This window comes from Vigna umbellata, chromosome 5 (assembly GCF_029865625.1).
Source record: "Vigna umbellata cultivar VRB3 chromosome 5, Vumbellata_1.0, whole genome shotgun sequence".
NCBI lineage: Eukaryota > Viridiplantae > Streptophyta > Magnoliopsida > Fabales > Fabaceae > Vigna > Vigna umbellata.
The window spans coordinates 54,904,020-54,976,108 of record NC_142169.1 but is presented as its reverse complement, the minus strand read 5'-3'; the positions used below and the strand labels follow the sequence as shown (position 1 = coordinate 54,976,108).

At 32.9% G+C, this 72,089-nt stretch overlaps 3 protein-coding genes and 1 pseudogene across 5 annotated transcripts; 2 read left to right on the top strand and 2 right to left on the bottom strand.

Moving 5' to 3' along the window:
• Window positions 1-368, bottom strand: part of LOC148198647 (uncharacterized) — a 2,625-nt pseudogene extending 2,257 nt beyond the window's left edge.
• Window positions 369-33,908: 33,540 nt separating this feature from the next.
• Window positions 33,909-39,570, top strand: LOC148198646 (uncharacterized). 3 transcript variants are annotated; one of them, XM_088091671.1, is made up of 5 exons: window positions 33,909-33,973; window positions 34,282-34,360; window positions 35,297-35,365; window positions 35,613-35,861; window positions 35,975-36,804. In XM_088091671.1, exons 2-5 carry the CDS (start codon window positions 34,310-34,312, stop codon window positions 36,674-36,676), a joined length of 1,071 nt encoding a protein of 356 aa, XP_087947797.1. In that variant the 5' UTR covers window positions 33,909-33,973; window positions 34,282-34,309; the 3' UTR covers window positions 36,677-36,804. The 3 variants fall into 3 exon arrangements, 1 of the variants encoding a protein (XP_087947797.1); XR_015779784.1 differs by lacking the exons at window positions 33,909-33,973; window positions 35,613-35,861; window positions 35,975-36,804 and adding exons at window positions 37,424-37,512; window positions 37,918-37,984; window positions 39,375-39,570 and having other exon boundaries at window positions 34,294-34,360; XR_015779783.1 differs by lacking the exons at window positions 33,909-33,973; window positions 34,282-34,360; window positions 35,613-35,861; window positions 35,975-36,804 and adding exons at window positions 37,424-37,512; window positions 37,918-37,984; window positions 39,375-39,570 and having other exon boundaries at window positions 35,082-35,365.
• A 3,112-nt stretch (window positions 39,571-42,682) lies between these two features.
• LOC148198645 (uncharacterized) lies at window positions 42,683-44,338 on the bottom strand. Its single transcript, XM_088116085.1, has one exon. The coding sequence runs from the start codon at window positions 44,336-44,338 to the stop codon at window positions 42,683-42,685; it is 1,656 nt and encodes a 551-aa protein (XP_087972211.1).
• A 14,612-nt stretch (window positions 44,339-58,950) lies between these two features.
• LOC148198644 (uncharacterized) lies at window positions 58,951-60,607 on the top strand. The gene is made up of 2 exons (XM_088115886.1): window positions 58,951-59,382; window positions 59,459-60,607. The coding sequence occupies exons 1-2, from the start codon at window positions 58,951-58,953 to the stop codon at window positions 60,605-60,607; spliced, it is 1,581 nt and encodes a 526-aa protein (XP_087972012.1).
• Window positions 60,608-72,089: the final 11,482 nt, after the last annotated feature.

Genomic DNA, 72,089 nt, shown 5'->3' with positions numbered 1-72,089 from the left:
TGAGTGTATGGATTCTCGTGGGATAATCCATGAAACTGATTGTTCTGCACCAGATGAATAAGAGCTGGCTTCATCTCCATGTTAGCAGCATTCACCACTGGTCTTGCAATACTGTTGAAGTGCAGAGGTCCTGAGAAAGTATTATAATCTGCAAGAGTACGTCTTCCTTGCCCAGAACCTTCTCTAGTACGATTATCTTCCATTTCTTCTTTTTCTTGACCAGATGAAGAGTCCAAAATTTCTTCAGAGATAGCGGATGATTCTCTTGATTCTCTACTTTGTCTCCTCCTTCTATTGTTGTTCCTTCGAGCAGTTCTTTCAATTTCCGGATCGAAAAGTAGATTTTCCACCTGTTCTGTGCTTCTCATACAAAACACAAACTAAAAAGAAACAATCCAAAAAGACACAATTTCTACAGATGATAACAATTATGCACAAGAATTCAAATATAATCATAATAAAAACTTGAACAAAAGATAGCTAAAATCAGCTAAACCATATAAACCACAAACAATCAACGAAAACAAAAACAAATACCCGACAACAGCGTCAAAAACTTGTTGAGACCTCGTCAAGCGCACCGGATCATTCAAGTAATAAACCGGTAAGTCCGGAAATCGTTTTCCCAAGAGATTTGTTTTGATTCACAGATTGATTAAAGTTTACTAATTTAGCGAATATTAAACGTAATTTTGTAGCAAACTTAAGATTAGCATATAGATGTAAAATAAAGTGGTGAAAACAGATGAATTAAAGTTCACTAGGGTTGATTTTCAAGTTCATCACTCAAGTAATTTTCTACTAACACAATTCCTCAAAATTTAGCATCGACATTCTAGGCGCATAAGCCCTGATCTCTCAGATGACTATTTTTAAATCATTCAAACTAAATCACTAATCCCTTAGTTGATTCAGATCTCAGATTTGCCTTAAACACAATGTCACAGATGACTAAAAATTCCAACCTATGTCTAGGACTTGAAATCCTTTAGTTGTTCTATCCTAAGTCCGCGGTCTCATACATTTCTCAATGATTTAACCGTTCAAAAAGCTCAGATTCTCATCGTAGGCATGAATAATAAAGACAGAACACAAAATTTAAACAAGATCATGCGTTAATATAGAAATTACAAAGAGTTTCAGAAATGTACTCTCAACCCCAGTGAAATGGAGTTCTAGCTACACATATCATCATAGAAGCGATAAAGCATGGATTGGATGGTAGAAAGTGGTGATTTTCCACCTTGGAAGCACCCAAAACGAATGAAAAAGTGGTGATTGTATCAAGATCTTAAGGAGTCCTTTTGGTGGCAAGGAATGAAAAAGGAAGTAGCGTAGTTTGTAGCAGCTTGTTTGACTTGCCAAAAGGCAAAAGTGGAACACCAAAGGCCTGGAGGAATGCTACAACAATTAGACATACCAGAGTGGAAATGGGATATTATTGCTATGGATTTTGTTACCCATTTACCACGAACAATGAAGGGTAATGATGCCATTTGGGTCATCATTGATCGATTGACAAAAAGTGCTCACTTCTTGGCAATAAATCTGAGAATGTCAATGACTAAGCTGGCACAATTGTACATAAAAGAAATAGTGAGATTGCACGGTATACCTTCTAGCATTATGTCAGACAGAGACCCAAGATTTACTTCTAGATTCTGGCAAACCCTACAGGAAGCTATGGGCAGCAAATTACGAATGAGTTCCGCATATCATCCCCAAACTGATGGACAATCTGAAAGGACTATCCAGTCATTAGAAGATCTGTTGAGAACTTGTGTATTAGATCATCTTGGTAGTTGGGATGAAATACTTCCTCTTGTGGAATTTACCTATAACAACAGTTTCCAAGCAAGCATAGGTATGGCACCTTATGAGGCTCTGTATGGCAGACGATGTCAAACTCCGTTGTGCTGGTATCAAGATGGTGAATCAGTTTTAATAGGACCTGAGCTACTACAACAAACCACCAACAAAGTAAAGTTGATACAGGAAAGAATGAAGGCTTCTCAAAGTAGACAAAAATCGTATGCAGATCAAAGGAGGAGACCGTTAGAGTTTGCGGCTGGGGACCATGTCTTTCTGCGAGTAACTTCAACCACGGGTGTTGGAAGAGCCCTTCGCTCCAGGAAACTTTCTCCTAAGTTTATTGGTCCATACCAAATTTTGAGACGAATTGGGCCAGTCGCTTACGAGATTGCGCTACCCCCTCAGTTGGCCAATCTTCATTCAGTTTTTCATGTCTCCCAACTAAGAAAGTATGTACCTGACCCTTCTCACATTATAGAAATAGAGGATATTCAAATCCGAGAGGACCTCTCAGTAGAAACTGTTTCTATAGAAGATACTAAAACAAAGGAACTTAGAGGAAAAACTATCAATTTAGTCAGGGTAGTTTAGGATAGGAGAACAGGTGACTCTACATGGGAGTTAGAAGAAGAAATGAAGCAATTATACCCTCAACTATTTTCTTGATGTATAGAATTTTCGAGGTCGAAAATTTTTGTTGTTGGGGAGAATGTAAAACTCGTGAAAAATATTTATAATAGTAAATTTTAGCATTTTAATGGATAGAAAAAATTAAATTTTTGATATAAAATTATAGAACGAGAGGTTCAAATTTTTGATAACTTATTTAGGATTTTTTTTAATAAAAGTGAATAGTGAATAGTGAATAGTAAAAAAAATTGAAAGGATAAGAATTCCTACGTAGCATGGAAGGAGTTGGGATCAGATTTGATCAAGTTGTTGATTAAAATATTATTTTTAAAACAATATTAAAATAATAAATAATATTAAAAAATTAATGACAGTAAATTTTTTTACCTATAAATAGAGATCAGAGGAATGGAGTTTTTGCACCAAGAAGTAGAGAGAATTATGAGAAAAGAAGAAATTAGGAAGTTTTTGGAGTAGGAAGAAAATTTAGAGTAGAGGTTCTGAAGAGTTTTCGGGGAAACAAATTCGGAGCAAGAGAAGTCTGGAATAGAGGTAGGGGAGCTAACCTTTTCTAAGCTTTTATATTATGATTCAGTACTATTTTATTACTATTCATGTCTTGAAATTTTGTGTGAATACTATTAATGCTTACTGTATATCTATCTATATTGAATTTCTCTGTTAATATTATATGCTGTTGTTTTGAATCTGTAAATAAAAAATTTGTTAAAAACTAGTTGAGGAACACTTTGGCTAAGGAAAGACTTGGTACTTAAGTTGTCCATTGTGACGCACCTCTCTTTCCTGGAAGTCTACTCGACAAACTTTTAACTTAAATCTTGTTGAACAGATTATGTACTGTTAAACTATTGTGCAATATATCTCGTTGGAATGAATTCATGTTATTGTGGTAGATACGAAATTATGAATTTTAATTGTGATGATTGTAATTTATTATATTGGATTTAAATTTATGCGTCTGAACATGATATGAGTATTATGGGGAGATTTCGTAATGGTATAATATGAGTTGAGGAATGTAAGCATTGTATGAATCTCGTGGAGAGATTCTGTAATGATGTGGTAATTATGTATATGTTGATGTTGTGGGTCCTGTAGTTGGAGGTTATCTTGATACTCTAATAATCATCTAGTCTCAAGTAGAGAGGGATGAATTATGTGGTGAGAGGAGCAGGAGGTCCTGGTCTATGTGTCGGTTTTGGACATAGTGTTGAGGACTAACCTTGTGAATGGTATGGAGTATTTTGGAAGTGTATTTGTAAGAAGAAGTAGAAGTCATCACAAGTTCATAACCTCCTGTGACCGCTTATCAACGTATCATCCGGGTGAGTGTCTTTTGGGTATTGTGGAACGAATGTCTAATAGGAATTGTGATATGATGGTTTGAGGGTGTCTGACATAATTATTATATGATGTTAGTATCAAAGCAATTATGCATGTTTTATAAATGATTTGTTGCATGTTAGCTCACCCTACTTGTTTGTGTTTGGGTATGTACGATGATCGTATAATTCGTTATACGGGAGTATATGAAGGAATGTCGTCTGATCCAATACCAATGAAGAAAGAGATCGAAGAATAAGTTAGAAGAATTCGAGTTATATTTAGAAGTTTATAGTTGAAATCTGAGTTTAAAATATGTATAGACATATATCAACTGTGAATTTTTAAGTGTGAGATTACGGAATGTTACCGTAAATGTAATGTTACAATATATAAATTATGAATTATCCATTGTGAGATATTGGGATGTTACAAATATTGTGGAATATAATCTAGTACAAAATAAAAACCAGACGAAATTGATGTTAAAGCTTGTAAATTGAATCATATCCGGAAATAAACATACAAATATATATTAAAAGATATTGGCTTATAGAATCAGAGTAGGGAAAGGCTTTTTCCTTATTTTCTTCCTCCATTTCAATAACATTACTTCTCCTTCATTTGGCGTTTTAGTATCTCCAAAAAGCACAATGTTAACTGTTTTTCTTCTCATAGATGTAAAGGACTCTCGACCATATTGAAAACATAAACATGAAATTTCGACTTTGCTTCGTGACTCAATGAGAACCAAAGATAATATATAACGGAAAGTGAGTAAGTAATCAAACAACATTTTTATATGGTTGTTCCTTAAATTTTCATGCCTCAAACACCAATTTGGGACAATGTCTAACAAAACTGTAAAATTTTCCAAAGCATAAAAACATCACAATTGGCAAACCATATTTTAAAAACAAAAAAAAATTCTAATGTTCAAGAGGCATTAACTTTGAAGAAAACCAAGAGACACCTTTGGACACTGATTATATTTGCACAAATTCCTGCCACCTGAAAAATGAAAAACATAAAAGTTATAAATGAAAAACTAATTACAACTAAACACTAGTATAGAAGGACTTTGACACCGATTTTTTTTGTCATTATACTTTGGTGTTACAACTGAAGCATATTTAGGTAAGATAAAAAAAGGAGAGTTTAGGTTTTGGTTCTCAATCGAAACCTATACTTCAGAAATAGACTTTTGTTGGTAAGACAACCAAAGCTTATAACAATTAAAAATAAAAGCAATAGGTTTTTGTCAAATGTGAGCAAGAATGTGAAGGAGACCAAGGACAAGAATAAGAAGACGAAAGACCAAGATCAATCGCTGAAATGTGAACTAACAACCAAGATAACAACAATAATGTGACATCTCAAATACAACCGATCAAGACCTACATGAACCTGCAATGTTGTGACACCCCAATGTGAAAAGATGACAAAGACCACCAAAATGTAGTGACAACACCAAAACGAGAAAAAAACAATGTTAGGAGAAGGAAGAAAAAAACAAGAATGAAAGGAAGAGGTAATAGAAAAACAAGAAAAAAGATAAATGATAATGAAGATAAAAACGAATCTCAACAAAGGTTATAATGGAGGAAAACATGAAATTGCAATGATGGAGGAGAAGAATGCGGTGACATTGTGCAAAAGGACCTTGTTGTAAAACTTACAAATGTATTCCATGTAGATGGATATCAACTTTGGTTTTAGGTTAAACTGAAGCCTAAACCTAAGTGCATGAGTATAGCCTTTTAAAAGGTAGTGACATTTTTTAAAACATTTGCACAACTATAGACTTCGATTATGTAAAGAACTGGAGTTTATAAGTATGGAGGCGAACAATTGAGGTTAGGGTTTTAGGTGATTACCAATGCGTCGTGGGGAGGCTTGTGGTGGATGCTAAGGTCCCAAGGAGCGCCAATGATAAGAGAAGCACACAGTGGAAGGCTAATGAGGACGAACTCGAGAAGAACAAAACTTCTTTATGAGTGAGATTCAATGAAAACATGATGAATGAATGAAGTGGAAAAATCTTGAAGGTTTTAACATATTTCGAAATCTATTAACACTTCTAACCAATTTCGAAATTCATTAACATATTTATCACTTTTTTTTTCACATTTTATCTTTTTAATTTTTAAAATGTTTTTTACTTGTTTCAATTCAATAAACATATTTTAAAATATCAAAAAATTAATATATATATATATATATATATATATATATATATATTAAATTATATTAAAATATTAAATTAAACTAAATATTTCTCAATTTTTAAATTAAAAAAAATTAATATCTTAATGGATTTCAAAATCCATTTAACATATTCTTTGAAATTTTGCTTTTTAATTTAAAAATTCATAAATGTTTAATTTAATTAATATTTTAATATAATTTAACGTATCTTCACATTTTAATATATTATAATATATTTCATTCAATGAACACATGCAAAAATAAATAAATAAATTAAAAAAATCTTAAATATGTTATCGGGTTTTCAAATTCTCATTTAATATATTTTTCAAATTTACTTTAATAATTTAAAATTTAATAAACATTTTTGTTTAATTTAACATTTTAATATTTTAAAATATATTATATTAAATTAAAACAAGTGAAAAACATTTAAAACTAATTAAAAATAAAAAATAAAAAAATTACAAAAATTATAAATATGTTAACCGATTTCTAAATCTATTTATCATATTTTTAAAAAACGTTATATTAAATTTAAAATTGAAAAAATGATTAATTTAATTTTTTATATTAATATTTTAATATTTTTAAATATATTTGATTAAATTAAAACAAGTAAAAAATATTTACAAAAATAAAAATAAAAAATGCAAAACCTAAAAATTAAAAATTAAAAAAATATTAATATGTTAATGAATTTCTAAATCCCTTCAACATCTTTTTTAAATATTTACTTTAATTTAATATTTTAATATAATTTAATGCATTATGATATTTTAAAATATATTATATTAAATTAAAACAAGTAAAAAATATTTAAAAAAATTAAAAACAAAAAATGCAAGAAAAAGAAAAATCAATAAAATCATAAATATGTTAATAGATTTCCAAATCCTTTTAACATATTTTTTTTAATTTTGATTTTAAATTTAAAATAGAATAAATAATTAATTTAATTTAATATTTTAATATAATTTAATATATGTTAATATTTTAATATTTTAAAATATATTCTATCAAACTAAAGAAAGTAACAAATATTTAAAAGGTTAAAAACAAAAAATAAAGTTAATAATAAAAAAAATACATAAATATGTTAAAAGACTTCCAAATCCATTTAACATATATTTTCATTTTTTAATTTAAAATTTAATAAATATTAAATTATTTTAATATTTTAATATATTTAATTTTTTAGTATTACAAAATAAATTTTATTTAATTAAAATAAGTAAAAGTTTGAAACAATTAAAAAAAATTATAAATGTTTAACGAATTTCAAATTCTTCAATAAATTTTAAAATTTGTTGAGATCTTCAACGAATATAGAAATCCGTTGAGGTCTTTAACAAATTTTGAAATTCGTTGAGAAATTCAAGAAGTTTCGAAATTTGTTAAAATCTTGAGTGGATTTCAAAATCCGTTAAACCCTTCAACGGATTTCGAAAGTTGTTGAAGGTCTCAACAAATTTCTAAATTCGTTAAAGAAATTCAAAAGAGTTCAAAATTCATTGAACTTTTAATGGAAGGATATTTTCGTCTATTGGAGGTTGATGAGGCATATTTTGTATTATTCACTTAGTTTTCTACATCGAATTGTGTTAGTGAATTGTGTTTAATTCTCCATTATTGTCTCATTTTCACTATTTGGACTTAATTAGACTATTAATTCTTATTTTAATTAATTTGAATTATTTGGGCCTAATTATTCCAATTATTATTTGCAGGACAATCATTGTAGAAAGGTAGAGAAGAGGGTTTGAGTCTATGGCACATAACCGAACGGTCTGTAACAGTTAAGCCGAACGGTCTGTAACAGTTAAGCCGAACAGTCAGTGAACGCTTATATCGAACGGTCTAGTAATGTCTTCAAACGAACGGCCTGAGGATGCCAGCATCGAACGGTCTAAGAAGGACTTCACCGATCACCAGTGAACTTACCTGCAGAGCATTGTTTTACCGAACGACAAAGGATTGCATGAGAAAGCCTGAACCGAACGGTCTAAGAGCCCTTACCTAACGCCTGATCTGGAGAGCACTACTGAATCGAACGGCAAACCCCTAAAGCACCAAACGGTCAGATGAAGTGACCAGTGAAAGAAAATAGAACGATTTTGGAATCATATTTTGGGACTTCAAGAGGGTGGTCACGTCAATATTATAGTTTAATTTCGTTTTATAATGTAATTGGGTCAAACTTTATTAGTTTGGGCCCATTTTTGGTCTACTTTTAGGAGAAGCCCATATGGAAGGGCATTTTTGTCTTTTGGGTCTTATAAAACCCCAAATCAGATTTAGGGTTCACTTCCCCCCCCCCCCCCCCCCCCCCCCCCCTCCCCCCCCCCCCTCATTCACGTTTTGATGCATTTTCCAGCCACCCCTTTGAGGGCTTGGTTTTAGGTTTGCTTTCATTTTCTCTTTGCCTCTAATGAATCTTTTTACGTTTTTTAAGTGCAATTTCAATTTAGTTTCTTGCTGTCAATACCCAATTTCGTCTGGGTAAATAAAATTCATCACAAAAATAAATAATAAAAACATAAAAAAAACCAAAATGAAAAATACTATTTATTTTACTTTTCGCACCCCAAATTTTCTTTTAAACATTTAACCCAATGGCCCAAAATAATCTCTTACTTTTTTTACTTCTTCACCACCCTTTTTCTCTTATCACACCCCACTCTCCACATCATCATCCACATCACCCTCCACATCTCATTCCACATCATCTACCTTTTTCATTTACTTTTTCCACATCATTTCCATATTAATTTTATATATAAACTTTTCTAATTTTTCCACTTACATTTTTTAATTATATCTTCTCCATCAACATTTTTTATTATCCATTTTTCTCCACCTTATTTCTCCACCCACCTTTTTATATTATTTCTTTCACTTATTTTCCACATTAACTTTTACTATTCACTATATTTTATTTCACCTAATTTCTCCACCAACTTTTTATATTATTTCTTTCACTTAATTTCCACACCTAATTTCTCCACCAACTTTTTATATTCTTTTTTTTCACTTATTTTCCACATTAACTTTTACTATTTACTATATTTTATTTCACCTACTTTCTCCACCAACTTTTTATATTATTTCTTTCACTTAATTTCCACACCTAATTTCTCCACCAACTTTTTATATTATTTTCTTTCACTTAATTTCCACACCTAATTTCTCCACCAACTTTTTATATTATTTCTTTCATTTATTTTCCACATTAACTTTTACTATTTACTATATTTTATTTCACCTACTTTCTCCACCAACTTTTTATATTATTTCTTTCACTTATTTTCCACATTAACTTTTTCTATTCATCTTTTTTTTAATTATATTTTATTTCATCTAAATTTTTCACCAACTTATTATATTATTTTTATTCATCAACTTTCTTCATCCTTAACTCTATAAATACCCACATTTTCTTCACACACACAATTTACATAATATCCATCTCTTCTCTCTCAAAATCTCTTCATCCCAAAACTCTGCTTCATTTTTCTCTCACATTTTACTATTTCTTAATCTCTCTATACATAATAAATCCCATACCCCATTTCTACCATAAAGTTATCTTCTTCATCTTCCATCTATCTTTCTCACAACTTATTACAAGTAAGGTTTTATTTCATCACACAAATCTTCAACAAGGTACACATTTTCTCTTCATTCTATTTATATATGCATTTTGATCATTTTTTTAGTTTATAAATTCATCTTGTTTTCTATCACAATTTTTCTTTATGCTTTTCATATTTCAACTCATCTATACTTCTTAATAACAAATATAAAACTTTAAAAACATGTAATAATATAAATATCGGTATGAGTACTCGTGCGATCGTACGCATCAGCCTAGTACTCATTACCCAAAATCTAAAATAAACAAAAAAGCCGTGTGAGTGCTCGTGCGATCGTACGCATCAGCCTAGTGCTCATTACGCAAAACAATAAAAAATAAGGAAAAAGCCGTGTGAGTGCTCGTGCGATCGTACGCATCAGCCTAGTGCTCATTACGCAAAACAATAAAAAACAAGAAAAAAGTCGTGTGAGTGCTCGTGCGATCGTACGCATCAGCCTAGTGCTCATTACGCAAAAAAAATCCAAATATTACATCAAAAAATACCAAAAAATATAAAAATCTTCAAAAAACTAAAAACATCCACATTTTCAAACAACAAACAATTTCTCAGCCAGAACTACGTGATCCTTGATTCTCCATCAAAAGTGGAGATACGTAGGAAGCATAGGTTGGGAGTGTAGTTTTGAATTGTGGGAAGCACTGTTGCTACGCAAGGAAAGGAAGCCATATTTGGTCTTTGCTTTGAACCTCAAGGGGTTGTGGAAACTCACTAGAACTAGAGGTAAGGGGTTTAACTTGGGATATAACATATTGTATGATGGGTAGAAGGTAAGGGGAGCTAGATTTATTTCTTTGATTGTTGAAATAATCTGTATTTGATGCAAATCTGGGAAGAAGGGGATGAAATTGGGGTTCCTGGAAATCTGGTGCGATTCTGCAGAATTCTGCAGAACGCGCGTTCGTCCAAATGGCTCGACCAATTAGTGGTCGGCCAAAATATTATGAGTGTTCGGTTTTATTTTCTGATGTACCCAGCATTAGCGTTCGTCCTTGGGTGAAAGTAGTAACATATTAGACGTTCGTCCCAACAGTGCGACAATGGTGGTCGGCCAAATAACCGTTCGGTTTTGTATCCTCCAGTAACGAGCGTTAGCGTTCGTTCTGGGCTTGTTTAGTGAAGTGTTCGGCGATTGTTTTCGTGTAATAGAGATTGTAGCGTTCCGCCTTAAACGTTCGGTTGGGTGTGTTATGGATTATAGCGTTCGACCATAACTTTAATATTCTTAGGATGGAATCTTAAGCGTTCGGTCTTTGTGAAATAGTGATCTTAGACGTTCGTCCTTAAATAGGTATTCTCAGGTTTAACTTGTAAACGTTCGGCCTTAAGTTAGTATTCTTAGGTTTCCATCTTGAACATTCGGCCTTGGTTTAATTGTGATTGTGAGCGTTCATTCTCAATTTGGTATTTTAGGTTTCAACCTCGAGCGTTCGGTTTTGATGTAATAGTGGTTGTAGGTGTCTGTCCTTAAATTGATATTTGCAGTGATCTTTAGCGTTCGGTCTTGTTTCTGAATTAGTGTGTAGCGTTCGGCCTGATTATGCTTGATCTTATAGCGTCCATCCAAATAGCGTTCGGCGAATATGTATGAATCCGTAATTTTCTTTGGTAGTATTTTAAAACAATTATTGAGAATTGTTGGTTATTTTCTTGATCTAATATTGGTTTATTTATACATGTTTTTGAGAATATGTATGAATCCGTGATTGAGCACGTTTATTTTTGTTTGATGTTGGTACGTACACTATGTTATTTGCATGTAACTTCGTCTGTCTTATGAGCATTTTAATACTAAAATAAATGCGATTCTCGCGAGAGACTGAGATTCGAGTGCCACCTCCTTCTGCGCAAGGAGGTGAATGTCTCGCCCAATGACTTCGGCTCGTGTTGAGTGCATCGTTACGCGTAGTATCGATGTTTTTACTCGTTAGTCCTTGAGGAGTCGGGGAGATAGGTCTGAAGTCGCGATGGAAGATGACTCAAGTCGCCTGTTATTGAGAACAGGTTATGACGACGAATTACAAGGAAACAACATTAGTTTATGAAAGACTAGTCTACAATGTCATGTGTGTCGATTTATATTAAGTCATGGAAATTGTTATAGTTTATATGTAACGGGTTTATGATGTGTTTTTTTTTTATATGATACTTCTGGTTACTCACCCTTGCATGTTGTGGTTGTGGTTTCCACCTGCGATGATCATACTTGTATGGGAGTAGATGGTATTGCAGACAAAGCTGGATTGGAATAGCTCTTCGAGAGAGACGAGAAATAAAACTTGTTGGGATTTTTATAATGTTTTCTTATTTATGTTCGTTTGATTTTGTTATTTCAAGGAAACAATTAAGATTTGGTTTGTTGTAATGTATGAACTTATGATGTGTGTATGGTTTGCTTATGTGATGTATTGTTAAAAAAAAAACACTTTCATAAGATTCATGCTTCAAGATTATTATTATTATTAATATATCCTATAAGGGATGTTACAGTCCTCGTTGCATGGTTTGTCTCAAAGAATGAGAGGCAACTGGTATGAGATTTGTTGTTTTTGGCATGGTTTGTTGTTGATTGAGTGTATTTGTGGAAAGGGATATTTGTCATGTGATTTGTTTCAAATTAAGAATACATATCGGGTTCTACATTTCAGAATAAGATTTTGGATCTAGAAGTATTCCAAATTATACATTGTGACATGTATAAATACATCATGGATTATACAATCTGATACCATTATGGATCCAGTAACACGTTATGGATTCCATGATCCGTGATGCATTCAAAATAATAAAAAAAAAAGATCTCACTCGGCCTTCCTTCCTCCACAAACATACCACTATAATGGAAAAGCAAACAGACATTTCTTCTTCACCTTAATACTCTTTAGAGGCTACCACCAAATGGAGGTCTGATGCATTCAACGTTGGAGGTAGGATGAAGCTTCCATGGAGGTGCAAATCATATCTCCTACATTAAATGGAGGTGTTGGGGGATGCACCTTCCACCACTGGAATTGTAGAGAGGTGCAACCTTTCCTTCCAGTGATGGAGAAGAACCCTTTTGACAACAATGGAGATGAGATGTATAGAGGTACAACGACGTTTTGATCATGAGAGGGAGAGTGGGGTTTTATTGTTTTAGGATTTATATTAGGGTTTTTATTATTTTTTTAGTCAAGTATAATTTAATCATTTTAATATGTTGGGTTAAGGAATAAATCATAGAGGTGCAGAAGAAATGGCTCGAACCTAAAAGTGTTCATTGTAAGAAATAATAAGTAATATTGTTCTCAATTTATGTTACTAATAATGATTATTCTCCTTTAATCTTGTTTATTTTAGATGCAAATGGCAAAGACAATATTTAGTATTTATAATGATTTTTCATAAGGATCTTGTTCTAAAGAAAAAAATGAAAAATGTTTTTGCAAAACTGAGTGCTCTACAAAATCGCCTTCTACTCTCAGGAGCTCTTTACTACTTAATATTTGTCCTTCAAGTCTCCTTTGTCTCCTTTTGAATGATGGGGTGCCTGTAGAAGATCTTTCAATGCTTAAGTTAGTACTTGGTGAGAGATTTTTGTCAAATATGAATTAATGCAAAAAGTAAAGTTAAACTATGACTAAATTAATATTTATAGACGTACCTCATTGACTATGTCCATTAGCACAAAGGTCCAATGACCAATTTACCTATGAGAAACTAAACTTGTTTTTGGCTATGTTAATTATATCACGTGAAAATGTTCCTGATAGGCATGAGGAGATACCGGTAGGCGGTACCCTATCTTAATGATCAACGTTGTTATAACAAAAGTGCAATCTTTGATGTAAGAAATATAGTACCCGATATTTGATGTTCGACTAGGTGATCTATTCGTAGAGTATCCAGTAATCATCTTATTAACTGCCGGCTACCCAACACTAAGTACCTATTAAGCAATATTATGTCTTTGCTTTATTAAGTAACTTAATCAAAAACTACAATTAACAAGACCAAAGAATCTTCGACCACATACAATAAAAAAAATATATAGAAAATTTATGGCTAAAGAAGTCATAGGACAATCATATTAATTATGATACATGCAGTTTCATTCTAGTATTGGAAATGTAAAAGAATAATTAAAAAGAGATATTATTCCTTGTGATTAATTAAGTTTTAATAACAGAGATTAGTCATCGAGAAAATGGTAGAGATTTTGGACTAATAATACAGTTAGAAATAATTTTTAATAAAATACTGTCCCTCCATTCTTATATATAAGACTCTTAACTAATTCAAATTATTTAAGAAAATTACTCGTATTAATTGAAAACAATAATAAATTGGTTATGTGTGCATTGTGGTTTCAAAATTAATCTTACCATGTTTAAAGCTAGAAAACAGTTGAGGCAGACTTTATAGTTGTTCTCATATGGAGCAGAATTCATCACATAGAAGAAGATCAAATGATGTCATAAACACAGTGATATAAAAGTTTAACAAGAAAAACATTTTTCTTGACTCACAACACGAGAAAACAAAGCTCACTGAGAAGAAGTTTCGAGGTTTCAAAGAAATGTCACAAAACTACAAAATTAACAATCCATCTTTATTTCCTGCCCATGCTGCAAATTCACATTTTCATGCAAAAACTACACATAAAGATGTTACTTTTTCCAAATCCATTCTCACAGGAAACTATGACCGTTTACGACATATTGGTGTTCCTAAATTCTATGTTTTTTTGACCAAGGTTGTTACAAAGTTGGGTTCTTCATGGTTCTTTTGCATTGCGCACGTAAACATAAGCCTATAAATACTACCACTGAATGCTGAGGTTCGTGTCATACATTGATAAAACATCATTAGCAATATGTTGTCTAAAATCACAATGGTTATCACTTTCTCTGCAATATTTATGGCATTCCTTCTGTGTTCACCATCAGTGGCTGTATCTCGGACAAGGTTACCACTACCGTCACCAATCACAGGCCCTGAGTCTCTAGCATTTGATCGAAACGGTGAAGGACCATACATCGGTGTTTCTGATGGAAGAATTCTCAAATACGTAGGTCCAAGGGGATTCCAGGAATATGGCTACACTTCACCAACCAGGTAAACTTCAAACATGGATCTAATTCTACTCTCTCTTAGTCTCAATGAATATTGTAACAGTAACTCTGTGACATTATCCAAAGATCATCCTATGTTTTGATGTTGGTTTGGTGGTCGAATTCAGGAACAAAACATTGTGTGATGGGCTTGCTGATTTCTCAGAAGTCCAAGCACAATGTGGAAGACCTTTAGGATTACGTTTCAACCATCAAACAAACGAACTATAAATATGGACACTGTTGGGCTCGTGAAGATTGGACCCAATGGAGGGGCACCGATTCAATCTTTCAAAATTCTGCAACCACAAGAGAATCGTGGCAACTTTACTTTTGACTTTCTTGATGGAATTGACATAGATATGGACACTGGAATCATTTATTTAACCCACTAACTTCCGTTTCAGGTAAATTATGATAAATAATTTCATTCGTTTGCATCTTTAAACGAAAGTCTCAAATTGATATTTATTTTCATGTCATAATTTAGTTTTTATTTTAAAAAATTTAATGCAATTAAGCATTTTCTATTAATAGTACATTAAAAATGTTAAAGAGACATCTTTTATTTAAATATTTTTATTTTTAAAACTATTTTAAAAAAATAAAAATTTGTCACTATTAAACTTACGTCAGGTTAGGTGGTAGTAGTAATAGTATGATATTACATTTGGATTCATTTGTGTCATTGTTATATTAGATGTCATTAGTTTAATGAAAAAGAAATTTAATTTTTATATAAATGTTATATAAATATTTTATTAAAATTTATATTTTATTAAATATTTTTAAGAAGATTAAGTTTATCTATATTTAGATTTTAAAAATTTTATTTTATTTCTTTCAACTTATTATATTGCTTAAAATTATTTAAAAAAATTATATTTGAATTTATAAAATTATTATTTTTAAATAAACTTAAATATTTGTATTGAAATTGTTGAATTTTATAAATTTTAAAAGTATATAATTATATAAATGTAGTTCATGGCGATATTTCAAAGAAGAGACTGAATTCAAAGTCGGAGAAAGCATTTAGTGTTAAAATCAACAAAGTGAAAAGCAACTTTTGACTATTCTTTCAAAAACTGAATATAATTTTATATGCACTAATTGGTTGACACATGCAGTGAAGGAAGTTTTAGGGTTTAAGAATGTTTATTAATTTTATATCGGTTAATAATAATATAACTCGAAGTGAGACATTACAGCATAAGTTAATTTTATCTAAAAAGAAACTTATTTTGTATAATTTATTCTTTTTCAAATAATGTTTTAGAAAAGTTTATACCATAACAATACAATCCACTTCACTTTCATCGCAGTGTACCCATGAATTTCTTATAGAACTATGATGTATTTTTATGTGAAATAAATTTTACAATGACTGAATTTGTATCTCAAATTGGATTTGTGTTGTCTGCATCGAGTATTTTAAGAAAAGAAATTAATTTCTTACACTTCCGGCAAGGGAACAACAAAATTTTTACATCCTCATTTCAGAATACCAAGTATAGAATGTGAGACGAAGAGTTAGAAATAATGTCTCAGTTTCAAAAGGTTGATAGTTTAAGTCCATTGGATGTCACATTATCTGGTCAATAATAACACAAAACAAGGTCAAGAAATGTGAAGGAAAATGATATTTCACAAGCTAAACTTTTACTGTGAAGAGTAACTTATAAATGAAATACCAAAAGACAAACCATGAACTACTTTTATTGTGCAATATGTAATAGACTTTTAAATCTCAAAATCATTCCCAAGATTATTATGGAATGTACAATTCAAAAATCATTTTTGGAAAAAAAACTTTTAAGGCGACTTTCAAGTATCTTCTTTCATTTCATATACATCTATAATGTTCTCTCAAACCTTTTGGTCAAGTCTTTTCATAAAAAAGAAATAATAGGAATTTTAACATCTATGAATTGTAGAAGGAAAACATTAGTGTAAAAAGAAGTTCTCCATATTAAGTTGTTTCAGTAGGTCAATCCTACAATCTTTGTCACATGTTATTCCAAAATTTTGATTATATTATTTAAACATTATGTTTGTCTTTCAACTTATATCTTCCACTAGAATGATATGCACTCTCTACATAATTACTATGCAAGTTCATTTAACTTTGTTGTTTGTATTTCGGCATCTTGCAAGTATAAGATCAGCAACGACACCTACTTATTATGTTTTGGTATAGAACCAAATGAAGTTCTATGAGCTATTATTGTAAACTCAACTAATGAGAAATTTTTTTAGGATAGATGGATATAAACAATAACTTTTACCTCTACATAAGATATTCTTAGTTTTATACAATTTATATTTTTTGTTGGAAGTTCACATCAATTAGAGATAATCTCTACTCAGCAAAATGGAAGATCTGTTATTACATATTTTGGTAAATTGCAAAGATTATGATTAAAGTATGATACTATCACGAATTGTACCATGGAATGTCCTAAAGATGTTGAGAAATATAATAAAATGATTAATTCTCAAAGAGTTTATGTTTTTTTGGCTGGCCGGATACATATTTGGATGTCATTCGTTGTCGTATCTTGCTACCACTCCCCTTCCAAATGTTCAATCTGTTTATGCAATTGTTTGTGCCGAGGGAAACCGCCAAGAGGTTATGCTTGATAGTGAGTCTACTATGGGGACTTCTTTTATTATTAAGAAGTTTCCTAAGAAAGGAATTTACAAGTGTACCCACTGCAATGGGAATAATCATGTCATGGAGACATGTTTTAAACTCCATGGCTATCCGAATTGGCATCCAAAAGGCAAAACTACTCCCAATATCAAGGTAGAAGCTGTTTTCAAGAGCCATATTTCTACTGCTGCTAGATTTGTGACCAAGTCAATTATATCTAACTATGTTCTTAATCTTTCTGTTATTACTAAAGATAGTAATTGGATAATTGATTCAAGTGTTATTGATCATATGACTTGTGATCCTCATAAACTTACTAATTTTTCCCCTAATTGTTCTAAAACTGTTATTATTAATAACAATGGGGTCTCATCTCCTATTGAAGGTGTGTGTACTATATCTCTTTCACCCTCCTTATCGATTCCTGATGTTTTATTTGTTACTACATTGAACTGTAATGTTCTCTTTGCTAACAAGTTAACCAAATCACGTTCTTGTGTTACCTCATTTTATCCAACCCATTGTCTTTTTCAGAACATTCATTCCAAGGAGAAGATTGGCACTGGGGGAGAGAGAATGACTATATTATCTTGAAAATGTCTCTCAACAAACCCATAAAGAAGCGTTGAATTGTCTTGTGAATGACCACATACACGATAAAAACAAAAAGGAAATTTGATTATGGCATAGACGATTGGGACATCCCTCTTTTGGTTATCTAAAAAAATTATTTCCATCATTATTTCATAAATGCAATATTTCTGATTTTCTTTGTGAAACTTGTATAATGGAAAAAAGTCATCGTGTTATATTTCCTTTAAGCAATACAAAAATTGATTTTCCTTTCTCATTAATTCACACAGATGTTTGGGGCCCTGCCCCACAATCTACACATAATGGAAAAAAATGGTTTATCAATTTTGTTAATGATTGTACTCGGGTAACCTAAGTATATTTGCTTAAACATAAAAGTGATGTGTGTGATGTGTTTCGTTCCTTCTATCATATGATAGTTACACAATTTAACACATATAGTAAAGTCATTCGATCAAACAATGGAGGAGAATATTTTAAGACTGAATTAATAGAGTTCATGAACTCTAAAGGCATCTTACATCAAACTACATGTCCTTATTCACCACAACAAAATGGAGTGACTGAGAAAAAAATAGACATATATTAGAGATGACAAGATCACTTTTGATAAATGGTAATGTCCCATCTCATTTATGGAGTGAGGCTATGAGCTTTGTCTTTTATTTAATTAATCGAACCCCTTCCAATATGCTTAACTTTCGAAGGCCTTTCGATGTGTTGTCTGATCATTGTATCCTTCCTTCCATAGTTTATTTACCACCTCATGTTTTTGAATGTGTTATATATGTTCACTAACACCCATATCAACGTACAAAGCTTGAAGAACGAGCTATCAAATGTGTTTTTGTTGGGTATGGATCAACTCAAAAAGGTTATCATGCTTACCATCCACCATCAAAGAAATTTTATATCTCTATGATGTGTCATTTAATGAGTATAAATATTTTATGTTGATTCTCCACTTTAGGGAGACAATGAAAGTGAAGTGCATAATCATAATGTTAGTATGTTTGATATCTCAGCTATAAAATTATATTGTGAAGATAAATTATCGTGTGAGGATCATTCTGTAGGAAGTAAGTCAATCCTAACTATGGACATTTCTTTTTCGAATAATATAGTGTCTTCTTCATAACCAATTGGCTCAATCTTCTCCACAAATTTGGCTTGACTCTTTAAAGGTACCTTATGATCCTATCCCTAATAATAGTAATTTGGGTGAAAAATGTTTTCCTACATCCATGTAGAAAAGCATTTTTCACATCAAATTGTAGAAGAGGCAGGTTAGAGTCTATCCTAGCAAGATTTGTATGGACATATTGTTCCACCCGCTATTGAGCTATCCATTAATGTCTAGTTTCACGCTCGAGATGTATATACCTCGGCGTGAGGGGGTGTGTTGGAAGTCCCACATTGACTAGAGATAATGCCAATTTATAGTATAAAAGTAGGTGCAAACCTCACCTTACAAGTCGGTTTTGTGAGGTTGAGTTAAGCTTAAAGTCCACTTAACATTTTTGACTGAATGTTAATCCTACATTTAAACACACTTAAACACTTAGGCTTTGTTCACTTGAATGGATTGGGGGGAGAGTGATTGAATGAATTTGAAGGAAAAAATTTTCATTGTTTATTTGAGTGGATTTGGAGGTAAATGATAGTGAATTTGGAAGTAAAGTTTGTGAGAATTAGTGTAGGCTTTGATTGATGTGACAAATTAAAAAAAATTACTTTCAAATCCATTCTCACACACCTCCAAATCCACTCAAATAAACAACAACAAAATTTACCTTCACCTTCAAATCTTCTCAAATTCATTCCATCACTCTCCCCTAAATCCATTCAATTAAACAAAGTGTTAGATATTGTGAACTTAAAGTCTAACTTAATCTTATAAAATTGTTTTGTAGGAAGATGTTTGCACCCATTTATATATTGTAAATTTACCTTATTGAGAAACACGCTTGAAGTCTCAAATAAATTTAACAAAATTTTATTAAAATGATTAAATTCACGCATTTATAAAGTTATAATACTAAATTGGATCCAAATTTCAAAGATAAATTAATTCTAAATTTTACTAAAAATTAAGAAATTAGAAACATATTTAACACAAATTTAAATAGCTGATAATAGGAAATTAAATTATTGAAAAATAAAAGTGTTGAAATATTAAAGACTAGAGAGAGGGAAAATCTATTATGTTTCTATCTTTTACAAAGGAAAAATTACTGATCCTATACAAAATGTTTTATTTCCATTTAATTTTTATTTACTAGAGAGATATTTATTTTTCTTGACTTCTTGTCCTTCAACCTTTTAGCCATTGGTCCAGAGGTTGGATGGTTTTCCATCACTTGTTTTGTGATAGTGAATCAAACACGTGTAGGAATGTTTTTACATATTTTATTCTCTACTATTCAAATTGAAAATCACTTAATTTTCTAATATATTCTCAACAAATTTCTCATAATTTATCTTAGAAAAAAAAAACCTTCAATATTGACTTTAATTACTACCTACGCCTATAATTTTTAAAATGACCACTCTTCTTTTCATGTTACATTTCAATGCTAACTTTTACCAATTTTGCGAATATTTTGGAACAAGGTTTTTGAAACAAACTTCCTTGAATAAGCTTTCCAAAACATATGATGCTTTATGGGTTATCCAATCTAGAACATGTTTCTAGAACCATCAATCTGGAACACTAGATACACATCCTGCTAAAGGAAGGTGGCTAGCTTATCACTTTTTATATTTTCTTTTAATATATATATATATATATATATATATATATATATATATATATATATATATATATATATATATATATATATATGGGTTTGTTAACGTCCGTACACCTGTTTTCAGTTGGTACATTTTAACAATGTGTATCAGATTTTAGTAGACAAAAATACCCTTATATGTGATGGATTTTAAGTTTTAAGTTAAAGGGTATTTTAATAATTTTCATTCTCAAAACTAAAAAAACAGAAACTCCTCAAACCCTTACTCACCTCTCTCATTCTTCTCAACCTTTTCTCTTTCATCTCTCTTACTCCAAAATCAGAAACACTTGTGGTTAAACAATTTGTCTTTGTAAAGAGTTGAGTCATTGACATATTCACCTTCAGGCAAAGGTTCATTCAAGATCTCTTAAATTTCACCATCTTCACTAACCTCTCTAATTTCATCATCTGTATATGTTGAATCATCATCTCTAAAAAAACCCTCCAGACCAATTACCAATTCCTTCGGATGTCATTATGCGTGTGAAAGTTAGATAAAATTATATACGACAAAAATTATAAAATGAAAACTCATTATAAAATCATTTTTTTAAGAAATTGTTTAACAACGAGTGTTTCTAATTTTTTCCAAGCCAATTACCAATTCCTTTGATGTCATTATGCTTGTGAAAATTAGATAAAACAAAAATTATAAAATGAAAACTCATTATAAAATCATTTTTTGTAAGAAATTAACAGCGAGTATTTTCGATTTTTTCGAGGTCAATTACCAATTCCTTTATGCTTGTGAAAATTGGATAAAATTAGATAAAATAAAAATTATAAAATGAAAAATCATTATAAAATCATTTTTTGTAAGATTGTTTAACAACTAGTGTTTCTGATATGAATGAGGAAGGTAAGTAAGGGTTTGAGGTTTCTTTTTTTTCTAGTTTTGAAAATAAAACTTATTAAAATACCCTTAACTTTAAAACTTAGAATCCATGATATATAGGGATATTTTAGTCTACTAAAACCTGGTACACATTGCTACAATATACCAATTAAAAAACAGACGCGTTAGCAAACCCATATATATATATATATATATATATATATATATATATATATATATATATATATATATATATATATTAAAGGCACATCTAATTATATAGAGTTTTCTAAATTTATAATTAATTAATTAATATTTTTTATTAGATAAATTAAAATAATTATTACTTCTACTTGTTAAAGTATAATTAGTAATTGAAACTTAATTCATAAATTTAAATTATAGTTCCTTTAAATAATATAATAAAAAAATTAATATTTTCAAATATTTTTCATTTTAATTTTTAATTTAAAATAAAGTGGGCTGATAATAACTACTAGCAAATTGAAAATATCAACATGGCAGGATTACAAAATAAGTTTTTGCTTTGTGCTCTCCAATATTACTAAATGCACCTCCATATTAAAAGGAAATTATTTTTCTTCACTGTACTTACTGTTGTTGTCGACACTGTTGTCGCAATCATCATTGTAACCACTGAGAAGAAGAGAGAGAATGTATCGCAAAAAACAAAACTCTTTCCAGAACATGTTTCAAAAAAGTTATTGGAAAACTTGTACCGGAAATTCTACTTCATAAAGCTTGTTTCATAATTTATTTCACGCATTTAAAAAATTCCGTTACAAAAATCTTATTCCAGAATTCTAGTTCTAGAAATCATATTCCAGCTATTTTAAAAGCCATGTTCTGGATATTTTCGGTAGCAGATAATATGGAAGTTACTTTTAGAAGAATAAAAAAGTCATGGGCTGGAAAAAAAATTATGGCGTGGACAAAGTGAAAGCTTTCAAATACCATGTTAGCCCGGGTTTTCGAGTGGGGCTGCCGGACCTAAGGTTATTTCTTGCTGCACCACCATATTATCTTTCAGAACTCCCATAATCCATTCTAAATGACTTAAACACCTTTTATTTAAAAATTTTCGAAAATCCTAATTGAAAGTGACCTAACTCTATGTTTCTAAACTTAGCTGCCGCACCTCCATAAACTTATGCACCTCCAAACCCATAGCTTGTGCACCTTCATTCGTAATAGCTATCATCTTGTAGAAATTAGAACTCCCAACACCTTCATTACTGAAACTTGAATGTTCTGCACCTTCGTAGCTTCAATACTCCACTGCACATCTATTGCTCAAAGTTTGTGAAAAGAAAGTGGTTCATCCTTGTTGCATGGCGTGTCTGGAAGAGTGAGAGACAATTGGTATGAGTATTTGGTTGATGGGATATTCAACCTCATAGTTTTAGTCAATGAAAACAATTTGACTATGATAAATTATAGATAGAGAGAAATGAGTTAAATCCAAAGATGTTCTTGATGTGTTCAAGAATAGGAAGTGGTATAGAATGTCCTTAATACAAGGTCTCTATGTGTTGATACTCTTAAGACTGTGTGAGATAGTAATAGTGGGTTTGAGTACTATATTCTCTATCTTTAGTAAGACTACTGGACCATCTTGTAGGATTGTGAATTTATGTGATTGGAAATAGTTTGTGTGACAATGATTCGTTTGTGTGACAATAGACCCATATGAGGAGTCTGTGCGACTTTAGTTTATGTGACAAGAGATCAATGAGATGAGTATATGTGTTATTAGTTTGTGTGACCTTAGACCTTTTTGAGTAACATCTGTGTGACATGAGACTGGGTGTTATGTGATCAATAAGATGAATATGATATGAGTGAGCTATTGTTATATTGTTTTGATGATGTTATTATTACTACATTTGATACATTAGCTCACCCATGCTTTTTGTGTGTTTGTTGCGATGATCATATGACGTGTGTGTTGTACAAGTGTAGATAGGAATGCTAAAGCTGATGTATTGGAGTATATGATGCGAGAGGGGATATGCTCTTGGGAGCTTAAAGTTTAATTTAAGTTTTATGAAAGACTTTTTATTTATAAGTTGTAATTTGATGCTTTAATCTATTTGGATTTATGGATATTTTAGTTTTTATTTGTAATGAAGTTAATTTCTTTTGGAGTTTTTAATTTTGTCTTTACGAAATTTTCGACTTTGATGCACTTAAGTGACTTTAGGAATTTGGACGTTACATGAATCCTATCATGAAGGACGTCGAAAACCTACTCGATGAATGAGATTCACTCCTTGTTAATCTATCGAAGGATGTCGAACCCACACCTTATTACATGATAACTCACCCATGCGAATCTTGTTGAGAAAGCTTGCAAAGTCACATTCATCACAATACTCTCAAAACATTGTAGACTCTTTATAGGATTTCACCTACTCGAGTTTGGGGGTCAATGTACTACTCTCTTTTTCTGCCCAACGTCTCAACCTTGCCTTTTTGACAACCCTTATCGCCCTTGCCTTCTTGATCTTGCCTTTCCAAAAAAACTTCTTGGCCTTGTTTCTTGGTACAATTTCCTAATTGTGCCTTCCCGGTACAACTTCTCTACTTTGCCTTCTCGGCCTTGACTTCCCGACCTTGCATTCTCGGTCTTGCCTTCCCGACCTTGCATTCTCAGCCTTACCTTCTTAACCTTTTCCTCTTAGCCTTCTCTTCTTGGCCTTGCTTTCTCGCTTCCTCGATCGTCTCTATAAGACCCTTGAAAAATAGTTATATTTAAGAAAATAGATAAACTTTTTATAGTATAGAAAAATATGTATAATGCTACAGTTAAATACATATGATGCTACAGTAAATACGTACAATGCTACAGTACGTATGATGCTACAATAATATACTCTCATGAAAAACGTGTTGCTAAAGTACTGTTACAATAAAAATGTAGTACAACTATAGTACTGCTACATTGAAAATGTAGTACAACTACAATATTGTTATAGTAATGTTACAGTAACCCTAACTTCAAATATAAATACGGGTAAGAAAAAGAAGTTTTTCATAATCAAAGTGAAAGTTGTGAAAGCTTCTGAAATGGGTGTTTAGATTGAGTTGTAGAGAGAATTGTTTGTAGAAATGGGTTGTCCTTGTGAATGTAGAGGGTTTTGAAGGGTAGAGAAGGGATGTGCTGCTCAAATTTCGTAGAGAAAGGATCAAAGTAGTTCATCAAGAGGTAAGAGGAGTTGACCTTTCTTTATTTTTATTTTGTAATAGGCATTGATGGTATAATATTGTTGTGGTGTAAGGGGGACTATATTTGCTCTTGATTTTATGTGAACATTGTTAATGAAAATTTTCTATGATCTTGTATTGAATCTGTGAATGTGAAAATGCTAATATTGTAAGTAGGTGCTAATCTTCTTTTGATTATTCTATGTTCTTTGTTCGAAATTTATGATGAGTGAAACTGTTGGGTTATGAAAATCGAATTGCTGGATTAATGTCTTGAGATGATGATAATGTGAAATTGTTAAACTAGTTGGGGGAACACTTTGGCTAAGGAAAGACAAGGTGTTAAGTTGTCTATTGAGATGCACCTCTCTTTCCTAGAAGTCTACTAAACAAGCTTTCACTTATTTCTTTTCAGAAACCTCTTTCAAAAATGCAAAACAATTTTTATAAAAATAATCAACAATGTGATTTTTAAATGAATTATGATTACTATCCACAACAGCCACATGATTCTGAACCATGAATAAATTTATGCTAACCATGAATATGTGTTTGAGTACTTCAAAAATTGGGGTTTCATCTGTCTGTTATTTTTTTAAAACTTTGGTTTTGGTTGAAATTTTGGATTTGAAAACCCTATGAAATTATATTTAGATTGAAAGAGAGTGTGTTTATGAAGAGAATCCATGAGTGATTTCTGGAAAATTTCCTTGACCAGATAAACTACTTATTTGTTTTTGTGTTTTAAAGTTGCGTTTTTTGGACCTTAATATTTCAAAGTTATGAGATTTGATTTCTAGAAATGAATTTAAGAAAATCAGTATTTGAGATTTCGAATTTCAGTGACTGTTTCCTATCATTATGATCCGTTTGATGATTTTGAATGTGTGAAAAGATTGGAAATGAGGTTATTAATTATTCTGCGATATTTTATCTTGTCAATATTGTCAAAGCGGCGCATTGGAATGGTTAACGCGTTTAACAAACCAAGAGGGGGTGAATTGGTTTCTTACGTAAATATAAATTCCTTAAAACAATTTAAACAAGTTAAAAGAGTAAGAATGAGAGAAAATTGCACAAGTAATTTTTATCATGGTTCGTATCATAGAGATCCTACATCCAGTTGTTAATCTCAACCGAGAATTAACGCTTCACTAGCACAAACCAACAAATTATTACAATCACAAAGAAAATAAACAAGTTGAAGGTTAGAACACCTCTCTTGTTACCCCAAGAGATGAAACTCACTCCCATTGTAACCCACAAGGGATGAACACCTCCTCCGAATGCTTCACGAAGGATGACCACCTCCTTTGAATCTTCACAAAGGATGCCATGCTTCCAACTCAGCAACAACAACAACACTCAATCACACTTCCAGTGAAAGTTCTCGCTCTATGCCAACATATCAAGTTCTCAAAGCAACAACACAAGGGTTCTGCAAACCCTATAACACTTATCATCGCACACTGCAGATAAGAATTTCGAAAATACACTTTACTTTGGATCTTTCGTATTTTGTATTTTTAATTTTAGAATGAGAGTCTCAATCTAATTTATAGAGATCTCACTCAAGGGTACCTCCAAAAATATGTTGTCAACTAATTAACGTGTGATATTCAATTATCCACTTATAGTAATTGATTATGCATTTAATGTATGCACAACAATAAAAAACTTGCTTAAAAATTCTCATAATTCTCATGATAATCAATTATGGAAGTCATAATTGATTACTCATAATCGATTATATTTATTTGATAATCGATTATCTTGAGTATAAAATGAGGTTTTCTTATTCAAAACGAATTTTAACGCAACCTAATACAAACAATACATAGAATCAAAGATAAACCACATCCTATACATAAATATACTAAATTGTAAAAGCTTTAACATAAAAAAAGTCTTCATGAAGATCTTCTTGCAACAAGAGCACTTGAGATTTGATTTTGAGACATCATCAAAACTTCTTCTCTTCAGCGTTATGCTAACAAATATGTGTATGGCTGATTTATTAAGGTAATTGGCATGTTTGGGTTTTGGAAATATATTACTATCGAATTGTGAATAATGAATAATTAAGTTTCATTGATGAGATGACATGATTCGTTGGCATGTATGAATATGTAATGATGAATGAATATGTGAAATTATTAGTGACGAAATGATGTACAAGTCTTTATTATTGTAACTTCTAATCCGAAAATTCTATATTTGGCTTCTACCATAAGGCTTTGGGCATAAGTAGAGTGACTCAAGAGGCTTATGAAAGTAGGCAAAGAACAGTCTGACCATAAGACTTTGGACATAAGAAAAGTACTCGTAAGTCTTATGGAAGCAGGGGAAATGGATCTTGGCCATAAGATTTTGGAAGCATAATATACTTGTAAGACTTATGGAAGCAGGTAGAGAGCGGTCTAGCCATAAGGCTTTGAGCGTAAGCATAATATACATGTAACTTATGGAAGCAAGCAAGACGACTCTAAGAGGGGTCAGAGTGGCAGAGAAAGTTATGGGGAATAAAAGACATAATAAAGTGAATTGATGACATTAAAATAATTGTCTATTTAATTTGAATAATGTGTGTTTGAATTATATAAGGTGAGTGTGTTTAATGAGTGTACCTTATGGTTAAATCATTCTTGCTTGTTTGTGTTTGTGTTTGTATTTGTGTTTGTGCGATGATCGTATAACTCGTAATGTTATAAGAGAGTAGATGATTTTAGAGATGAAGATGATTGTTTTTTTTTTGTAAAAATTTATGATTTGAATAATTTGAAGATGTATTATTAAGTTATTTGTCGGAACTTATAATTGGTTTGTAATGTTTATTTGAAACTAATAATTTTACGAATCTTATGTAACTCCCGAAAGGGACGTTACATTCTCAACCTTTCTACACTCTCAGTCCCCTCAGCCGAGAAACCAACCTGCACTTAACATAACTAAATGGAGATTAAACACAAATCAAAGTCGAGTACTTAACATAACTAAATGGAGATTAAACACAAATCAAAGTCGAGTTAAGTTGTGGTCGGATTCTCTTTAATTACTTGAAGGAAAAAACACAATAAGAAATGCTCTAAATTGATAAACACCAAAAGGGAGAAAATTTTCGAAACTATATTTATTTCTTCGAGAACAAACTATGAAAAAAAAAATACTAATTTGATCCTAAAAAAATCTTTATAGGTATCTACATTACCCGAGACTAACACTTCCCAAAGCCGACAAACAAAACTAGATCTAAAGATTGAAGAAGAAATCACATTTTATTGATTTTGTGAGTTTCATCCGTTGTAAGAATACGATAATTTTGTTCTTATTTAAGAATGAAAAGCTACATTTTTAACATGTTCTTTTCTTTACACTAGTACAAAATGGGCTTTTAAACTCGCACAATAGACCTCGGTTTACACCAAACCGCTGTCTATTCAGACACGGTGGCAGTTTTGTTATTAACGAGACCTTATAGGCCTCGGTTCAGATTTGACCGGTGCCAAAAAGGGTTACTACTTCGGTTGTGAAAGCAACCGGTGCCTAATTAGTGGTTTCTGACACGGTTAAAAAAAACCGGTGCAAAAAGGGGTATACTACATCGGTTGGTAGGAGGGACCGAGGCGTATCAGCCTCTACTGCCTCGGGCCAGAAGGACCGAGGCATATAACCCTCTTATTTCCCCAAATATTTTCCCCAGTGAACGAAAACCTACCCTCACTCTCGCCTCCCTCGCTCTCGCGCCTCCCTCCCCTCACCTCGCCTCCCTCTCGCTCTCACGCTTCCCTCCCCTCACCTCGCCTCCCTCTCGCTCTCGCGCCTCCCTCCCCTCACCTCGCCTCCCTCTCGCTCTCGCGCCTCCCTCCCCTCACCTCGCCTCCCTCTCGCTCTCGCGCCTCCCTCCCCTCACCTCGCCTCCCTCTCGCTCTCGCGCCTCCCTCCCCTCACCTCGCCTCCCTCGCTCTCGCGCCTCCCTCCCCTCACCTCGCCTCCCTCGCTCTCGCGCCTCCCTCGCTCTCGCGCCTCTCTCCCCTCGGTCTCGCTCCGTCACTCTCTCGCTGGCTCGCTCCGTCGCTCTCTCGGTCTCCAAAATCTCCTGCGAGTGCGTCGCCTCTGGAGGGAAGAGCAAGCAGTGGTGGTGCGTCAATGGTGGCGGCGGTGATAGTGGTGGTGGTGGTGGTCAGATTAGGGTTTTTCTGATGTTGATGGTGGTGGTGCGAATCTGAGATTAGGGTCAGATTGGGGTAAAATTAGGGTCAGATTAGGGTTTTTCGAATCTGAGATTTTGTTTTACTTGCTTCTTTGAATATGAGATTGGGGTAAAATTAGGGTCAGATCTGATGTTGTCTGTGTTAACTTTTCTGTGTTAATTTGCTTGAGGCACCAAAATTAAATTCCTGTGTTAATTTGCTTGCTTAATCTGAGTCCTCTCCTTGTTCAAAAACCCTACTGATAATGCATAACGAAAAAAAAAAATAAAAAAAAAGACCCTACTGCCTCGGTTTAGCCTCCAACCGAGGCAGTAGAAGGAGAAGAACAATCTCGGTTCTGATAACCGAGGCCGAATCGTACCGTTTTTGTCTCGTTCCTGAACCGAGACATAAAGTTGATCACTTTTTAGCTCGTCTGAATATGCCTCGGTTCAAAAACCGGTGCCTATATGTCCCAAAAACATATACAGAAATTTGATTAATAAGGAAACCTTGAAATATATGGTATAGGTTTTAAGCAAAGAATTACTACGTTAGCCAAAAGAAAAGCAAAGAATTCGTGAAAGTTGATGCTGAGAAAAGAATTTAGAACACTTAAAGAATCTAATTTAGAGGAAAACGAAATGAAAAAAACAGAACCTTTCAATATTCTAATTGGAGATCTATAAAACCTTCATTTTCTTCCACAATTCCAATTTCAGCATAATACAACCTAAACATATTCCGAAGCAGGTACAAGTTAAAATTATCAATTGGGTGAGTTAGTTGAAATTTTATTTAGCTTCTTTATCTCACTGATCATGTGCTGCTAGACGTATTAGGATTATGATTTGTTTAGATTATTTAAAAGGATTTTTAGGAGAGAAAAATAAAGTATTTTTTTATAAGTTATAAAAAGAAATTTATGCATAAAAGTGTTATTTCAGGTTGGTGACATTTTCCCTACTACCACATATATCAAGTGCAAATGGTGGGAACTTTCAATTATTAAAAATTTAATGAATTACTTTACCTTTTTAAAGACAAAATTTTAAATGCTTCATTGTTATGTTAATTTTTGTATATTAACCTCTATCTCCCTTTCTCTATTTCTCACACGCTCACTCTCTCTATGTTTGTCTATAAAATTTATTTGTATACTTCTTTAGTCTATTCTTTTGAAGAAAAAAAAAAGAGACACATAATCAATGACCTATTAAGAAAATATATATAAATTTTAGATGATATTATATTTTTGTCTATACGTAATCATGTTTATTATTTATATCTTATATTTTCCTATTATCAATTAAAAGTATGAGTTAATATTAGAAAATATGTTTTTTTTTCTTTTAATATGTTTTCATCTTTAATTTTATTATTATTAACTAGCGTAAACACATATATTATCACATCTGTATATACAATTTTTTTTTAAATATCTATAAATTATTTAAATTTTAAAAGTAGATATAGATAAAATTATTTAAATTTTAAAAGGATACTATTAGAAGAAAAAAAAATTGTAAGTAATATCGTGTAAATAATTTGTTTATTATGAATAATTATTTAAATTTAAAAAATAGTTACTAAAATAATTAAAAAGTATATAATTCTTTTATAATGAGCAATTATTTGAATTCAAAAATATAGTTATTAAAATAATAAAACTGAAAAATATAGTTGCTAAAATATTTATTACATAAGAGTTCGGTGGTTGCATCAATTCCTCAACAATAATGAAACTAGCTCTCTATGAATGGAGAGCTTGAGCTTACAACAAGGATGGAAATGAAAGAATCAAGAAGATCCAAGGAAGAAGATGGATTGTTCCCACAACTCCTAGCTCGCCTCCAAGAGCTCCAAATGAGAGAAAATGTGTATGGGGTCTCAAAAGATGCAAAGCCCTTCGAGTTTCAACCCTAACTAGACCAAATTTGTCACATCAGCATCGCCACCACTCAACTGCACCCCAGCGGAAGTAGTCTAGAGAGCAGGCGCTCAGCTGCACTCCAGCTGCACCCTAGCGACAACAAGTCGAGATGAATGTGGCTCAGCTGCACGCTAGTTGCACCCCAGCCACAACACTTATGCAAAGTTCTTCTTTTCACACTTCTTCATGATTCTGTGGTTCTTTGATTCTTTGGATTGGCGCACAAACTTCATGTGAGTGATCTCCAAGTAAAAAGTGGGGATTAGTGATGAAATTCAATCAATACAACACAAGATGTAACTACTTAGAAACACAATAAAATGAGGCATAAAAAAAGGTGGAAAGCTAAGAAAGAGTTGATTTTGTTTACTTATTCATAAAAGAAATATAGTTAAAATTCAACGTTATCACCCTGCCCGAGGAACCCAAGGTTGAAAGAACCCAAGCCTTGCCAACTCTTTGATTTCAATGACTTGGGACTAAGTTCGTGTTCATTACAGGGTTAAATTTCTAGACTGAGAACTTCAGATTGGTGATTCCCATCAATATGACCCATTTTCCATCTTTTAATGAGGATGTTTATGTTCAAAGAAAATGTTATTATTTACTCTTTGTGTATAAACCAAGAATCCAAATGATGGGTTAAGCGAAGTTAATGGAAGTTGTACTAAAATATTTATTATTTAAATTTGAAAAGTAATAACTTAGAGGATGAGATGAAAAAATATAATTGGTATAATACCTATTTTGGTCTCAATTTTGGTTGAGAAAATTCGAAATGATCCCAATTTTTTGTTGTTGTTTAATCTAGTCCTAAAAAATGTAATTTGTGTTCTTTTTTATCCTTTTAACAGTGAGATGTCCAGATGTCAGTTGGTTTATTATTTTTCAAATTGTAATTAGGATTTATTGAAATTAGGGTTAAACTTGGATTAAAATCTGTGTCACATAATTGCCTCTACCACATCAGCATCTTCTTCTACTTATCACTAACCAAACCCTAACCCTCTTTTTTCATAGTCACCCACCACCTTGCGTCAGCCACCATTAACGCCGCTTAGGCCACCGTGACGAAATAGTTTCTCCACCATCCTCCATGTCGTCGACCACCATCAACTCCTTGTTCAACCACCACCAAGCACCACCACGAAGCTTCGTGCAATCTTCTTCTTCGTGAAGTAAACCATCGTGAAGTCTGAACACTCAAATCAACGAGCAATCCAAATCGTGAGACCTGCAAGGTGAATTCCAGATCATCAGATCATCTCCACCTTCGCGTATTTCTCCTTCTTGCACGAAAAGAGTCCAAATCGCAAAATCTAGTTCTCGCCGCCATGGATATTCATCATCATCATCCTCTATCAAGCACAATAGCCGCACCATGAAAAACCTGCACCCAAAAAACCTAAAACACTACAGAAACCCTAGAATCACAACAATAGAAGTTCATCTTCCTCCTTGCGCAACCTACAAAAGAAAACCTAATTGCGAATTCTCCATCCTGAGACTGTCTCCTCATTCTTCACGCGAACCTGCAAGGTAAAAACCAAACCAGCCAAAATTGTGAAACAGAACATAATGACACCCCTTCATAATCTCCAATTGCGCCAACGTCCCTAATTTCAATAAATCCTAATTACAATTTGAAAAATAATAAATCCAACTGACAACGCCAAAGGACTCCATGTAAGCCAATTTCACTATGTAATTGCACATCTGCACATCTCGCCGTTAACGATTCAGACGGTGTTTGCTAACATAACCAAATTGAACACAACTTACATTCTTTAGAACTACATTAAACAGTAAAAAAAAATTAGGACCATTTCAAATTTTTCCATCCAAATTGAGACCAAAATAGGTATTATACATATATAATTATAGATAAATTTTTGTAATATTATTAAAGATAGGATATAAAGAACTAACACACTATCCCATTTATATTTTTAAAATTAAAAATTAAAATAAATTAATATAAACAAGTTAATACACAAACCAAGGAACTCGCTTCTAAAAGTAGTATTTCAGGTTTTCTGGATGGAAGATGTTATAATATTGCTACGACATTCTCGGTCCCATACGCTAGCAGCATATAACATAATGGTGAGAACTTGCAGTTGCTCTCTCTATATGTAGATTTAATTTTCAATCAAATAGCGAGTTTTTAAAAAAAATAATAATAATTCAATTAAAAATGATAATATTTATACTAGAGAAAAGGAAAGGTTTATTGTATTGAGTGCTTCTAGACTTTTTGGCTTGCATCCAAATGATAATATTTATACTAGTGGCACCTCCTTAACTAATGGTTAGGATCTTACCACCACAACATTCATCTAAGGGATATAATTTATTCTTTAAAACTTTATAAAACATTCCTATAATTCTAAACTTATCTAGAGACATCTTATGGATAAGCATCTCTAGATATTTTTGTAGATTATTCTAGAATCCTTCTAGATAGGATTTTCTAGAATGCTATTTGGGTCTTTACTAATATTGGACTTTTATCTTCTAGGCCCAACATACAAAATCAATTTATATTCCAACATTATCTTACCTTTAATGCAATAATTTTATTTTTCTTTGATAATGAAAAACTGTAGTTTTGACATGTTCTTTTCTTAATAAAGAAAATGATAATTTCTAGAGTAATTTTGAATTTATGTTTCAAAAATATATACAGAAATTTGATTAATAAGGGAAACCTTGAAATATATGGTATAGGTTTTAAGCAAAGAATTACTACGTTAGCCAAAACAAAAGCAAAGAATTACTACGTTAGTCAAAACAAAAGCAAAGAATTCGTGAAAGTTGATGCTGAGGAAAGAATTTAGAAAACTTACAGAATCTATTTTGGAGGAAAACGAAATGAAAAAAGAGAACCTTTCAATATTGTAATTGGACATCTATAAAACCTTCATTTTCTTCCACAATTCCAATATCAGCGTAATACCAATTTCAGCATAATACAACCTAAATACAGTCTCAAGCAGGTACTATTTAATATTTCACATATTTTTTTCCTCTTATTACCACTCATTCAAAATATTTAAACTGAATCATTCAAATTCATACAGAATAGAAATAAGAATAATTATTTTCTTTTAGTTCCTAAGTTAAAATTATTAATTGGGTGAGTTAGTTGAAATTTTATTAGCTTCTTTATCTCACTGATCATGTGCTAGTCGTATCAGGATTATGATTTGTTTAAATTATTTAAAAGGATTTTCAGAAGACAAAAATAAAGTATTTTTTTTTATAAGTTATAAAAAGAAATTTATGCATAAAAGTATTATTTCAGGTTGCTGACATTTTCCCTACAACCACATATGGATCGGCTTCTGATGCTTCGTTTGAAACTGGTTTATTCCGAGATACGGGTGAGAACTTTCAATTATTAAAAATTTAATGAATTACTTTACCTTTTCAAAGACAAATTTTTAAATATTTCATTGTTATGTTAATTTTAGTATATTAACCTCTCTCTTCCTCTTTCTATTTCTCACACACTCACTCTCTTTATGTATGTCTTTCAAAATAATCAATGACCTATTAAGAATATATATATATATATATATATATATATATATATATATATATATATATATATATATATATATATATATTAGATGATATCATACTTTTGTCTATACTTTTTTAATCATGTTTATTATTTATACCTTATATTTTCCTATTATCAATTAAAAGTAAGAGTTAATATTAGAAAATATGTTTTTTTTTTCTTTTGATGTGTTTTCATCTTTAATTTTATTATTATTAACTAGCGTAAACACATATATTATCACATCTGTATATGCATTTTTTTGTAAATATCTATAAATTATTTAAATTTTAAAAGTACATATAAATAAAATTATTTAAATTTTAAAAGGATAAAATTAGAAAAAAAAGTATTATAAGTAATATTGTGTAAATTTTTGTTTGTTATGAATAATTATTTAAATTTATAAAAATAGTTACTAAAATAATAAAAAGTATATAATTCTTTTATAACGAGCAATTATTTGAATTCAAAAATATAGTTATTAAAATAATAAAACTGAAAAATATAATTACTAAAATATTTATTATTTAAATTTAAAAGGTAATAATTTAGAGGATAAAATTGGAAAAGAAAATACCAAAAAGGTGTATATATAATTATAGATAAACTTTTGTAATATTATTAAAGATAGGATATAACGAACTAACACACTATCCCATTTTTATTTTTAAAGTTAAAAGAATTAAAATAAAACAATTTAAACAATTTAATACACAAACCAAAGAACACGCTTCTAAAAGTAGTATTTCAGCCTTGGAAGAATATAAAATTGCTGCAACAACGGTATGGATTCGATGGGCAGGCAGCAGCAAACATTATGGTGAGAACTTGCAGTCTCTCTCTATATATATGTAGATTTAATTTTCAATCAAATAATGAATTTAAAAAAAATTAATTCAATTAAAAAATACTTATAAAAATGCATTAGGAAAAGAAGAATCTCAACAATTTGTAATGAAATCTACTTATTATCAATGCATTAGGAAATACTTATTATATATTTACATGTTTTTATTCCTTTTTTCGTTTTTTATTCTTTTTTGTTTACATATACTTGGATGGTACAGACGTTACATAGAAAGCTTCTTTTTGCTAAAGAAGAGACGATTGTAATAGAATATCCAGAAGCAAACCAATTACACTTTGAAAGCTTACCGAGTTTAAGGAAATATTTTTTTGGAAATATCATTGAGTGGACATCATTAAAGAAAGTGACTGTGAACCATTGTCCCAACATAATAAAGTTTGGTTTGGGAAGAACAAAATCAGTAATCTTGGAAAACCAAGCGTCTCTGGCAGATATTTTTGAATCATCGGTTAGTTATTTCTGCAAGTTCTCATGATAGATGAAAGATTTAAGTTTAATTACTCTTTTGTAAAATTATTTTATATGCAAAATAGTAACAAGAGAAGAAATGATGTTTTACAGAATGATTGGTTTTCAACGATTGTTGAATATGAGATTGGTGACACTGAGGAATTACACCAAAGAATATATAACCTTCGACCTTCACATTTCACTAACATTGTAGTATTTCGAGCAAAAAACTGTGATGAAAAGTTGACTGAATTTATATCTATTTTGATGAAGAGGTCAAAAAAGCTTCGAGTTATTGAAATTCAGTGTTGTAAAACATCACAATATCTATTTGAAATTTTGGATTCTACACTTGTGTATGAAAAGTCTAAGTATTTGAGAGGAATAAAGGAATTAAAGGTAATCCAAGTATATGAGATGGTGTCATTATTCAATTCGGATATTGCAAAACATTTTGACTTCAAAAGTCTGCAAATTGTACACCTCAAAAGTTGTCCCTCTGTAAAGGTTCTATTCTATCCATCATCCTTTTCCACAGGGCTTTCCGAACTAAAGGAATTAAAGTTAGAGGCATGTGAGGAATTAGAGCAAGTAGTAGATGACTTCATGGAAAATTCTTTGTCCTTCCCAAGATTAAGTAAAGTGGAGCTAAAGTCTCTCTCAAAATTCAGGAGGTTTACCAAAATTGGGAGAGATTTTTCAAGTTTGAAAACTTTGATAATAGAAGAATGTCCTTGTTTAGAAGAGTTCACAGTAAACCAAGCAATTTTAGTATATTTCTTTGATAATAGAAGAATGGAACAAAGAACCTAATGTTCCATTCTTCTCAAATTTGGTGTCACTTTTCATTGTCCATTGTGATAGTATTGAAAGTTTATTTTCACTTTCTTCTTCCAAATATCTTAAGAAACTCAAATTACTGAGGCTGTATAGTTGTAAAGAACTAAAGCAAGTGATCTCGAGTGATGAAGATGAAAATGTATCTACCATTTTTCCCCAAATGAAATGTCTAGTATTGAAGTATCTTCCAAAGTTGGTGAATTTCAGTCATTATCGTGAAACTCATGATTGGCCTAGTTTACAAACTTTAAGGGTTAGCAATGTTCCAAGTATGAAAATATTTTCAAGAGGCAACATCAACACACCACTGTTGAGATCAATAGATATAACATTTATTAAGAAGCTTTGGTTTGAAAATCTAAACGAGACTATATATTTTATTTACAACAATCCAGGTATGCAATTTTAAATTCATAAAAATTAAATAATTATATAATAGAATAATATACAACATGTTTATATATACATACATATATATATATATATATATATATATATATATATATATATTCTTTATTTTGGAAAAGATGTTTCTTAAAAAACATTTATTTTCATATTTTAGATTATTTCTCTTCGTTACATTACATATCAAATTCTTTGCTTATGTTTATTTGTTTTGTATTCCTAAAATTTTCCTTTCTCTTTAAAATTAGCCTCTCAGAGGTCTTGTTCCAAAATTTTCTCATACATTACTGTATTTATTTGCATGTGTTGATTAAGAATTAATTAAAGTGACTCAAATAAAAAAAGAGGAACAACTTCTACAACAAGACAACCATGGATAAAAGAATGAACATTAATCTCTTGAGGTAATGTCCACTCTTATCAGTTATATAGATCATGCTTTTAAAATAAGTTATGTTATATATTCAACATTCATATCAAATGATAAAGAAACATAATTTAATTTGTGATTTTTAAGATTTTTAGTGTATTCTTTGTAATATAGTAAGAGTTTACTTTTATATATATATATATATATATATATATATATATATATATATATATATATATATATAAGAATCTACAAAATGATGTTTTATAATTGATAGTATATTTAAAATAGTGAGACTTAATTATTTTAATAATAAAAGGCTTAAGTATAAATAAATAAGTTTTATTATTTTAAAACACGTTATATATTTAGAAATCACATTTTTAGAGTTTTTTATTTTCTCTGTAAGTTTTCTCATTCTTGGGTTATCTTTTTGAAGAATCAAGACATAAGATTACTCTTTGTGGCGACCTCTTCAAGATTAAGCGATGAATTTATCAATTTGAGTAAGTTAGTTTTTTTGTCTCTTTTCTAAGTTCAATCGGTTCTTCTTTTGCATATGGGTCTATCTAGTCTATATGTATTTTTAGAGTCATTTCTCTATTGATCAATTGTTCTAATGACATACCATGATCAATTTGAACTGTTTAAGTTGTTACAAAGCTTAAGTAAGCTAATTACAACTATTATAAATTCTAAACTAGTTCAAATTGACTGAATGTGTAATTGCATATGTGATTGCATGAGAAATTGTTAATTTTAATGAACATGTGCAGTTGAACTAGAGAATACAGAATCTTAAGTTTACATATTTTAGGTTATATGATCAATTTTAGGAATTTGATGAATAGTATAATGAATGTGATGGCTTGAACTGGCTTTCACTGAAAGACATCAAATTTGTATGTTTGTACTATGATTGAAGTATTATATTGAACTTGATATGTCTAAATCTACATAACTGCAAAATTTCGTTTTTTGCAATTATACAAATTCATTGGGTTAACGGTTGCTTCGGTGGGTGACACCAAAGTTAGAGAGCCTACTGACTTTGTGGTCGCTGGACAATAATATTTTCACTGAGCAACTCTAAAGTTAGAGAGTTCACTGACTTATCACTGAACGCTTTTGGACTTCATTAGGTGAATTTTGGCATATAAATTTCTAGGAGCTCCAATGGTGCTCTCATTAAGCGCGTACTAAGTTTGTCGAGAGATTTATTAAGAGAACTATCCTAGTGCTACTATCGTTGGACAAGTTTTCCAGTCGCTAACTGGGTGGATGATCTTGTTGAGCAAGACTAAAACAGTGATTCAATCATTTCCATGATAAATTGTTTGTGTGTATTTGAGTCATATGAGAAGTATTGGCCGTATATATAAGTATATGGATGATAATATGTATGGTTGGAATATGTTTGATATGAACTATAAGTATGATAGGATTTTCAAAGGAAAATATTTATGAAGTATGTTTCTAGGAAGTGCATTATTAAAGTAGGGACTAAGAGAGAAAGTTATCCTAACACTCTACTAGTCATTTAAACTCATATAGATGAGAATGAACTAGGGGTTCAAAGAGGTTCTGGTGAAAAGTACTTTTTGAAGTTTTAGTGACTTGTATAGAATTTATCTTGTGGGTTAATGTTATACAGCACAAGTGTTAAACTTCCTTCTAGTCCAATATGAATGTGTTTTATTCGAATAATTGAGTCTAGAATAATATCTTTTGATGTGATTGGTGTTCTAAGATTGTGTTATTGACTTGGCTTATCAATCTTACTTGTTTAATAATTATATGATAAATTCTTTTGTGCATTAGTTTATCCATATTTTTGCTTATTTTTTTTGTGTTGTTTCTCTTCTTTTACAATCATCACCTTTATGGTGTGAGCAGATGAGGAATTAGGAATCGAACTACCTATGAAGGGAGACGATGGTGCAACTGTGTAGTTTAAGATTTCAGTTCTTCTGTTTAGAACTCTTGAAAAACTCAATTTATGTTTTAATCATAGTTTCTTAACATTGTAGATAAATCCTAAATTCGTTTCAAAAGTTTAAAATAATTGTAATAGTATTATGGATTTTCTGAATTATATTCCTTTACTTGATTAATTATGTGTTGTTTCACTTAATGATTTATATTATTATTTGGCATGTTATATACATGGCATTATATAGTTTTCTTTTACAATAATTTAAACTGATTTGAATGTTGTTTAAAGGTTGTAAAGTAGTCTAAGAGAAAAACTATTTAAAAATTCAAGACAAATTAAAGATTTTACGTTAGATAAAAATAAAGAAGATGAACCATATATGAGTAAAATGAATCATAAATATATTATGTTAAAATAATATTTTGGTTTCTTAAATCAATTTGTTCATAACTTTAATTACCCTATCTCTATCAATAATTTAATTATTTTTATATTTCAATAATACAAATGAAAACACAAGAAAGACAAAAAAACATATTTATACATTCCTTTTATGTAATTCATAAATATATATAATTTTAGAAAGTGTGGAATAGTGAAGATGGAGTTTGCATTGTGACGCATTAATAAATAAAAGAAAACATCTTCATGTTTTTTTATATATTTTACATATTAAATACTAACTTATATTTATCAAAACAAATAAAATATTATCTCATTAAATTTATGTTAATATAGTAGTATATTTATTTATTTTTTATATTTATTTTAAAAACTAAAACTTATATTTATTTTAAAAGCTAATAACTTATGTTTATAAAACAAATAAAAAACATGCCCTTTTACAAATTTTTCTTTTACAATTTTGGTTTAATACCCTATTTTGTCTCCAGTTTCGCTCGAAAATATCAAATTAGTCCATCCTTTAAAAAGTGCGTCAATTACGTCCTTATTTAATAAAATTTACATAAATGAAATCCCTTCCGTTAAATCTGTAGTTAATTATTTTTTTCTCTCTTCTACTTTTTCTAATTTTTTGTGCAACGTAGCAGCTTTTTTTTTTCTCTTCTACTATTCTTCTTCTCTTTCTTCTACCAATTTTGTCAGTGATTTAATTTTATAACAAAAGTTATTTAAGCATAATAACTTAAAAAATATGTTTTATAGATAAAATTAAATAATTATCATTATATCTTGATGATAAATATGATATAAATTTAAATATAAATAATGAATATTATATTAAAATGAAATTGAAATTGTTATTTTAAATTGCAAAGTATTATTATTATTATTATTATTTTTTCTCTCCTACTTTTTCTTATTATATTTAAATTTATATCATAGCTATCATCAAGATAAAATGATAATTATTTAATTTTATCTATAAAACATATTTTTTAAGTTATTATGCTTAAATCTGTCAGGAGCGGCTGCAGCGGATGGGTTAGCGTGGAACAACAAACCAAGAGGGGTTTTTAATACTAACGTGTGCCTTTTAATTTCTACTCAATTAAACTTACTTAGCAATTAATAAAGACAAATAAAGCAAGAGTAAGGTTGAGAGAAATTTGCACAGATGATTTTATCCTGGTTCGGATCTTACCAATCCTACGTCCAGTCGCTTATCTCAAAAACAAGATAAACAGTTTCACTAACACAAAACAATTACAAATTACAATCACAAAGATACAATTTGTAAGAGTTTAGAAACCACCTCTCTTGATACCACAAGAGATGAAACTACACCTCCTTTGAGTCTTCACAAAGGATGAACACCTCCTCCGAATACTTCACGAAGGATGATTTCTTCCGAACACCTCCTTAGACACACCAAGGATGAACCGGCTATTTCCTCTGTCACCGTAGCAGCACTTCACCAGCTCCACAGACAAGAGTTTCACAAGCCGAACAAGAACACACAAGTCTCAAGAATTTCTGAGTATTTGAGCACAAGGGAAGAGTTTCTGTGTCTCTGGATCCCATCTTGAGAGGAAATGAGAGTCTATTTATAGACTCATCCAAAGGCTCTTCCATTTTTCGTTTTCAGCCTTTCACACTGTGTTAATCGATTAGCTACAGTGGTTAATCGATTAACACCCCAACGGATAGTTCAACGGCTCTAAAAACGGCTAGTTTTTCAAACGTTCACTTTGTTAATCGATTAACACCCCTTGTTAATCGATTAACGTTAATCGATTAGCACCCTCTGTTAATCGATTAACACTGAAATGCTGTGCTTCGCCATTCGTCTCTGGAACAATCGATTAACACCCTCTGTTAATCGATTAACGTTAATCGATTAACACTCTCTATTAATTGATTAACACTGCACAGATTTTGCTGTTTGGCTTATTTTTACATCACTTTTAAATGCATACATAAAACCACTAACAATCTAAGTCCTAGATACTAAACTATAATTATTACAAAAGCTTTCCATAGCAATACAAGTCTTCATAACATCTTGAATCTTGATTTCTCTTGACTTGATTTGGACATCATCAAAACTTCATCTTCATCATTTTGCTAACAATCTCCCCCTTTTTGATGATGATCAAAACCTTCTTGATTTAAATCTTTTGATAATAATCTGTATTTAAAATACAACTTAAGGAAGAAACAAGTGTTAGTAAACTTAGAAATAAGTTTAAGACTTTAAATATTTCTCCCCCTTTTTGATCATTATTAAAAAGTGATGTAGTATAGCTCCCCCTAAATTTATTAGAAAATAAACTCCCCCTTAACAAAAGTATGTATGCATAGAAATAATAAGAAAAGCAACATACATTTTATTAAATTTAAAGAGGCAAGCATACAAGGAAATATAAAGGGCATACACTAATAAAAACATAGAAATATAAAGTACCCCTTTAGATATCCCTCCAATTTTGTAATGAGAATCCTCTAGGTTGTTTTCACATTTTGTTTAGATCTTCATCTTGAGGATTGTCATCATTCTTCACTTCATTTGTTGTCTTATATAAATCTTCATCATTGCCTGCATGTTATTTAAATGACTCAAGAGGTTTTGCCTCAAGGTCTACAATTTCATCAAAGACAACATGCACACATTCTTCTATTTCAAATATTTTCCGTTTGAAAACTATATATGCTTTAAAAAATTTCATATTCTTTGAAATAAAAATTTCTTAATTCTTCTTTTCAAATATTTAAAACAAAATTGTTTTAAAGAAATTCTAAATTTTAAACAATAGGTACCCAACTATTTTGTATGGGTCCTTTGGGTTAATTTGAAAATTTGAAATCATTTTACAACCCAAATATATCGACCACTTGGAACACCATAATGCTTAATTTTACATTTGTTAGATGTATGACCCTTTTTCATACAGTAAAAGCATGATACAACATTTGTGTTCCTATAAGTTGTTCCTTTTTCTACCCAAGTTCTACGGGTTCTATGATTGTGTTTATTTTTAATTTTAGGAACATACTTATTTTTAACAACCTTATTTTCATTATTTTTACTACATTCTCCTAAGGTTGTTTCATCTAGTAGTTTCTTATAATTAACACAAGATGCACATTCATCACTACTAGTAAATTTACCCTTTTCAAAAATTAAAACTTTATTTTTCAAATCTTTATTTTCTTCAAAAATATTTTCAAAGTTTAATTTTAAATTCTTATTTTCTTCAAGAATATTTTCAATATCTGATTTCAAATTTTTATTTTCTTCAGAAATATTTTCAAAATTTAATTTTAAATTTTTGAAATCCTTTTTCAATTTCTGATGGGCTTTATCTAATTTTTCAGATTCTACTATTAAAGCAGCATAAATTTCATGCAATTCATTTTCACTAATTTGACTAGAATTATCAAAATCGCTAGATGTACTTACTTGGCTTCCTGCGTTGTCGTTCACCACTAAACAGATGTTTGCTTCTTCATCTGAGTAGCTTGAATCTGAAATGGTCTCATTGTCGTCTTCCCATGCAATGTATGCCTTCTTTTTCTTGAAGAATTTCTTTTCTTCACCCTTCTTTTGATTTGGGCAGTCTGCTTTTAAATGTCCCTTTTCTCCGCAACCGTAGCATCGGTAATTTGAGGAAGATACTGGATTATCTTTCTTTTCGTATCTAAATTTTCCTTTACCTTTAGTCTTCATGAACTTGTTAAGTCTTTTTATCATGAGTCTCAATTCTTCTTCTTCGTCTGAGTCTTCATCTTCCGATTTACCTTTGCTTCTTTCAACCTCCGACTTTAACGCCAAACTCTTCTTGTTGTTTTTGGCTTTTGATTCTTCTTCATCAAGTCTTCCGAGATCAAGTTCATGCTCTCTCAACTTTCCAAATAATGCAGCCATGGTCATTGTGTTGAGATTTTGTGACTCAGAAATTGCAGTCACTTTTGGTTGCCAAGACCTGTCTAAAGATTTCAAAATTTTTATGTTAAGCTCATCAGTATCGAAAGACTTACCTAGTCCAATAAGATGATTTACGATGTTGGTGAAGCGTTTCTGAACATCTACTATTGTTTCCCCTTGCTTCATCCTGAACATCTCGTATTCCTGGATTAAGGTATTCTTTCTAGCTCTCTTAACATCATCTATACCTTCATGGGTTACTCTTAGTACTTCCCACATTTCTTGTGCAGTTTTACAAACCGAAATCCTGTAAAACTCATCAACAGTTAAAGCAGATGAAATAATATTACGAGCTTTTACATCATTACCAAATTTTCTTTTATCTTCAGCAGTCCATTGGTCACGGGGCTTTGGTTCCTGCATATTGTTAGTTGGAACAAAAGGACCAGATGCAACAGCATCCCAAATATCTATATCAATAGATTCCATAAATATTTGCATTCTTACCTTCCAAAATGCGTAATTTTCACCTGTGAATAGTGGTGGTCTATTGATAGAAGCACCCTCTGCGAATGTTTGAAATGATCCCGCCATTTGAATGACTATCAAAGCAAGCTCTGATACCAATTGTCAGGAGCGGCTGCAGCGGATGGGTTAGCGTGGAACAACAAACCAAGAGGGGTTTTTAATACTAACGTGTGCCTTTTAATTTCTACTCAATTAAACTTACTTAGCAATTAATAAAGACAAATAAAGCAAGAGTAAGGTTGAGAGAAATTTGCACAGATGATTTTATCCTGGTTCGGATCTTACCAATCCTACGTCCAGTCGCTTATCTCAAAAACAAGATAAACAGTTTCACTAACACAAAACAATTACAAATTACAATCACAAAGATACAATTTGTAAGAGTTTAGAAACCACCTCTCTTGATACCACAAGAGATGAAACTACACCTCCTTTGAGTCTTCACAAAGGATGAACACCTCCTCCGAATACTTCACGAAGGATGATTTCTTCCGAACACCTCCTTAGACACACCAAGGATGAACCGGCTATTTCCTCTGTCACCGTAGCAGCACTTCACCAGCTCCACAGACAAGAGTTTCACAAGCCGAACAAGAACACACAAGTCTCAAGAATTTCTGAGTATTTGAGCACAAGGGAAGAGTTTCTGTGTCTCTGGATCCCATCTTGAGAGGAAATGAGAGTCTATTTATAGACTCATCCAAAGGCTCTTCCATTTTTCGTTTTCAGCATTTCACACTGTGTTAATCGATTAGCTACAGTGGTTAATCGATTAACACCCCAACGGATAGTTCAACGGCTCTAAAAACGGCTAGTTTTTCAAACGTTCACTTTGTTAATCGATTAACACCCCTTGTTAATCGATTAACGTTAATCGATTAACACCCTCTGTTAATCGATTAACACTGAAATGCTGTGCTTCGCCATTCGTCTCTGGAACAATCGATTAACACCCTCTGTTAATCGATTAACGTTAATCGATTAACACTCTCTGTTAATTGATTAACACTGCACAGATTTTGCTGTTTGGCTTATTTTTACATCACTTTTAAATGCATACATAAAACCACTAATAATCTAAGTCCTAGATACTAAACTATAATTATTACAAAAGCTTTCCATAGCAATACAAGTCTTCATAACATCTTGAATCTTGATTTCTCTTGACTTGATTCGGACATCATCAAAACTTCATCTTCATCATTTTGCTAACAAAATCATTAACTTTTGTTATAAAATTAAATCACTAACAAAATTGGTAGAAGAGAGAGAAGAAGAGTAGAAGAAGAGAGAAAAAAAGCTGTTGTGTTGCACAGAAAAAGTAGAAAAGGGAGGAGAGAAAAAAATAATTAACGTCGTTTGTACGGATTTAACGGAAGAAATTTCATTGATATAAATTTTATTAAGTAAGGGCGTACTTGACGCGCTTTTTAAAGGATGGACTAATTTGACATTTTCGAGCAAAACTGGGGACAAAATAGGATATTAAACCAAAAAAATATCATTTTATAAGTTATTTTGATATAATAATAAAATAGTATAATTTAAGTTCAATTCAATTTTATACAACAGTTAAAAAAGATTAAGGTTTATTATAAATTGATTCTATTTATAACAAAATCTTCAAAGTTTGAATAGTTTGAATTGTTTTTTTCTATTCTAATATTTGTTTTCTTTTGTAATTTTAACACATAAATTTGGAGTAGAAAGAAATAATTGTTAACTAAAGAAAACTACAAGAATTGTCTCTTCTATTTTTTTTAGTGTATAGAACATTTACTTTATTATTTTTTACTTAGAACTTATTTTTCTTCAAAAGCAGCTCATCTAGTTGGTATAATATATATTGTACACTAGTTCGTTGATAATGCTAATTCTTACCATTATCTAAGCATCATTTTAGTAGCAAAATCAACTCTTCTTTAGCTTATTACTTGCTTAAATCCTCTCTTTTATTTAGTTTTAGTATTTATCTATATTTTGGGCTACATTACGTAAATAATACTCTAATCCCTTGTTTTTTGATCTATTTCTATGAACACTTGTGTAATGAATGATTGTTTCGTATTTATAAATGCCTTTTCTATCTATTACTAGTATTCTTGTTTCCGATCTTAAAGCTTGCATGTAATGGGGACGTTCATGACTTGATTTTAGGGTTTCATTGAGCCAGGGATGGGATATGAAATCTTGAACTGAAACAAGAGTCCTTGTGGGTCATTGAGCCAGGGATGGGATATGATTCACATGTTGTCTTAGATCCTAGTTCTTAATGCGGGTTTGCTTGTTAGATTGTCCAAGGGATTGGAGTTTGATAAGGAAAACCTAGGCTCTTTCACCTAAAGGATTAGGGCTAGAGTGTTTTAGTGGATTGACTTTAGTAAATTGATAGAGAGGAGATGAAATTGGTTATACACAAGAGTGCATTGGTGAAAACTAACCTTAACAATGTCATTTCATACCATTTCTAGTCTTTTCCATTTCTAAGTGCCTTGAATACCAAAGTCCAACCTTGTAATTACTTGTGAATTTATCTTTTTGCACATATTCTTAAATGATGAGTTGTTCTTGAGTCTAGATGAGTTGTTAATCGCACAATTTTCTAGTATTACGAGTCTCTTGGGAAAACGATACCTGGTCTTACCATGGTTTATTACTTGAACGATTCGGTGCGCTTGCCGAAATCGCTTAACAAGTTTTTGGCGCCGTTGCCGGGGACTCGTGTCAATACTAGACTTTTGTGAGGTTTCTAACTTATGTAGGCTTGATTTTGTATATAGAACTAACTCTTTTGTTGTAAATAGATTTTCACTTTTATTTGGGCTAATTTGTGGTTTTAGCCTAGTTGTGTCTAAGTGTATGCAGGGAGATGTTCACATAAGGAGGACTGCAGCCTCAAAAGCATCATAAAGACCCTGAGATTGAAGGAATTATAGGACACAAGGAGACAACTATGTTGAGCATCACAAGCTGCCACAAATTCTTCCTCCCTTGAAGATGCTCCAAGTGCTAAGTAAAAGATGAACAAGAAAGGGAGAAGAAAAAGAGAAAGACTAGTCACCACCACCCTTTGATGAGAGGCAAGGAACTCAAGCCTAGCAAGCCAAAGTTGATCAAGAGGATTGAGTGTTTTAAGATGTCAAGGTAGTGGAAGGGAAAAAATGAAGATTCTTATGCTATGAGAATTGATTTGGTGACTCGAAAGTGATTTAAGAAGAGTTGGTGAAAGGAGCACACCAACAACAACATCTGCACTTCATTGGTTTCTACCGTCAAGCTAATGACGTTAAACAAGCGCTTTTGGGAGGCAACCCAATTTTCTTACCCTTTTTACTTGTGTTTGTGTTGTTTTAGTGTCATGTGCTTGTATGTGTTTCAATTTCAATTAGTGACTTGTGTTATGCATGTTTGTATTTTATTGCATGTTTGTGATTTTTGAGTTATAATGTTGTTTTTGTGGTTTGTATAAGTATATTATGTTATTTGTAGCTTGGTTTGTGTGTAAGTGCATTGAATAAAGGTATGGAACCAAAAATCACAGATTGAATGGCCAATCTCGCAAGAATCTGCACTAGTTTCGCCTAGGCTAAACTTTCTCGCCTGGGCGAGATATGCAGAAAAATGAAAAATAAGTTTTGCTGATATTTTCGCTTAGGCTAAAGAAGATTCGCTTAGGCGAGAACTGAATTTGAAATGAAGGTGCTCACTGGAATAGTTTCGCTTAAGCTAAAACTAAATCGCCTGGGCGAGATTTAGGCTAGAAATTGGGGTACCCACGGGAACAAGTTCGCTTAAGCGAAAATATTGTAGCTTGGGCGAAAAATTTCTACTGCAAATCTAGCTTAAGCGAAATAATTTTAGCTTAAACGAAACATGTTTAGCTTAAGCGAAAATGTTTTAGCTTAAGCTAAAATCTGATATGGTGCCCCCAATACTGGTTCTGCACATTTGTTTTTGTTGATTGATTTTGAGTTTTCTCTTGCTTTTCACTCTTTCACACACTTCTTTTGATGTGTTTTTAAACCTTTTTGTGTTGTTGTACCTTTGGGAAGCTTAATTTTAAGACTTCCCTCTATGTTCATGTACTTTTGTCTTTGTTTGTTTTGACTTTCATTGTTTTGTGTCTTTGCTTTCTTTTGCACATTTCATTTAGGATGTTTTTGGACCTTTCTCTTCAATTGTTGACTATGAGATACTAATTTTACTTTGAGCTTTCTTGTTACAGGATAAGATCTTCCTTAGGAATTAAAGAGTTCAAAACCACCATTGGTCAACCTTTGTGGCATGCGTGAGTTGAGCAACCATATGACTTGAAGATTTTGTTGCTCGTGAAGCATGGCCTGGGGGCCAGGCCCCTACTGATGGGGGAGGTGGAGCAGTTGCGGAGTATAAGCTACTGGAGGAGGAAGATGTTACATATGAAAAGTGAAGCTAGTGTTCTACACTGTTGAAGCTGCAAAGAGTCCATTTTGATCGGTTTTTCAGTTTTAATTTCCAGTTCTTATTTACTTTCAGTTTTTGTGTTTTTGATTTCTTTTTGACTTGCCTAGTGGATAATTCTTTTGCAATTGGTTTGGTGATTCGAGTGAATCATATGTTATGCTTGAATTGAATACAAATCTTTTGTGCTTGTTCTTTATCTACGAAAATTTCTTTGAAAATTTAATTGAGATTATGTGATTAAGTTTGTTGAATAGAGATTGTGGTTGCTTGTATATGTTTAGATGGATGCTTGGTTTTAATTGTGATCAATATTCTTAGCATGATGTTTTTCAAACTTTGGAATCCTGAGTAAACCTGTGAGATGTTGTGCCCAAAATTTATTGTTGAGTGCTATCACTTTGAAATCACAGTTGATTTTGCCTGAGTTTCTCTATTTGAACTATTTGCTTGCTTGTTACAAATGATCAAGGCCATCTTGTTCTTCAACCTCTTCTACATTTTTGAGCCTAAAAGCCAATGCAAAACACTTGAACCTTGAAGAAAAACTTTCTCACCCCTGGAACCTTAAGCTTATTGAAAAATCCTTAACCTCCTTACCTTGAGTTGAGATGAACATATATGTTAGGATGAGGAGAATGGTTTAAGTTTGGGGGAGTTTTTAAAATAAGGGAGCATTGAGAAAATAGCAAAATGAGTCAAAAAGAAAGAAAAAGAAGAAAGAAGAAGACGAGAAAGAAAAATGAATTCATTGAAAAAGAATTGGGAAATAAGTTGAGAAGTGGTTTATCCAATTGTGAAGCAAAGAGAGAGACTAATGTTATATCATGAAGTAAATTGTTTTATCTCTTAGCTCAAGGTGCTTTGTTGTCCAGAAAAACTAATTTTTCTTCTTAGCCCAGCCACATTACAAGCCTTAAAAAGTCCTTGTGATGCTAACTTGCTTGTGAATGTGTTTGATATTGTGAAACGAACGGCAAATTTAATTTGTGTAACACTGTGATAGTTGAGAGTTAGACGCACATCCTTATACACCATTGTGCTTGAGTGAAACACTTTCCTTGGTGAAGGATGGTTCCATGCATTCAATGAAAACATCTTGCCACGTTTGTTGATCTATCAATTACATCTATCTTGTGATTTTAAATTGTGAGCACCATGATTGAAGTTTAGCTTGCTAAGGCCATTTTATCTCTTGAATGTAATTTCCGAGTTGAGCAAGCATGATTGATTTTGTTTATTTGATTGAAATTGTGCTTGAGTTGCTAGACTGTCGTGATTGAATCGTTTACTACGTGAAGTACTTTTGCTTGAGGACAAGCAAAGTTGTAAGTTTGGGGGAGTTTGATAATGCTAATTCTTACCATTATCTAAGCATCATTTTAGTAGCAAAATCAACTCTTCTTTAGCTTATTACTTGCTTAAATCCTCTCTTTTATTTAGTTTTAGTATTTATCTATATTTTGGGCTACATTACGTAAATAATACTCTAATCCCTTGTTTTTTGATCTATTTCGATGTTAGGAAGATCCTGCATTACATTGAAGAGCCTCGATGATCCAGGAAGTCATTGCTGAAAAAGTCATTTTCGCTTAAGCGAGAATAATTTAGCTTAAGCGAGAATGACTATCTTCTCCAACAAGTTCATTTTCGCTTAAGCGAGAATAATTTAGCTTAAGCTAGAATTCGGGCAGTATATATACTCACGAGGCAGAAAGAAAAAGGGTCTTTGGTTCTTTGGAGGCGTGATTTCACGTCTGGAGCTCATGGAGGGCGCGAGGAGCTTGTGGGAACATCTCCTCCTCTTCCTTTGGGTCTCCTTCTTCTTCCATCTTCCATGTTTGTAAGCTTTAGGGTTCTCCATGGAAATGGAGAACCAGATTCATCTTGTTAGGGTTAGATGTAGCCTATGAACTCTTGTGTAATGAATGATTGTTTCGTATTTATAAATGCCTTTTCTATCTATTACTAGTATTCTTGTTTCCGATCTTAAAGCTTGCATGTAATGGGGACGTTCATGACTTGATTTTAGGGTTTCATTGAGCCAGGGATGGGATATGAAATCTTGAACTGAAACAAGAGTCCTTGTGGGTCATTGAGCCAGGGATGGGATATGATTCACATGTTGTCTTAGATCCTAGTTCTTAATGCGGGTTTGCTTGTTAGATTGTCCAAGGGATTGGAGTTTGATAAGGAAAACCTAGGCTTTTTCACATAAGGGATTAGGGCTAGAGTGTTTTAGTGGATTGACTTTAGTAAATTGATAGAGAGGAGATGAAATTGGTTATACACAAGAGTGCATTGGTGAAAACTAACCTTAACAATGTCATTTCATACCATTTCTAGTCTTTTCCATTTCCAAGTGCCTTCAATACCAAAGTCCAACCTTGTAATTACTTGTGAATTTATCTTTTTGCACATATTCTTAAATGATGAGTTGTTCTTGAGTCTAGATGAGTTGTTAATCGCACAATTTTCTAGTATTACGAGTCTCTTGGGAAAACGATACCTGGTCTTACCATGGTTTATTACTTGAACGATTTGGTGCACTTGCCAAAGAGTTTAACATTCGTTGAGCTAAAAAATTAAGCCAATTATAAACTCTTAGCATAATAGTTGTAACATCTCATTTTAATGGTATAAGATTACTAAAATATTACGTTACAGAACCACTTAGATTAAAACGAACTTACTAGAAGACAATAGATTTACCTCTATAGATCCATTTACTAACTCATTTGTTTCACCCTTCCCTCTCGCTGGAATAATTGAAAATATATTGTCTCCTAACCTCATACCATTAAGGTGATCATGCAAAAGAAAAAACATACACAAAGACAAACAATACAAAAGCAAGGGTAAGCTAGTGATACAAATCATTTTCGTAATACATCAAAAACATATTAAGCATTTTACTTAATGATACATATCTCACACCAAATCAACCAAACACTTTATGCATGACAACCGTTTGACTTGACTATCTGGATTAGTATGAATATCGTGCTATGCCAGTTCGTGCACTTGTTGTGGTGATTGGCCCACCTCAAGTTACCACACAAGATTAGTCTGTTATCATTCGCCTTAAGTCAAGGTAAAGCCCCTAAACTAGGACCTCCTACTATTCTCACGACATGCCCCACCCCTCTCTACTTGAGAATGAGTGACCATTAGAATATTAGGATGAACTCCAAGACTGAACTTTCCATATTCATACTTACAATACTTGAAACCACCATTGAGAAGTTACTCCTTGGAACTCTTTTTACCAACCTTGAAAACCATTTGAAATCATACATATGTCCATACACTTTAACATTGAATACCAAGATATAACACCACTGATCATACATCAAAGTACGATAAACATAAGCATGGAAGTAAACAAGGTGATTCAAACTTTGAAACTAGAGAGGTCCACAACCTAGTTGTGAACGTTTCTACAACCTGTGGATTTGTCTCGAGAGAAACAAATTGAAAACCAGCAAATTTAACAACTGAGTTGTCGCTTTTTCAACAACTTGTGGATTTACTTTAGGAAGTGTGAAATTGAAAAGAGATAAGAGCATTAGCAAGTTGTGGATTTTTCCATGTGTAGTGGAATTTTTCAGAGTAGTTACTAATCTCTCACAGATACATTTCAAATCTCAAATTGGATACTTTCGTCACACATTCTAATGTTCCTTAAGGCCTCCTATGTGCTGAGCAACACTGAAAAATACTTTCCTAACTCAATTTTTATATCTCAAGCTAACTTAACTACTTTAAACCACTCAAACTCAATTTTATACCTTTCAACACAAATTTTCTACAACTAACAGCTTGAACAAGTCTTAATAGTTTGAGCAAGTCTTAATAGACTTAACAACAGTCCTTACATCATCCAATTCAACACATACCTACTCCTTTAGAGATTCACTACTCAAAACTCCCTTAATTGTACCTAAAATCATGCAACACAGCCTTACCAGCTCTCTACTTTAAAACAGTCCCTAAAATTTGGTTTTACCCAACCAACCTTGTACTAAGAAACTCACCTATCAAAACTCCAAATTTCACTCCAAGACAATTAGTAATTGAACTCAGATTCTTTCTCTCAACTCAACATCATAACTTAACCATCTAAAGATGTAAACCAGTCATAAAACACCCCTTAACTGTAGGTTCCTCTTTAAACTCAATACTCCAAGAAACACTACAAGAAAAATGGCAATTATATACAGATTATTATATACGGATTTTTATCCATATATAATAGGGATGTTATATACGGATTTTATATACGGATCTGTGGAATAGCCTTACATACGGAAAAATTCGTATATAATGGGGTAAAATGTTATATACGAATGATCCGTATATAATATCGGTGGGTAAAATTGGCGCGTGTAAGCGGTTTCCAGGGATAGATTCGTATGTAAGACCGTATGTAAGTTGACAAAATATTTACGCGCTGATTTTTTATACGGATATGTAGATAATTAATAATTAAAAAATAAAACTAAATAATATAGAAGTATTACTTTTCTCCCTCCCTCCCTCGAGCCAAGTTTCTCCTCTTCTCGAGCCCTAGCTATTCGTCCTTTTCCACTCCTACCTATGCCTTGTTCTCGTCATTAATCTTCCTCACTCACTGCAACCTTCTCCCTCGTTGAGGCTTATTCTCCCTCATGGAGCGTTCTTCTCTATGCTACTGCAACCTTCTCCCTCGTTGAACCTCTCTCAAAGGCTAACTTGAAGTCTCCTCTGTCGAACGCAGTGAAAGGCTCTTCTATCGAACACACTAAAGGGCTTGGAAGCGTTTTCCCTAAATGTGGTTGTGCGTCGTTGCCTGCCGAAACAATCTCGTTCAGCAAACACTATAGGACGACCTCCGTGGTTAGTTGAAACCTTCATCTGGTAAGTAATCCAAATTTGCTTCATTTTCATAGTATCTATAATGTTACATTGACCGATTATTGTTCTTGTTTCTTTGGAGGTTGGAAATCCCGAATTTTGAAACCCTAGGTTGGTTTGTTCCCGTTGGAAGAGATAAGGTGGAGCTCCAATTGCCTTCTGCACCTGCCAGGTATTAATTCATTAGACTTGGGTTTGTGTTTAATTGATATTATTGAAAATGGGTATTGTCTTCTCATGATGACCGTCTATTTTAGTACAATTGTTTGTTGTGTGTCTCGATTGTTAGTGGAAATGATGTGGTTTAGTACATGTTTTATAATCTGTTATATTGTGTTAGTACCACGTCTTGACCCAAGATCTTCCATTGACTTATATTGTGTGCGCTCTGATGAATCAGTATGACCATTAAGACTTGTTGGCATTATATGAGGGTCTTTAGGCATAGGAAGCAAATCAGATATTGGCATATTGGAAATTATGGTTGATCCTGGCATAGACATTCCTTTAGCAAGACCACCTTCAGGTACCAAGGTTATACAATCATCTCCTAAAGATGTTTGAGGCAAAAAGAAACAAACATTCATGAATTTGATGTAGTAGTAAAAAGAAATATGACATAACCTCCTTTTTAAATCCAACACCCATATAGGAAATATTAGAAGACCACTCCAATTGCTCCTCTGATATTGTGTAGGAGTCATTTCATTTAAGTATTAAAAGTTCAATTCTCCAATGTCGACCCATAGTGAAGAAATAATTGAGTGTAGAGGTTCAATCCATAAGTGTTGACTGTATTGTCAGAATATTAGGAAAAGATTTTAACATCTTTCACCACTTGACCATATCATACCATACTATCCTTCTATGGTAAAGCCTCCTGTCCCATTAAACTTTAGTCAATATATTTCTCCTAAAATGTAGCATAAGAAGAATATAAGTGTCAATTATAAGAAACTAAAATTTTAGCGCTTTGTTGTTTTGTTAACCATGAAAACTTATAAAAAAATATGACCGAAATAAGTACTTTTAATATGCAATGTAGTTCCAAAAGGTATTCTCAGAGTAGTGTTAAGAAACTACATGCATGAATAATAAACACTACTAAAATATATAAACTGACTGGTAAAGAAATGCACAACTAGCTAAAACTTGGAGTACTCAACTTTCATATTGAAGAACCACTTTTCACAAGGTAACAACTCTCTAACTTCTGGCTGGTTGACAGTAGAAATCATAACTTTTTATAGAGATTTCACCCAGTTTACTATTTCAACTTCCCTCCTTTCCCATAGTCACATTGAAACCTATTTCTACCAAGAGAAAACCGAGAGAGCACCTCTGTATAAACACTCATCCCTCTGCATTTTCCCTTTTTACTTCCTAAAGAAAGTAAACAAATTAAATAAACATATCAATATATGTATATATATATATATTATATATATATATATATATATATATATATATATATATATATATATATGAGAGAGAGAGATATAGAGAGTAAAGATGTTACAAAAGAGGAGTTGAATTGATTTATTGGTTAGGTTTAGAATGAGAAGTAGTGGGAAGGAAAATATTCGTAGAAAAGAGGTAAACAATAAGTGATATGGATTTGGATTGAAAATGATGAGTTAGGTATAATGGAGATAGTTATTACAGTTAGAGTAGTGTTAAGATAAAGATACGTTGGTGTGTTTAGTTCCCATCTTTATCTTCTTTTTCTCTCATCCCATCAAACTATAATAAATAATTAAATAAAAATTAATACAATGTATTATATGATATCTGAAAGCAAAGAAAAGAGCCTGAGTAATGATTCCTCAAGATAATGCATCCATCTTAAAGTCAAAGAAGTCCTCTGGTTCAGAAGACTCTTGCTTGCTTCCTTCAGATCTTCCTTCCTTTGTTAATTCATTATAAGGAACTTTTTCTTGTAGAGTAGTGCTAACAAATTAAGTATGCTCTCAAGAGGTGTCCTGTTATGGCTTTTGTTGTTGTTGATGAGGTATTGGTGTTGGATTTTACTAAGTTTTTTTGTGGTGGTGTTAGTTGTTATGGTTGTGGTTGCTCTTCTACCACTATAACTACACTAGATTCCCCCATTTGAAAGGGTATGTCTCCAGGCCAAGCCATTAGGTTCAGAACATGAAACTTTGAAATCTCCTCAGTTATGACATCTTCTATGTCCAACAAGTATCCTCTTTTGATGTAGTATATGAATTGGGCTTAAGCAATGGTGAAGCTAGGTACATGAGAGCTAGGGGTCACATTAGAAATGAGAAAGGTGACCCATATTTGTGATAGTTTTCATGTTTTCCCTTTGGAAGTCTTTGAGGTTGTCCAGACCTCCATATCATAAGGAACTGATATTATGCTGTCAGGGTTCCTTTTCTTACTAAGATTAAGTGAAAGTGTTTCATTTAATCTCGGAAACTGTTGCCAAAACTTCCTTTTACTTCATACGCAATAGACATGTGTGTGTATATACATATTTATAAATGTATTATTTAATAAAAAAATTAAAACACTTTTAAATATTATATTAAGTAATGTGACTATTTTCTAAATATTGAAATTATAATTTTATAAAGTTATATATATACATACGAGTGAGATAGAATAGAGCATGAAGAGTGTTTACTAACCAACAGTGAAAGAAAAAATTTGTCTAATTGTAGAGATTAATTATGAAAGTAAGACAAATGTTGAAATTTAGTATGTTTTGTGGTGAAGGAGGTTAACAATGTGAACTAAGAATGATTTGTCGGATAATACATGAAGATAAAAGTCTTGTAATGTTTGCATGTTAATGTCAAATATACTGAAATGCATGTTATGATTAGCAAAAGATGAGTGTGGAGGTGTGTAGTGGAGGGTTTGTCTTGAATCTATAGATAATGAAGACAACTTTAAATTTGTCTGAAGCTAAGTTATTGGCTTTAGTCTTGTCAAATCCAAAAACTTATGAGGTTGTCCTTTGGAACCCAGGTCTAGTGGTTGTGTTTTGACTCATTAAGCACATTTTAGGCTACCTACACTAGCTAGAATTAGGAATTTTATTCAGCTTTAGTTTTTTGATATATTCTTTATTTGAGACTTTGATTAGGATCATACTAAACATGTTAGCTATTAAGATCATGCATTTAGGCTAGATCTTCGGCAATCTTAAGGCAGGATGTCCAGTGAAGAGGTTTTCCCCCGCCGGATGTTTTTGATCCTGCATTATAGTCATCGCAACAACTCTTCTGTCAATCATTGGTTTGATAGTGATGTTAATATGCATAAAGTTTCAGTTTAGTTCTTAGCATTTGGAAATTGTATAAGTGGTGTTCTTTAATTCCATGCACAGTGAAATGTGATGCCATTAGAATGTTACTGGTTTAAAATTCTGACAACTCTAAAAGGCTTAATTAACAAATACAATCAACTTCAATCATGTCTAGGAAAAATCACTTAAACAAAATGACGATGGTGATAAAGTATAGCTAAATCCAACATATATGGCAGTCTTACTAGCATAATTTCAATAACTAGAGGCTAGCTCAAAGATAACATAACTTTATTGGTATTATCACTTGGATTCTCCATTTGTGCCATTTACTTTACTTTACATTCATGCAAGTATTATCACCATGTAAATTTTGTATTACCAAGACACAAGTCAGTGATGGAACACTGTAATTGCTTGAAGACTAAGGTTCACAACGATTTGCTTAGAAAATAAAGCAGCACAATGCATGTGATGAGAAAAACAATAGTTTAAGAATAGGGGAAATAGACGTCAGGATCCAGGAAAAATGACAACTTGGAATGATTGACTACTTTCTACCCTTGGATACTATGGTTCCACAATAAAGAAAGGTTGACTTCTTGATTAGTTAAATGCTCTGCAAGAAAGCATATTATCTTATTCTTATATAATTGAAGTTGGGGTTATTCTTATATACTAGGAATAACAAAGTTTAAAACAAAGAATATATAAATTTGGTATTACCACTGATTTTCCTGCTTTCTCTTATTCCAGTAGTGTTTTGAGAAATTTATTATCTTTCTTTAATGATGTCTGAACCCCCAATTACCCCATTCCATGCATTTTACATGTTTTGAATCATTAAGCACATTTTAGCCTACCTAGACTCAAGAATTTTATTCTGTATTAATTTGTTTTATATATTGTTTGTTTTAAACTTTGATTAGTCTCGTGTATTTAGGCATTACTAAACTTTTAGACTGAAATTTGCAAACATATACATTACTACCTTGGTGTTCTTAATTTAAAATTCTAATATGCACATTGAAATTTTGAATTGGTGTTTACTATACTGTTCTGAGCTTTTATTTTTCATATTTTAGAGTATTAAAACTTCTTCACAACATTCACAGTTCAAGAAATCCAGTTCTCAAGTTCATTGCTAGTGGTAAGTATATGTGAATAATTAGTTTTTATATGATATTTTATTATTTATGAATGATATTATATCAAGTGCGTTATATTAGGTAGGTTTATTACTTTATTATAAATTGATATGTGATGTTGTTTCTTTTGTAGTTGCACTCGGTACCTGCAATCCACTATAGAACAAGCTTATTTTGACAATCAACCAAAGCTCGTAGTAAGACCTAAACCTTCAAATAGTCGTCCAATTGCAAATGTATGCTTATGCAACTGTATATAACATATTAGGAGGGTTATTTAGTTCTTTAAATGTTGATTTTTTTAATTAAAATTATTTAGCTAAACAATTAAACACATCAACCACTATCTACCCTAATTTGATATTTCTTTAACTAAGCTTGGTTGTAGTGAAAGTTTTAGCTCAACGTAATGTAGGTCGGCCAATATCCTTCTATATCGAAACCTTAAAACAATATTGTACATAGTGATTAATATAAAACAATAATATTGTACATAGTGATTTACATGTACAAAACAAGTATTAAGATAGAGACATGTTGAAAAACATTCTAAGATAGAGAGAAGAGGACCTAAATTAATTTAGGTTATTCTTTAGGAAGCCATTTGATAGGGTACGTGTCATAATATAGAGATGTATATGAAGCATTGGCTAATTGTTTTGTAATCGATTTATGTACAGAACATGGATCGTTCTCCACCAAATCGTGCATGGATGTACGATAGGTGTCATAGAGGAAGAGGTGCTTTGAAAGAGTCTTTTGTATTAGGTGTTGAAGAGTTTATAACTAAAGCTTGTTAACAAGAACGTTATCGTAGAGATGAGGGTCAATCAGACTCGAAATTATCAATGTGTGTCAGACTATTAGCTTGCAAGTCAAATTGGAATATTCCTAACCAATGCATAGATTTTATTGCAAAAATGGTTATGGATGCAACACCCATCAAATCAGGTTTGCCTAAAACATACTACGATGCAAAAAAGTGTGTATCAAAGTTGGGATTACAATCGCAGAGGATTGATTGTTGCGTGGATGGTTGCATGCTCTTCTATGATAATGAATATGGTAAGAATGATGGCGCGTTGCTTGAATGCAAATTTTGTGGAAAGCCAAGATATCAACCACGTACCACGGGAGCAACTACTACAAAACAAGTTCCTATGAAATCAATGTTCTATTTGCCATTAATTCTCAGACCACAAAGAATGTATGCCTCAACACAAACTACAGGACAAATGACATGGCACTATCAGAACATGTCGACCAATGGTGTTTTGCATCATCCATGCGATGGAGAGGCTTGGAAGCACTTAGATAGAGTATATCCTGACTTTGGTATCGAGCCACGCAATGTACGACTCGGTTTATGCTCTGACGGTTTTAACCCATATGTACAGGCATCAAATATACCATATTCATGTTGGCCAGTTATTGTCACCCCTTATGTGCATGTCTAAACCTTACATGTTCTTGACATGTCTCATTCCCGGGCCATACAATCCAAAGGTTGGCATAGACGTGTACTTAGAGCCCTTGATAGACGAATTGAAGAAGCTGTGGACGGGTGTGATAACATATGATATTTCAAGGAAACAAAACTTTATTTTGAGGGTCATGCTAATGTGGACAATTAAAGATTTTCCTGCTTATGGTATGTTGTCCGGCTGGAGCACTCATGGTAAACTGGCATGCCCACATTGCATGGAGCATACAAAGGCTTTCAGATTATATCATGGGGCAAAAACTTCATGGTTTGACTCCCATCGGAGGTTTTTACCGAATGATCATGCTTTTAGGAGGAATAGGAATGCTTTCAAGAAGGGAGAAGTGGAGATGGATGATGCACCACCATATCTTACGGGACCAGAAGTTTGGAATATAATCAATGGTTATCCTAAAATAACTGAAAATGGTGCACCAAGAATTGATGGATACGGTGAGTGGCGTAATTGGACGAAAAAAAGCATCTTTTGGGATCTACACTATTGGAAGGATAATTTGTTAAGGCATAATCTTGACTTCATGCACATTGAAAAAAATTTCTTTGACAACATCTTTAATACTGTGATGAATGTTGCGGGGAAGACAAAAGACAATGACAAGGCCCGAATGGATATAGCTTTGTACTGTAGACGAAAAGATTTGGAGCTAAAAAGTCATACCAATGGAAACATGTATAAGCCAAAAGCAAATTATACACTTTCAGCAGATCAAACAAAAGAAGTTTGTCATTGGGTAAAAGCTCTTAGGATGCCTGATGGATATTCTTCTAACTTGTCAAGGTGTGTTGATGTCAATAGGGGAAAGCTCATTGGGATGAAAAGCCATGACTTCCATGTGTTTATGGAATGCTTACTTCCTATAGCATTTAGTTCTTTACCGTCTCATGTTCTCAATCCCATTACAGAGATAAGTCATTTCTTTAGAGATTTGTGTTCTACTACATTGAACAAGGATGACCTAGCGAAGATGGAAGAAAACATTCCTCTCATTCTATGCAAGATGGAGAGAATATTTCCTCCCTCATTCTTTGATTCTATGGAACATCTCCCTATCCATCTTCCATATGAGGCATGACTTGGTGGACCAGTCCACTATAGGTGGATGTACCCATTTGAAAGGTGACAATATGACATCTTATCGTTCAATTTACTACTCATATAATTCAAAAATCCTAACATATCAGTTTCAAATTTGTAGGTTCATGGGATATGCTAAACGTTCAATAAAGAATAAAGCTAGGGTTGAAGGATCTATTTGCGCATCATACTTGCACAGAGAAACAACTCATTTTTGTTCCCACTATTTCAAAAACTTCATGTTAACACCACAAAGCAGAAGAAATGAAGTAGACATTCAAATAGAAAGCCTAACGACAACATTATCAGTGTTTGACCAACCTAGCCGTCATTCTGGGAGAGAATCAACACATTGGTTAAGTGATGAAGAATTGAGATCAGCTCATGTTCATGTATTGATCAATTGCAATGAAGTTGAACCTTACCTTGAGTAAGCCTCCAAAATCAATTATATTTCCCAATTTTTTCATTTGATATAATTAATTGTCTTTGATCTAATCTCGTCATACATGTCAACAACTCATTCTTACATACCTATCAACTATCTGAGTGAAATAGTTCGACATACATACATGCTAATTTCCCATTGTGGTTCAGGCAAAAAGTACGACTTCCTATCATTCTAACACATTCATTTCTTACTTAATTCTTTAATCATTACATTGTTGAATAGGTTCATATCCTGAATGGTTGTAGGTTCATAACGATCCTTTAAGTGTGAGGAACTAACATCTTAGAGATTTATCACTTGGTCCTTTAAGGTGTGTAAAGGAATGGCACACATTCTTTGCTAATGGATACAAATTTCATACCCATGCATGGAGTCAGGGCAAGAAGACAATAAATAGTGGGGTTCATGTTAAAGGGCTAACAGAAGGAGGTCAAGATGATTTCTATGGTGTCATTAAACACATTTATGAGTTGGAATACAATTCAACAACCACAGGAAAAGATATGTGTTGTTTGATCCTTTTATAATTGCACATAATGTACAACAAGGGTATTATGTACCATTGATAAGTGCCAAGAATTGCATATCCTAAGCACTTATTTTAATCTCATTTGATGCATTATGGAGTAAAATCTCATGAAAAGTTGTATAATATGTATATATTGTTGATTTTGTATCAGTTTGAGTGTTTTTGTGTGTTTATTTTGCAGATAAATAAGGATTGGAGAAGAAAATAAAGAATCACTATTCACGCGTTGACCGGTACTATTCATCCGTTGACTTTATTGTTCACGCGTTGACTTTACTATTTGACTCGCCCAGCGAGTGGAATATGCTCGCCCAGCTAGCGCGCGCGCCCAGCGAAAAATGATGCTCGCCCAGCGAGCTTGCACCAGTCGCCCAGCGACCCGACCCTGTTCGCCCAGCGAAAAATCACTTACGACTGATCTCTTTAAGAACGCGAACCAGAGGCAGAGAAGGTAGTTTTTGGAGGGGGGAAACCCTCCCAGAGCTCAAGGACGAAGGTGTGGAGGCGCGACTTCACTGCAGGAGCTCATGGAGGCCGCTCGGGGCATGTGAAAGCATCTCTTTTCTCCTCCTTGGGTCTTCTTCTTCTCCCATCCACCATGTTTGTAAGCTTGAGGTTCTTCCATGGAAATGGAGAACCAGTTTCATTTTGTTAAGAATTGATGTAATTACTGAATTCTTGTGTATTTGAAGAATGATTTGATTATATGTATGCCTGCTCTGTTAATTTCTAGTATTCATATTTCCGAGATTAAAGCATGCATGTGATGGAGACGTTCATGTCATGGACTAATTGTGGGTTTCATGGGTTATGGAGACGTAAGATGGACCCAGAACTGAAATAGGAGTCCTAGTGATTATTGGTTCTAGGGATGGAAGATGATCGCTTGTTGTCTTAAGATCCTAGTTCTTAATGCGGTTTCACCTGTTAGATTATCCAAGACATTGGGATTTGATAAGAAAAATCTAGACTTTTTCACCTAAGAGATTAGGGGTAAAGTGTTTTAGTGGATTGACTTTAGTAATTAATAGAGAGGAGATGAAACTTTTTATGCACAAGAGTGAAAGTGGTGAAATCTAATCTGAGCAAAACCGATCCATATCATTTCGGACCTTTTTCCATATCTCAGTGTTTTCTTTACCAGAGTCCAAATTTGTAATTATGTATGAATTTATATTTCTGCACCTGTTTTGTAAATTGATGTCATGTTCTGGAGTCTGGATGAGTTATTAATCGCACAATTCTTTAGTATTACGAGTCTCTTGGGAAAACGATACTTGGACTTACCATTTTATATTACTTGAAGCGATTCGGTACACTTGCCGAAATAATCGCCTAACAACCATATCCTACATCACGCACGGACAAACGAGGTTGGTGTGTTGCGATAAAAACGAAGCCTAGAGGTCGCATTGATTCGAATGATGTAGAAGCCGATGTGCCATACCAAGTGGAGGAAATGTCACATGTTAATGACGTCATTGAAGTTGAAGAAGTAGTCCGATTACAAGATGTACAAGCTGATCTTGAAGAAGTGAACCCTAACAATATTTCATCATTTCAAGGACAGATAGATGAAGATACAACGGAATCAGAAGAATCCAATGCAGAGGGACATGGTGAAGATGACAATGAAGATGAATTTCGTAGTTCTAGCACTGAATAAAGTTAGCGAGTGTTCCTCCTTATTTTTGTTGCATTTATAATGTTGTCCACAATCTTAAGTTCTTATCAATGTAAGTCTTAAGATTAAACATTTACTAATAGAGTTTTATTGCAAAGCCAGAATGACGAGAGGGTATACATATGCAGAAACGGAAAAATTTAAGACTTAAGTAAATATGCAGAAACGGTAAAATTTAACGATGCATAAAACAATAACGGGTATAATAAAAGAGAAAGTAAAAATAAAAGCACTTAACTGAAATTGAAATTTAATAAAATAAAATGACTCAACAGTATACATAAAATGAAATAAAACAACTCCTCTTTGACACATTACAAGCTTCATAAATAAAATTCTACATTTGTGCACTGTTTGGGAAAATGGAAAATCTGAGAAAGAGAGAGCTCTGGAAGAGAATCGTGACCCCTTCCAAGTCTCAAGGCCGTGCTTTTTTTCTTCTGCTGCAACTGGCTTATATCCTTCTATGGAGGGATAGCCCTCCCCCTTTATTGGTGTGCCTTCCTAATTTTCTTCCATACTTTGCATTTTTTTGTCCGCGTAACATCTTTGACTTTCTTGTACTAAATTGCTCCTAGCCGTGACAAAAGAGGCCCTCTATGTGGTGTCTGTTTGCTTAGGCTTCCCCATTCACAGAAAATCCTTTCAACCGTGTGCCCCACTCCAAACTGTTGTAGCTTTCTCTGCTATGCATGCTGGATAGTGATGCTTCTCCGTGTGTGTTTCTCCCAGCTGGACCTTGAAACTTCTCCCTCCGTTTTCATCTTCTTTCAACTTCCAAAATTAAATCAGCAGTCGTGACCTTCTCCTCTTCTTTGGTGGCTTCAAGTTGGACGTTTATGTGAAGCTTCCTCTTCAATGTGTTGCTGCTGGTGTGTGCGTGTGCAGCTTCCTTGGTTGAAGTGTTCCAGCACTTCCAGCAGGCCGTGACACCACTCCAGCTCCTTGGATATTAGCTGCTGCCATAGTGTGCTGAACCAGGCCGTGGAGTGCTTCCTCTGTTGCTGCATCGTGTACTCTTAGAGGGCTGTGAGCTCTCAACATGGTGAAGCTGCTGTGATGTTGCTTCATGTGGCAACCGCTGGATGCTCTTTGCTTGGAAGCTGCTTCACATGTGCTGGAATGAAGAGCCGAGATAGTGCATCTACCTTCTTCCAATATTCCAAAGTTAATCTGCACTCACGGACGTAACAAAACTGCCATCAAGAAGAATAATGATGGGTCGTATGCTTCTCTACTTTTCAGAATAATTTCCCATATGTTATGCAGAAGAGTAGTAATACGGTGACACGCCTACGTGTCACTTACACTCATTTGACACGGTCCACGTCAGCTTTTTTAAAAAAAAACTGCAAAGTGATGGAGGGTAAAACTGGAAAAACACCTAGGATTTGTGTTTTGAGATTCGAAATCCCCGTTTGAGTTTTCTTAAGAAACTCGAAATCCCCATTTGAGTTTTCAGATTCGAAATCCCCATCTTTCAGACACCTTAGTCGTTTGATTTTACGGTCCAGGTTTGGTCTTCGGATTTGTGTCGCGCGTTTCGTCTTCGGATTTGTGTCGCGCGTTTCCATCAAGAAACTGGATTTGTGTCGCGCGTTTGGTGTTCGGATTTTACGGTACAGGTTTTTGATTTTTTATTTTCTATTTACGGTACAGATTTGTGTAGTTTTTGTCGCAATGTAATTTTTTTGTACATCGGTTTATTGATGTGGGGTTGTGGGGGACCAATCTCTGATTTTTGGGTTGATGGGAGGTGGGGTTGGTTTGTTGGTGATGTGTTTTATGTTGGAGGTGGGGTTGGGGTTGCTTTGCTGGTAACGTGTTTTATGTAGGACCTTTATGTGTGGTGCGACAGGAAGCAGAGTAGTAAAAAGGTTGAGTCTTTTGAGTTTCATTTTGACCCTAGGGTGTAGGCGTGATACGGGGTCGGTTTAAAATTGGGAGGTGGTTTTTTAGACTTTTGAGTTTGTTTTTGTCGCTATGTCGTTGACTGAGGTTGGTTTTTAAGACCCTTTATGCATGCATGAGTTGAGTAACGAGCTGCAGGAAGTGGTTATGTTGTTAATCGTATGTGGTTATTTGTAAATCTGGTTTTGTACTGCCGTAGAAGTTTTTTATATTCAATGAGACAATGAGAGCCTTAGAAACAACGAGACCCTTCACAACCTGCTAAGCCAGTGAGCTTGCAGGGCAACCTTTTCTTCCACTCCCAAACGAAATCAGATTGCAATATTCTCCGTGCATTAGCTGGTTATCTTGTTAGTCGGATGTGGTTATTTGTAAATCGGTTTTTGTACATCTGTAGCAGTTTTTATATACAATATCAATGTCCACATTTTAAAGTGCAATAAGTGGTGTTATGGTTAGTTATGCATGCATTAGTTAGATACATTGTATTTTTTGGTACAGTAAGTGGTCAATGTTCAAATTTTAATATCACGATTCGACTTTATGCATGCATTAGTTTGATACACTGTATTTAACCAATTTATTAATTTGAACATGTGACTGTCAAGTGAGATACATAGTATTATACAATCAATTTTATTTTGTTTTGTTAAATTTGCAGGATATAGTGATATGGACAAAGAAGTCAGTGAAATGGTAAGTATGGTGTATTTTTATTAATTTACCATTAAATATGCACATTGTTGTATTGAATTAAGTAACATATGGTTTGATTTATACTTGCAGGCCTCACTTAGAGTTAGGCATCGAGTCCAGACACAACATATAGTTCAAGTGAATGTTTGCCTATCATCCTTTCAAAAGGAACGTTTAAAGTCAACACCTTTCAAGTGGTTGGTGGATATGGTTGATGATATGGTTACAATGTGTGATTGGGTATTACATGAAGGAAATATGCATAGAAGTACAGTAATGAAGAACTGTGGAATGCTATAGCAAATGAAGAAGTCATGAAGTAGGATATAACTCGTAATGATGTTGTTGGAATATGATAGAATATGAAACAATTTTTGTTCTATGGTTTTTTAAGTTGTTTACTATGTATAATGAAGGATTAGTTATGCACTAGTATCACCAATGTCCATTTTGTGTACATAAGCTATTAACTAAATTAGCAGAACTTGCAGTGAACAAAAGTTATTGAGCAAATAACCATATAAAACTTAACAGATAACCACTAACTGTACGAAAAATATTTGACATTGAAATTGAAGTTGAACACTTGTATTGTTGTACATAACATATTCAGTAAAGGAAAATGTTATCTGGACAACAAAAGGTTGACACAGTTTTGACAACGGCCACGTGGCGTCTGTGCATTGGCTCAGTGATGAATATACCGGAAGGTAGTATTGGTCCTTTGACAGTTAAACAAGCAAATATCCAATCCCAACCAAACTTGTAAGTTTCTTGAACTGTACTGCCGGATTATATTGTGATGTATATGGGCAAAAGTAATCTGATGTTGTGGGTAAATTATTTCAGACATGATTGTGGAGTAATAATGTTGAAAGCAATGGAAATCTGGGATGGAGATGAAAAATACAACGGGAAAAGCATGCCTGAATATACAATTGTAAGTTGGAACTGTGTGTTTGATAATATTCTTGTATGTCCTGGTTTCTAACGTGGAAAATGTTGGTTTCAGGAGGAGCTGCATGGGATTAGAAAGAAATATGTGTGTGACTGGATCCTGGACAATGAGAACATTAGCAGAATGGAAGCCCTACATCTATACGGCATTGTCTAGGATTGCTAAGAAATTATCAAATTTTGACATGTATAAGATGTTCAAATATGTACCTAATGTTATTTGACAATTTTGACATGTATAAGATGTTGAAATATGTACCTAATGTTATTTGACAATGTACACTATGTGTTTGTAATAAGAATAGTGGTTGGATTTCGAAATGAATTGTTTTTACTTTGCGTTTGTGTTTGTTATAATGACAAAATTAGTGATTGAAAAATCAACGCAGCATTATAATAAAAATTCGAACAGTACGAGACCATTTTAACTAAAATTAATGGTAATTAATGCGAAGGATTTGATAAATTTCTGAGTGGGGAGATGGGTGTTGGTGATTGATGTGAACGCAAGAAGCGTGGAGTGACCCGTGATGAGTAGGGGGATGAAGTAGTGCAAGGAATGAGTGAGACTGCTGAAACAAGGGGCTGGTAATCGTTTACAGGACCCCTGTAAACGATTACCCGAGAGAAATTGAGAATTTGTACAGAAAGTCCAACACAGGTACTCAGTCAGATGAACACAGGTCACCATTGGACAAAAAACTGACTTTTATGCTAATCTGCACCTATCTGAGGCTTATGCAGGTGTTCCAGTGGTGGGAGATGGTGCATGGTGATGTGATGTGAGGCCAAGGAGGGTGGGGAGACCCCTCATGAGTTGGAGGAGCAAGCAGTGCAAGGAATGAGTGAGACTGCTGAAAAAAGGGGCTGGTAATCGTTTAAAGGACCCCTGTAAACGATTACCCGAGAGAAATTGAGAATTTGAACAGAAAGTCCAACACAGGTACTCAGTCAGATGAACACAGGTCACCATTGGACAAAAAACTGACTTTTATGCTAATCTGCACCTGTCTGAGGCTTGTGCAGGTGTTCCAGTGGTGGGAGATGGTGCATGGTGATGTGATGTGAGGCCAAGGAGGGTGGGGAGACCCCTCATGAGTTGGAGGAGCAAGCTGTGCAAGGAATGAGTGAGACTGCTGAAAAAAGGGGCTGGTAATCGTTTACAGGACTCCTGTAAACGATTACCCGAGAGAAATGGCCAATTTGTACAGAAAGTCCAACACAGGTACTCAGGCAGATGAACACAGGTCACCATTGGAAAAAAAAGTGACTTTTACGCACTTCTGCAACTGTCTGAGGCTTGTGCAGGTGTTCCAGTGGTGGGAGATGGTGCATGGTGATGTGATGTGAGGCCAAGGAGGGTGGGGAGACCCCTCATGAGTTGGAGGAGCAAGCTGTGCAAGGAATGAGTGAGACTGCTGAAAAAAGGGGCTGGTAATCGTTTACAGGACCCCTGTAAACGATTACCCGAGAGAAATTGGGAATTTGTACAGAAAGTCCAACACAGGTACTCAGTCAGTTGAACACAGGTCACCATTGGACAAAAAACTGACTTTTAGGCACCATTTTGTATGACATAATTAAATTCATTATAACACACCATTAATAGAGATTCAGTTACACAACATACACAACAAAATGATACATTGTACAGTTTCAAATATTACAGTTATCCATGAAATAGTTATAATGGTGTTCATATAAAATTACAGTTATCCTAAATCAAATCATCAAAACAACGAAACCCAATAACCCAAGCACCACAACACAACGATACGAACCCCAAACATTAACCCAAATCAAATAACCATGCTACGAGATGCCCAAACCGAATAACCAAGCTACGACATGGAAGGGAAAGGCAATGGAACAGAGAAAGGGAAAGGGGTATTCTAGGATTTTCACTCAAAATAAGGGTTACGGTCATAGGTTTTAAAAAAAAAAATTTAAACGAACCAATGAGGTGGCCACACGTGGCGTTGTCAAAAGAGTGTTAAAAATCTGTTGTTGGAATATCGCGGTCCTTCAGTAAATAACCGAATAAAGTTGTCCATATATCCAGTTACTGCATCAAAGAATTAAAACTTTGATATTGAATTTAACCAGTAATATTGTTATACAAAATAAAATTCAGAAATAACCACAAAGGTCTAACAACATAACCAGTTATTGTAACCAAATCAGCACCTATGCATTTAGTGAACGAGCGCTCTCTACACGTGACCGAGCGTTCGTTCTGTACAGCTGACCGAGCGTCCAGCGTTTTCGCACATCACCCTGTCGCCCAGGACGCTCGTGACATAGCGAGCGCACGAACATTTCATAGCAAGCTGACGCTCGTCGCCCCCTGCACGCACAAGAGGACGGTCGTCCACAGAAGATCAAGTCCACGCTCGATCTGCTAGTGGACGCTCGTCCATACGTCCGTCACTGGCACATGGACGGTCGTTTAAAGGTCGTGCAGACGCTGGACCAGATGGACGCTCGTCCAGACGCTCATCCAGAAGGACGATCGTCCAGATGTGGACGCTCGTCCAGACGCTCATCCAGAAGGACGCTCGTCCAGACGATCGTCCAGAAGTGGACGCTCGTCCATAAAATTGGACGCTCGTCCATAAAATTGGACGCTCGTCCAGAAAATTGGACGCTCCTCCAGAAAATTGGACGCTCGTGGTGGTGTACAAAACCAAATTGCATAAATAACCACTTGTATTGTTGTAGAAAACCAATTCAATAAATAACCGAATAAAGTTGTCCATAAAGTTAAACACTTTTAATTTTCACGAAATAAACTTCATATAAAACTTATAACATAACGAACATTACATAAGCACTTAATGCAACAACAAATTGATCAACATAAGTTAAGTAGTTCACAAATTTTTCTAAATAACACATTCATGTGACCACGCACAATATTCGACAACAAACAACAACGATAAATCTGAAATACATGCAAGGAAATTATGAAAGTTTTAAAGTTGTTGCATTTATATTGTTCTTCTTTCATCCAGTGCCTTGAGGTTTGTGAAGAGGTGGAATCAATTTCGATAGAATGTCATCAACTTCTCCACACGATCACCTTCAATCTCTGACTCTTTCTTTGAATTTGACTTCCCAATAGATGATACTTCTACCTCATAATGTTCCTGTGAACTACTTGTCCCAAATTCATCAACTAACATGTCACACTTTTTATTCGAATTTGAATTCGTAACATCATCAAACTGTTGCCGCTTTTGTGCAACAACCATTTCCAGGTTGTCAACCATTTTCTCCAGCTTGCCAATGGATGCCTCTTGGTCAACAATGATAGCAACCAAAGCTTCATTTTCTGACACAATATCAGCCATAGATCGCCTTTGCAAGTTCTCCTTCAATCCAGCATTGTGATGACCATCTAAGCCTTCTTTGACTATTTCAGTACACATCTCTTCATTGCTTACATATATCTCGGTAATCACCTATACAAAACAAAATAACCACAATAAACATATTAAAATCAATACAAATTAAAAAACATCCAATTGGTATAACACATATTAATTTAATCTCACTTCATTACACAGAAAGGCTTTCTCAATTTCTGCTTCACCAACTTTAACATGTATCCAATGAAGGATTCTAGGTAAACAACTATTTGTTTTAGCCAACTTCTTCTGACCGTACAAAACATGTTCCATTGCCCAGATCTGTTACATACAAACTTCAATTTCAGAAAAGTAAGAATTGTAAGTTATAACACAATAACTTCTGTAACTAACATCAAAATATACCTGTAATGCAAATACACAACCAACCACATGACAGTGTGATCTGTTTTGTCTCTTTCCCACACACAGTGCAACATCACACAAACTAGAAACCAAATACTCATAAATAACACGCCCCCAGTTATATTTTCCAATACAGGATAAATCATCTAATAATTCAAATAAACCTAAGGGAACTTTTCCACCTCTATTTGGGAAGAAAAACTCACTCAACCCTAACAATAAATATAATCTACAAACATCACTTACTTCATCCCCTTTTATATGCTTTTGAATTTCTTCATAAACATTATGAACACTTACATCAATTGTGTCAAACAATCTCCTAGTATGACAATCAACTTCGTCTTTAAACAACTTAAACATCTCTCCATTAACCCTAACCCCTAAACCTAAACAAAGGTCTAACTTGGTGAATGGAATAAAGACAGACCTAACTTCAAACCCGCCCCTCCTCTCTGACCATCTACTACACAATTCTAAAAGTAGTGTCCTACTCATTTTGGCATCCACATCAATGGACAATAGCCATGCAAAAGGAGTTGTTTGTATCAATATCTTTTGCACATCTGTTAATAATGTGTTCACATGTGCCAAGTATTTTGTCCTGCATGAATGCCGTACATAAACCTATACATCAAAGTATACAATTGAATAAGTCAGACAAAGCATTTCACCAAATTAATTTTAAAAACATAATAAATCATCATGTGTATTCAAACCTGTTTCTCCATAATGACTCTTCCAACTATCTCTATGGTTTGTACTGAATGTCCATAAAATAAACAAGTTAGACTTCAAGCCATAAAAGATAGAAAATTAAAAATCATGTCTGTCATTCATCAAATATCGTTTCAACCTACCAATTTATTAACCTAATTATATCAAACATTCTACAAAAAGACAAGATAAAAAATAAAATAGTGGTAATAATGATTGTGTGGATAGTAGGAAAGCATTAAATACTCTGTGGAAGGGAATACATACATTTGTCATAGGGTAATCATGCAATCTTCAAGTTCACCAACATTTGTAAAATCTAACTCCTGCATCAATTGTCATAGGGTAATACATGCAAAACAATTAATTTCGTAAGAGCTGATTCCACAAGGACACTAGAAACAGAAAAAATGGAGAAAGAAACTTTTGGTGTTAATCAAGCACTTAGCTCTATGAAAGAATAATCTATATTTAAATTCATAAATTAGATGAAACTATTCTCTACATAAAATCCAAGGAGTTATAAATAACAGTGGCCAAACACCATATACAAACCACAAACAACATAATCACGCAATATATCTAGGGGCAAACAGGGCACAATGCAAAATGCTAATACAACTGACCAAGAAAGGGCAACCTAGTAGTGATAGAAATAAAATATATGTGATGGATTCCAAAGCAAATTTATCACTGAGTAAAAAACAGTGGATGCAGGTAAATAACATATACAATACATAAATTAAAAATAAAATGGTG

Excerpts from the sequence above, each read along its gene's own strand:
- LOC148198645 (XM_088116085.1), bottom strand. The coding sequence starts at position 44,338 with ATGGCGGGATCATTTCAAACATTCGCAGAGGGTGCTTCTATCAATAGA.
- LOC148198644 (XM_088115886.1), top strand. The coding sequence starts at position 58,951 with ATGGTTATGGATGCAACACCCATCAAATCAGGTTTGCCTAAAACATAC. Across the intron at positions 59,383-59,458 it reads TTGGTATCGAGCCACGCAAT|TTATTGTCACCCCTTATGTG; the intron begins GTACGACTCGGT and ends CATGTTGGCCAG.
- LOC148198646 (XM_088091671.1), top strand. The coding sequence starts at position 34,310 with ATGGATCGGCTTCTGATGCTTCGTTTGAAACTGGTTTATTCCGAGATA. Across the intron at positions 34,361-35,296 it reads TGGTTTATTCCGAGATACGG|CCTTGGAAGAATATAAAATT; the intron begins GTGAGAACTTTC and ends GTAGTATTTCAG. Across the intron at positions 35,366-35,612 it reads AGGCAGCAGCAAACATTATG|ACGTTACATAGAAAGCTTCT; the intron begins GTGAGAACTTGC and ends TGGATGGTACAG.